Source organism: Mercenaria mercenaria, unplaced genomic scaffold (genome assembly GCF_021730395.1).
Source record: "Mercenaria mercenaria strain notata unplaced genomic scaffold, MADL_Memer_1 contig_1758, whole genome shotgun sequence".
Taxonomy (NCBI): domain Eukaryota; kingdom Metazoa; phylum Mollusca; class Bivalvia; order Venerida; family Veneridae; genus Mercenaria; species Mercenaria mercenaria.
Genome location: NW_026459760.1, coordinates 1 through 68,019, shown reverse-complemented (window position 1 = coordinate 68,019; position 68,019 = coordinate 1). Strand labels below are relative to the sequence as shown.

Sequence of the window (68,019 nt, the reverse complement as noted above, 5' to 3'; positions counted from 1 at the left end):
AAGTATAGGTACCTCTCATTTTAATACATACTTCCGTTTTAAACCTGATTGTTTTTCAGTACAAAAAGTTTAAAGAAATTCTGTCCATAGGAAATATTTGGCCTATATACATACAAGAAACTGTCACTGTGTTTTTGATATCACAACAATGTTTGATTAAAAAAATGACAGCATTCTTTCTTAGATAACCCCCTACAAAAGTCCTTCGAATCATTATGTTTCGTCTTGCAGTCTGGACTCTTTGCCTCATGTTCACAAAACATTTTCAGTCTCTTTTGAGTTTGATAATGAAACTTTTTTGGTCATTTATATCTAAATTACACGTGTGAAATCATATATTATGTTGTTGCCTATTTTCGAGTGACTTTTTAGTATTGATAATCAGTCTTAGCTGTAATCTAATCTTGAAGGTGTAGTAATTTAAAAGTTAACTATTAAAATTTCCATTTCAAACTCTGCACATATCAAATCATATTTCAAGTTGTTGACTATTTTCGAGTGACTATTTAGTATTGATGGGCAGTCTTAGCTGTAATTTAATCTTGAAGATCAAGTAAAGTTAACGTACATTCTATAGCCAAACTATCGACATTTTATTGCTTTTCTTTAGTACCATGTTGCGAGTTTTTACTGAAGAATTTCACAATTTGATGAATGAAACGCCTATTGAAATTGATTAAGCTCTCTTTTGAAGTATATATCTTGAAAAATAAATGCGAACTTTCACCAAAATTGTGACCAAAACCTACCTATATGAAAGAACTTCCTGCGAACACTCATTTTTTAAATAAATTTGATGAAAAAGCCTGTTAGAGTCGATCATTTCAGATAATTTTTATTTTCTCTTTTTTTATACAAACATCATCATTTCACTATTGATTTAAAATAAACATGTGTACATGTATTTATGATAAAAATCCATAATATCATTACAAGGCAAATACACATAAAAGTCAGATGTGTCAATTTTATTTTTAGAAACGGTTGCGGTCACAAAGTAATTGACAGAATTAAATGTAAATTTCTGCATATTTTTCACACAAAAATGTGTTTGTGTGTAGAAATGTGATCAGGCTGAGCACGTGGCCTTATGGATATTACATAATTTTCGGCGCTTAACGTAAAAACAGTTTAAGTACAGGATTCACAAACATTCAATTTATGCTTAAATGTACATGCGATATATTATGCATATGAATATAGTTCACGACAGTATCGCATATGGAAGTAACTGGAATAACTTTTGGACTATTTCCTTCGGATGTTTACATGACTGTGCTGTCAAAAGGCCTCCCATGTGTTTACATATTTTAACAGGTCGAGTTGCTCTTGCAGGAACGACGATAAAGTAAATTTATAAATTAATTATTTTGCAACGAGTACAAAACAAGGTTGATAATCAGTCGTCTGTATTTCAAGACCTGGAAACGATTTGCCCAGGCATTTAAACGGGAGGAGAACAGCCTACTATTGCTACTGTCACCGGCAGAGTTCTAAAGATAAAACATAAGATGCAGATTAACGCACTGACTCATTCTTTTAAACTCATATATAGTAAATTGATCAGAATTGGTCATTGTCATAGCAAATTAAACGTTTTCTGCACTTGTTGTATTCAAATTGACATAATTTGAAACTTAGAAAGAAGATGGTCAGAAACCCTTTGCATAAATTAATACACTTATGATTGGACGTGAGCCTGAATCATATGGTTAGCTATGACGTCTTGTGTTTGTTTCGGATGAATACCTGCACCATGGAAATATTGTAGATCTAATTTGTAAACTGTCGTGGAACCTGTGTTCGGCTAGCACATTTCCTATTCAACGGGAATGCATGATGGAGACCAGCAGTACAGAAAGGTAAATGTCAATATTCATAGAGTCTACAATATTCTTGTATGAAAAAGAAACGATGTCTGTAAGTAAGCAAACGAAAGGATATCTCTGCATAGCTTAAAAGGTCAAGGGTCTGAATGAAGCAGGACTTAAATATTAACAAATTGATACAAGTTGACTAACAATAACATAGATTACACCAGATTAATAAGTAGATTTAGTAGAATAATAATTATTTTTCATGGCATGCATGAATTGTTCAACAACATCAACTGTGCTGTAGGCCTAATTAATTAACTGAAGCTAGATCTACATGAGTAGTTTCAAAATACATGAATTCACACTTGTCTAGATTCCATATAATGTTAATTTCTAATATGCATGCATGAATTGTACAACTACATTAAAGTTTGTTCCTCATGAAACTGTGATGTAGGCCTAATTAAAGAAGTGATGCTACATGAGTAGTTTCAAAATACATTAATTCACACTTGTCAAGATTCCAAATAATGTTAATCTTTAATAATTATTTTTCATATGGCATGCATGAATTGTACAACTACATTAAAGTTTGTACATCAACAGTGCTGTAGGCCTAATTAAAAAAGTGAAGCTACATGAGTAGTTTCAAAATACATAAAATCACACTTGTCAAGATTCCATATAAGGTTAATTTCATTATACTCATAGTTTTGTTATACTGTACTTATTTCAGATGAAGAAGTAAATTGATCCAAATAAATAATGGGACAATGAATGTGATAATTACCAAAAAGAAGACTGCACTTTTATACAGGTAGGTGTCAGAGTTTTGAAAATAAATGTGACATTTACTAAAGCATTTATTAAACTAACTATAATAATTGATTTTATATTTATATATTTCTCAAAATTGTTCTAATATAAAGTGTCAGCAATTGAATTTTAAAGATAAAGCACATTTAATTGTGAAGGTAAAATTGATGTATATGTAAGTTACGTCAAAAAGGTACAGGATAGTTGCTGCTTTTATTAATTTTTCATGTATATACTAATTATCAGTTCATATGAAACTTGGTACACAAAATCAGCATTAAGTGGACAGGGCTATCAAATTTGATTATTTGTTCCTTCAATTAATATGCCATTTTTTTAATTTTCAAATTATTATATCACAGCTACCTTAATACCTTGTGTATTAAAACTCCTTCTGCAAATTCAATCTGATTCAAATGGATCATGGTATACTTCATGGCCAGGCAGCAGACATACACATACTATAGCGAATTTTACATCTGGTGACCCATTTCTAAACTTATGGCCCTTTTTGGACTTTGAATTAAATACATTCTACAGTATGTACTCAGCTCCTCCCCAACTTTCTATCCAATACCCTTGTAACTTGTTATACAGATATACTATAAATGTCAGGGCCCTTACCTATTTCAGGGATGTTATGCCCCCCCCCCCCCCCCTTTGAAATATAACAGTTATATTTGTATTTAATGTACTCCTCTCCTCCTACAGTTTTCATACTATGTCACAATGGAAATATAAGTTGAAATGAAATTATCCACATGAAGTAGGCATGCACATATTGCCAGATATCAATTTCAGGTTACTTTTTCTTGAGTTATCTTTATCTTCAAAATATCACAAATACACTTGTACATTGTGTATGCCTACTCACAGTTTCAAACAATTAAAAAGAAATAGTTATATTATCAGCATGAAGTGATCATGTGCATAGTGTTAGTTGAAAATGAAGGTGTATGAAGACATAATTATAGACAAATATATATCATCTGTTAAAATTCATAGGTTTTAGTCTTCATTACTTGTATAGGGTACTGTTTTACCACTTAAGTCATGACATTTTCTTAATAATATCTGTCAGACTGATATTGTTATAATTCTAAGGTATAACATTTTAGATTTTGTATTCTAAAATTTGTAGTTGTTATGAACAATTGAAACATATAGAATTTGTACTAAGTGTAAAAAAAACTAATTTTTCTCTTTGCAGATGCTCATCTAAAGGACTGCAAGTGTTCGAAGCATTGGTCAACAAAAAGAAACTGAACTATTTGATGGATCATACAGAATGTACAATCAGATTTCCAGAATAAGAGGAATAGAAGTATAAAGTGTTAGGGAGATAGGAAAATATGCATCATGCATGCAGAACCTGCCTTAGATCAATTTAATACAATTTAATACATTGAAATCTCACAATTGCTAATGGAAGTTAGGAATGGTGTACTCTTCTGGAAAATATGTGTCCAGACAATACTGTAACAATATTGTTTCTTTTTTTCAATTTTCTGAGCATAATTCTACATAATAATTATACTTAAAAATTTTAACATGGTTACATGAATAACACAAAACATGTAATCATATTTCCAGACACAAATTGGAGAATCAGAGAAAAAAAATATCAGGAATTAGGGAAAAAGAAATATCTGTCATGCATGAGGAACCTGCTTTATATAAATTTACAAAATCTTTGAAGCCTCAAAACTGTTAATGATATTATACATATGGAAGATTAATTAGAAACTCGCATTCTGATAAATCATCTACTGGCACAATATTTGATTCCAATTCAATGAGCATAGTTCTAGTTCTACATAAACAATATATTAACTTAATAATCTTGTCTTTGAAAAAGTATAAGTCTTTCGTATTTGTTTTATAGAAAACGTTTCATGATGTTTCAATATAAATGTGCTATTGCTTTTTTCTGTGGTGTGGAAAGTAAGATTCAAAAAATGTTTTTCTCATTGTCAGTATTTTTTCCAGGATTGAGTGGATTTTCAAATTACTTGGCAGGGTTATTAATTGTTATATTTCGATGTGACACATGCTAGATTCAAATGAAAGTCAAGGTCACAATTAAGTAGTCAGAATCTAAACTTTTTCTGTCATTAACTTTTGAGCTCACCTGAGCCTGAAGTGCTCAAAGGTGAGCTTTTGTGATCCCCCTGTGTCCATCGTCCGTCTGTTGTCAACAATATGACTGTTATCACTCTAGAGGTCACAATTTTGGCCCAATCTTAATGAAACTTGGTCAGAATGTTGCTCTCAATTAAATCTTGGACGAGTTTGATATTGGGTCATCTGGAGGTAAAAACTAGGTCACCAGGTCAAATCAAAGGAAAAGCTTGTTAACAGTCCAGAGGCCATATTTATGACTATATCTTCATGCAACTTTGTCAGAAAGTTAATCTTGATGGTCTTTAGGTTAATTACGAATCTGGGTTAGGTAAGGTCAAAAACTAGGTCACCGGGTCAAATCAAATGAAAAGCTTGCTAATGCTCTAAAGGCCACATCTATGACTTATCTTCATGAAACTTGGTTAGACTGTTAACCTTGATAATATTTCAGTCAAGTTTAAATTTAGGTCAAGTGGAGTCAGAAACTAGGTCACCAGGTCAAATCAATGGTCAGCTTGTTACACTCTTAGAGGCCACATTTATGACTATACCTTAATGAAACTTTGTCAGTTAACCTTGACGATCTTTAAGCCAAGGTCAAATCTGGGTCAGGTGGGTCAAAAACTAGGTCACCAGGTCAAACTAGAGCTATCACTAAAGATGATGAATGTACCGCCCTGCATGCACTGACACAGTACATTGCAATTTGACGCACACAAGATTGCATAATTATGTGGACTGTATATATATAGACTGTATGTATACAGTATAGTAACAAAAAAAAACATCCCAAAAATATCCAGAATATTTATCTAAAAGAAAGTAACATGCACCATGCACAACTAGGGTTGGTACTGATCACTTGTGTGAAGTTTCATTAAATTGTGTGCAAGGGTATGGTAGATTAGGCACGCACAAGATTGAATATGCAGACTGTATGTACATAGTATGTTAACAAGAAACAAAGTCCCATAACTCTGCAATTTTTGTCGCTGAAAGAACCTAACATACCCCGTGCACAACTACTGTTGTTACTGATCACTTGTGTGAAGTTTCATTAAATTGTGTCAAGGGGATGAGGAGAGATGGTGCGCACAAGATTGTGTCTATGTATATAGTATAGTAACAAGAAAAAACCAAAGTCCCATAACTCTGCAAATTTGTTTTCTAAAAGAACCTAACATGCCCCATGCTCAACTACTGTTGGTAATGATCACTTTGTGAAGTTTCATTAAATTGTGTCATGGGGATGAGGAGAGATGGTGCACACAAGATTGTGTCTATGTATATAGTATAGTAACAAACTTGTGTGGAGTTTCATTAAATTGTGTCAAGGGGATGAGAAGAGATGGTGCGCACAAGATTGTGTCTATGTATATAGTATAGTAACAAAAAAACAAAGTCCCATAACTCTGAAAAAAAAATTTCTAAAAGAACGTAACATGCCCCATGCACACATACTGTTGGTACTAATCACTTGTGTGAAGTTTCATTAAATTGTGTCAAGAGGATGAGGAGAGATGGTGCGCACAAGATTGTGTCTATGTATATAGTATAGTAACAAAAAAACAAAGTCCCATAACTCTGCAAATTTTTTTTCTAAAAGAACCTAACATGCCCCGTGCACAACTACTGTTGGTACTGATCACTTGTGTGAAGTTTCATTAAATTCTGTCAAGAGGATAAGGAGAGATGGTGCGCACAAGACTGCGTCTACGGACAGACGGACAGACACCAGTATACCCCCCTTACAACTTTGTTGTCGGGGGGTACAATCAAAGGACAAATTTGATAACACTCTGGAAAAAAAACAAAGATAAGTATCAAACAGGGAATGCTACGCACCAAAAACGCAGCCTCCCCAAAACGAAACCCACAGCACGCAAACGCGCACACCACAAACACACACGCACGCACGCACACACATGCGCACACACACACACAAAGCCAACACACGACGACAAAAACGAACAAACATAAGAACACAGTGGGGCACCGCCTTGGAACGGCCAGTGGCAAAAACACCACTGGGGAGCTTAAACCGGTTTATGGTGGAAGCCACATTTATGACTGTATCTTCATGAAACTTGGTCAGAATGTAAACCTTAATTATCTTTAGGTCAAGTTTAAATTTAGGTCAAGTAGTCAGAAACTAGGTCACTAGGCCAAATCAATGGTAAGCTTGTTACACCCTAGAGGCCACATTTATGACTATACCTTAATGATATTTATTCAGAATGTTAAACGTGACGATCATTAGGTCAAGGTCAAATCTTGGTCAGGGGGTCAAAAACAAGTTACCAGGTCAAATAAAAGGTAAATCTAGTTAACACGTTAGAGGCCACTTTTATGATCATACTATGATGAAACTTGGTCAGAATGTTAATCTTGATTATCTTTAGGCCAAAGTCAAATCTGTCTCAGGTGGGGTAAAAACTAGGTCACCAGGTCAAATCAAAGGAAAAGCTTGTTAACACCCTAGAGATCACTGTATCTTCATGAAACTTGATCAGAATGTTAATATTGATGAACTTTAGGTCAGGTTTGAATCTAGGTCATGTGGAATGTGACCTACTGACCTACTTTATTTGTTTTTTAAGATACAGCCTTGAAATTTGGATGACATGTTCAGTTTTGCACACCAATCTTACAAATGACTTCAGTGACCATGAATGTGACCTACTGACGTACTATCTTCAGGTTAGTGATACAGGGCCTTCAGGGCCCTCTTATGAATGTGTTGCAGCTCACATAACTTGGCGCAAATATTCATCATAACAAGATGATATGTATGTAAAATTCATGACTCGGGTTAGTGATATATATATATATAGAAGCTCCTTTTAAACTAGGTTAAAATGAAACCAGCTTACTACGTTATGAAAACTTTAAAAGCATACTTATTCCAAGATATATAATAAACACCTTTTATGTTTACGGTGTCAAAGAACTTAACCCATACAGCTGTCATCAAATTCATATAAAACTCTGTTTACATCATCAACATGAATGCATCGGGACTTCTATGCCTAATAATTTTTCTGGAGTTGTTGCCCTTTTGGACATCGAAATAATTCCATCAAGATGTAAACTTAAGTCCTACAGTTTTCGTCCAACTGAATCGAAACTAGGTATACATCAACGGCATGAAGTGGATCTGTACATGTTGTCCTGACTTTTATGATCGATTATTTTGTCTGGAGTTGTGGCCCTTCTTTGACGACTAATGACAACTACATTGTAGTTTCCTACATTTCTGTTCATTTCAATTAGAACTTGTTAAGCAACATGGACTTTATGTAGACATGTGCATTTGTTTTGTGTTCAGTTGTTTTAGTTATGTCAGTTTTACTTAATAACATTATAGAGCCGTCGGTATACTACATGATTGAATGAAACATTTTCTGTCAACACCATTCTAGTTCCTTTTGCAACCTCCATGAAGGAATAGTGTCAAACTGTACAGATAAGGGGAAGTAACACTGAGTTCGGTTCCTTTTGTAGCACAACTTTCTATGCATAATTGTGCATTGATAATGTATACTTTTATATGTGTGGACATGCATGAATTTGTTATGCAAAATAAAACTGTTTACTTAACTTGTTGTCCCCTTCATTCTTTTTATCATTAATAGCACAGGCATTAACAGAAGATGCTATATAATAACACTTTTTGTTTGTGAATATGTTCTACCTAATTATAAAAAGGTAATCTTGTTTCCAAGACCTTGAGTAAAAAGAAATCCTACATCCGTGTGTCTATCATCAGTCATGTACAGAAATGCAAGGCCGTCCGCTTAGCTCAGTAGGGAGAGCTTTGGTCTACGGATCGCGAGGCATATTTTCTTTGTGACGGTTTGATTAAAGACATTGTGTCCGAAATTATTCGTCCTCCACCTCTGATAATTCATGTGGGGAGGTTGACAGTCACTTGCGGAAAACAGGTTTGTACTGGTACTGAATCCAGGAACAGTGGTTAGGTTAACAGCTCGCCGTTACAGGATTGAAATACTGTTAAAAAACGCCATTTAACTCAAAACAAACAAACAGAAATGCAAACTATTACAAGTTCACAATGAGGAACACAGCTAGGCAGTCAGGCAAAAAGTATTTTCAGTTTCAGTTGCCGGTAGTTTATAAATGTTGCGATTTCGTGACTTCTCGACAGTACTATTTTATGTAGAGGAACAGCTAAACAATTAATGATATTGGTTCCCCAAACATATTCTGTCAGTGATATAATTTTTTTTAAACTTCTGAGATAAACCCGAAGGCCTTGAAAAACTGTCAAAAATATTGCATATGTTTTAACAGCGGAGTGTCCTATATTCATTAAAGTTGCACCCAGCTAATATGGCAATAATAGGAGGCTACCTTTACATATCTATATTTCAAACTTTTGCCGGGGGAGAACACCCTGAAACCTACTCCCGGTCGGAACTTTGCGTCTCGCTGTTTGCACATTCATTCTAAACGAGATCCTAACCCCACCAAATAAAGATATTTCTGGATCCGGACCTGCCCTTAGGCATGACTAAGGCCTTTTAGGTCGCTGTCTAGTGTCCGAATTGCTTCTCCTAACCGCAAGTGTCGGAAACGCTATTAGCAATGTAGAATATATTTCCTGTGAAGAAGCTATCAAACAGACTCATGGAAATCGTAAGGTGCACTAAACTGTACACAAAATGTTCAGATAGGCACTCTTTCATATAACTCGGACGAGGGATCTAGCAAAGTTTTACAACATGTTAGCTTATCAACGAAGTCAGCGGAGATCATAAAATCAATCTGTTGTCTGGCTTAAGATTCAGGCGTGCTAAAACCCCTAAATGAAGACCTTTATTGACATAATTACATTTATTTGATATAATAGAGCTCCATCAGGTTTGAATAGTTTAAATTGCTGCGATATGTATTTCTGTGTACAGACTGAAGGTTTAAATGACTAGTCTGGTAGTCGAAGTATTCAAAAGACCTAATGGTCTTGAAAGTAAGAAATTTTACAAAGTTTGGAACGATTACACTTTTATTAAATTAAACAGACCGTTTGAAAAAAAGTAAGATAGTTCAATGAAGCAGATGATTTAGAGTTTATTTGAGGTTGTAGAATATTTTGGGGAAAAAAAACTAAAAAAAAAAGCTGTTAATTATTCTTGAAATATTTTTTACTGTACTATTTTAATAGTGTTATTGGATCTTTCACACATGTCGAGAATAATTATCGGGATAAAGAACTCTCCCTTAAGATAAATGTCGTGAAGAACTATCCTTTATTATATTTGGCGGGAATCGAACACGATTTCTCCGTGCAATCTTCATATTTATAGCAACTAAAAAGTAGTCCGTAATGTCAACAAAGGACGATGAAAACAATCGTTTGAAGCATTCTAAAGTGTATTTTTAAACGTAAATCATCAGCCTTTTAAAAACAATTGGGGTAATTTAAAGGGTGGCAGGAACTAGTTACATGTCTTGTCTGTCTATAAATACATTTTTAACGGACTCCCCATGTATATTGAAGCAACCCTTGATTTTGAAAAAAACATGTTATCAAAATCGTTATCGTACGTCTTATGAAGGAGTCGTAGTCGTAGTTTGACTATCTGATCGTATACTTCGTTCCAAGACGAATCCATTGGTATATACTTTTTATAACTTTTGTTCAGTAAATCTTAATTATTTAGACCCACTCTTTTTCCGATAGAATGAACCTTAACTATTGAAATTTCCATTTCAAACTCAGCACATACCGGAAAATACTTATTAAACCTAAATGGCTTTATTGAAAATATTTAAAATCATCTCTTAAACAGCTGGCCAGATTGTAAAATATTTTTACAGCAATGTTCTTTAAGTGATCTTCAAACAAATCTCTTCAAACTATTTTGTTTCGTTTAAAAACATGATTGCCAGGGAGCTGGCTAGTTTTCCCTGTATGGCTTTATGGAAGTAAAATACGTCTTCTCTAAATCTGCTGGCCTAAATTTAAAATATTTTGACATATATGTTCGTTTGGAGAGCCTCTACCAAATTCATTCAAGTCTTTCTTCATTGATGCGCAACCAAAATAAATATAAATTAAATGAATAAGTATCTAGGAAGATCTTTATGAAACATCGACTTCAACTAAATTTTGATTGGTTAAATCTGGTCAATAAAGGAATGTATATTGCAACAGTTTGCACAACTTTTAGTGATTAATGTTCATCGCCGTTATAATTGTCAAAACATTAAATTTCGGTAAATAGACCTGAATAATGCAATGTTTCATTCTCATTTTAAAATATTCAATTAAAGTCTAAATATTTCGTGTGCGCATGTTTGTTTACTTTTTACCTTTTCCGTATGAAATTGCACATAAAATATTTCCACTTTGTTGTTTTATTACGCTATATATATATATATATATATATATATATATATATATATATCAGCTAGAAAGAGTGTTTCGTTATATATTAAATAGACACAGTACTTTATGATTGTGAAAAAAAGTCGATAGGAATTTCATTGTATAATTTGTTTTTAATTTTGACGTTGCAAAATGGTAAGATATTTTCATTAATAATAGCATGTGTTCTTTTTGAATGCAATGATAACTTATTAACCGCGAGAGATGTATTTTGTGAAATCTGTATTTTCCACGTCTGCTATTGTTGCATTGTAATTTGTATTGTTTTTATGTTCCTGATTATACTATTTTTATATTGTAGGTTTTACTTCATGTACTTTACTGGTACTGTTCAATCAATAAATAGAAGAAACTTTTACATAGTTGTCTTTACAATCTACCACTACTACAAAATGGCTCCCCGACGAGGCGAACAGTAAGAAAACCAGAACGGCGATCTGAAGGTACACCACGTATTCCATGGTGAGGAGGTTGTTCTGAAATCCCGACACCCGCACGAGAGGAAGAGGAGTTCCAGACAACGCCGGCAACCTTATCTATGGTATACTATCCCTTTCCCCACCCAACCCTTTTTATGCCCCCGAAGGGAGGCATATAAGTTTTCAACTGTCCGTTCGTTCGTTCGTTCGTTAGTTCGTTCGTTAGTTCGTTAGTCACAACGTTAACTTTTTGCATGAAGGCACTTTACTCGCGAACCACTGCATCCAGGACCTTCAAACTTCACATGCTGATAGTACTTATTGAGCACACCACCTCTACTGACATTGGGGTCACCAGGTCAAAGGTCAAGGTCACAGGAGCCAACGTTAACTTTTTGCATCAAGGCACTTTTCTCACGAACCACTGCACCCAGGACCTTCAAACTTCACAAGCTGATAGTACTTATTGAGTACACCACCCCTACTGTCTTTGGGATCACCAGGTCAAAAGTCAAGGTCACAGGAGCCAACGTTAACTTTTTGTATGAAGGCATTTTACTCGCGAACCACTTCACACAGGACCTTCAAATTTTACATGCTGATAGTACTTATTGAGTACACCACCCCTACTGACTTTGGGGTCACCAGGTCAAAGGTCAAGTTCACAGGGGCCAGCGTTAATTTTTTGCATGAAGGCACTTTACTCGCGAACCATGCACTTCACCCAGGACCTTCAAACTTTACATGCTGATAGTACTTTATGAGTACACCACCCCTACTGACTTTGGGGTCAACAGGTCAAAGGTCAAGGTGCTGCGGGGGCATTTGTCACCATTAGTGACAGCTCTTGTTTTCTTTAAAGTGTACACTCTCGCGATAGACTGTCAATTTGACAGCTATTGATCAGCTGTGTTTACATCACGTGACTGTGACTTTTAATCTAACGAAACACAGAGCAACGAGACGGAGGAATATGACTGTGATATTAGTGTTATTTTAAAAGTGTTTTTATTAAATAGTGTATTTTTGTGGATTAAATTGGATTTATGGGAAACGTAAGTACATTTTCTTTGATACATCTGTTGTAATTTTTGAATTTTCGATAAGTAAAACTGCGCACTATTTTCTGTGTAAAGCTAGCGCATAGTTTAAAAGCTAACTCTATTTCATAGTTGTAACCAAACGGAAGAGTTTTGTGTACTTCTCAACTGCTAATAATTTTTTTAACACTCAGTAAGAAATACTTTCTTGGTAGTTTTCATTGGTTTGGCGTTGTTTTTGACCGTCGCAGTCTAAATTCTGAATTGCTACTTACATTTACATTGCTATATCCTATTTTCATACATTTTCGCGACATCATATTTTTTGTCATATTTGAGAAGTATTCCCAAGTAAATTTTTTATTTTTGTGAAACATATATTCTTTGATGTGTTTTGCTTCCTGCAGGATGTACACATATTGTATTCATTTTCATTGAAAATTTGCTAGCATTATTTTGACATATTTTTGCTTTGGTATAAATTACACTGCACAATTTTCCGTGTGGTGTGAGTCCTGATAGGTGTGTGTTAAATATTCGTAAACACACATTTGCGTTATTCGTTTTGCCATTGTATGTGTACCCTCATTTTATGTGTATTTGTTCGTGTTTACTGGTAATTTGTGTACATGGATAGTAGACACTTGTTAGACTGCATTTCAGATACATAAACTCTTGATTTCTGTAATTTGCATCAAGAGATTTCTCATATAGTCCATATTAGTTTATAATCATGCTGTGTTCTGTTTAATTTTACTTATATATGACCATATTTGTGTTTCTATAGAGAAATTATCACAGATTTGCTATTTTGTTTTCAGCATATTCAGACATTCTCGCATTTAAAACTAAGTTGATTACACAATATTGATTTCCAGTGTCCTGAAATTGCTGTAATTTTCTACTTTCACTTTCAGTTTTGCGGTTTTCTTTTTGAACAAATATATGTTAACTCATAATATATATTTCATTTTCAGCATTTTATGTACAGGTGCTGATTATTACTAGAACAATAGAGATTCCAGTATTTTATACATATATTGCAGCTTGATTTGTCTAGCACAGGTCATAGTAATATTAGTATTTGAAGTTGTAAATCATATTATTTCATACATGTACTTGTGTTTTAAGTGACTTTAGTGTATTTATCGGTCTGGTGAACCTGTGTACATTTATTTGTGTAGTGTTGATCAGTATAGGATTTAACTGTTCAATGCACAATACATGTGTTGTGTTTACATCACAGTTCACTGACATTTGACAGCATAGTTGAATATTGACTTTTCACACACAGGTTACAGTTTGGTTACAAATACTGTAGATCATTTGACCTACATTTACTCTATACATCCTTTTGTTATAGGGATTAATGGCAGCAGTATATTGAATATTTCTATACTGGGTTGACCTTGAAGTTTTGTTTTGATATTTAGAAATTGACAATACAGGATTTCTGGGTTGAAATTGAATTTAATTCAGCACTTGATTTTTGGGGATTATTTAGTAATCGCTGCACTTAGCTGAATTAATTTTACAGCCGAACTTTGCATTTAGCCTATAGTTCAAAATTTGTTATTATTTCTTTTCATCAGCTGCAGTTCTTAACTGCATCCTTTGAAAATCAACTTGATTTTGAACTTGGAAATATTTAACTTAAATAGTACTTCAAACTTAGAAGATTTGAATTTGAGTTTCAGTATAAAATCAGTTGATGTACAATTTACACATACTTATTTAAAACTAGAATTTAAAGGGAATTCCTATAGTTTTTTATGCGCATCTTTCTGCGCAGGCGACACTTTCTATGGAAAATTGAAGTAAAGTCAACATTTGTTGAGATGTGACAGACAATCAATTATATAAGGAATCTTGAATAAAATAACACTTTTAATAAGTTTTATCAGTAATCAAATGTTGATGCTGGTTTATGTTGTATTGATATGAATCATACCTGACATGTATTTTGCTATTTATTGTGGCTGTGTTTTGACAGCGCATTTTAGCACAAAGACAGTGTTGTTCATATAATGTTAGACAATTAACCTTGTATTGATAAGAAAATATCTCTTTCAGATTATTTAGTATTCAATTATAGAAAGAATTAAGATTTTTTAATCCTTTTTTAACTTCTAGCAGATATACATGTATACAATTTGGTCAGGTTCACGCCATTTCTCGTCCAAACAGGTGTTTATTCAAGCGGTCTTAACATAAAATTTAGACTGGTGACCCATACATTTTAGCCATTTTTATGTCCACAATACAATTATTTATACACAAGAAAAACAGGAAAAAGTCTATGAAAGAGTTTTTTTTTTCAAAATTTAAAAAAAAAAAATTCTTCACTATGATTATTTTTCATTAAATAAAGTTCACAAAAGTGAATATGAAACAAGACATTTTCCCCCCATTTGTTACAATTATTGTACTGATATAGTATTGCAAATACGACTATAATATCAAATACGTATATAATTAAAACTGTAAAAAACATAAACTTTATTGTGCTGTCTTAATACATATTTTGGCTGATATTTATTTTTAAAAAAGCAGAAAATTATAAAAATCCTGAAAAATCGCTGGCAGTTTCAGCAATAGTGGATGTGTTCAAAACAATTATTCACAAAAACAAGCCTGGTAACCCATTGTTTTTATTTGTTCATTGTTTTCAGCAAAAATTTTTCTATCAAATATGTGAATCTGAAAAAATCTTTAAGCCAGTGTGAATTCATAAAATACTTTGTATATATTTACAGCAATTTGATTATTTTTTTTTTTACTTTTTGGTAATTTGAGGATTACCTTGTACATTGATAGTTTTTATTTTTTATTGTGTGGTCTTTTCAGTTCCTACAGAAGCAGAACGTACTTGAAAACTCTTTGATATTTTTTATCTTGGTACAAATATCATTCAAATATGTCTGATACTGAACCGGAACCTGTACTGGGTGCTGTAGGCGGCAGTGATATGGAAATTGTAATGCCTTCAGAGGAAGAAATGTTGAAAGCCCTCTCTGCCAAGTACAACATTACACCCAAAGGCATCCCGCCTACTGGTATACCTACTACAGATACTAAGTCTAAGAACCCTCTCATGTTTCCACCCACAGGTCTGCCTTCCTCACCTGTGCGTTTTATGTATCCTAGTGTTTCCTCTCCCTCTTCAGTTCCTCTTGGTAAAATTCCCAAGATTCCTTCATTTTCAGGAGATGAGCCAGAACCGAAAAATGAAGTCGGGTATTATGAATAGAGACATGAGATACGCTGTTTGCGGAAGGAAACTACACTTTCAAATATGCAGATTTTACAGGCCCTGCGTAACTCTTTGAGGGGAACAGCACGCCGCCTTGTAGTTTCTTTAGGTGGTTCTGCTTCTATAAATCAGATCTTTACTAAACTTGATGTAAACTTTTCCGAGCCTTCTCAGAAGGGGATTATCATGAAAGATGTCTTCAATGCAGCCCAGAAACCTAAGGAATCTGTTACTTCTTTTGGAAGTCACCTTGAATACATTCTAGAAAATGCATTCGAAGGTGGACACCTCCCTAGAACATTCAAAAATGCACATTATGTGCGAAAAGTTGTGGTCCGGTTTGCACTCCGAGTCTTTACAGAGCAATGCCTGACATTTCATTGATTTTGTTTTTGATTATGATGTTTTATTGAGACACATAAGACAGGTTGAGAAAGAGTTACGGATGGACCATCCAAAATCGAAGCCACATCGTAATCAACAGACCTATGACGATGATGTCAAGCATAAAATGGCTGACCTAGAGCAACGTGTTAATCATAGATTGAACAGTCTGCAGTCTAGTATCGACAAGAGGTTTTCTGCAATCACCCAAAAGTTGAAGGCACTGGCTCCATTTAACAACCAGTGGCCCACTCAACTGCCCCCCACACCTGTTTCCCAGCTGCCTCAGCGCCCTCCTCCCCGCCCCACCCCCCTCAATTGCCTTTTCAGCAACCTACACAGCAGCACCTCAGACAATCACGAGGACGAGGTAACAGAGGTTATACACCAGCCTATGACCCAAAAGCCTAACCGCCTCTGCCAGCGGCCTCAGTAGTGGGCAATTTTCAAGCCCACTCTAACCATATTGATGTTAAATAAAGTTCTTTTTCAGTTGCTGCAGATTCAAATAGCCTCACAGACAGACTAATTGTTGACTCCAATGCAACTGATGTAGTTGTTAATAATGTTACCGCGTCCGGTCTAGTAGACAGTGGTTCCATGGTTACAACTGTCGCAAATTCTTTTTATCAGTCATTGCCCAACAAACTACCGTTACTCGATCTAGTTGATTTTGGTGTTGATTTGAATGTTTCAGTAGCCAACGGTAACCATCTAAACATATTGGGCTATATTGAAGCTTCGGTTGCAGTACCATTTTTAGATTTTAAATTATCAGTTCCTGTTCTAGTTGTTCCAGACACTGATAGTAACAGGTCTTGTCTAGTTATCTTAGGTACAAATGTGATTAGACGTTTTAAGCCAGCTGGTGCCGCAGTCGCAATTACTTTGCCAAACGCATGGCAAATGGCTTTTGATTCTCTTGTTTGCCAGCCGGTCACGGTCAAGCCTACCAATGAGCATACAGTCGAACTTGGACCTTACGAGTCCATATCTATGAATGGAATTGCCAGAGGTCTTAGTCATTCAGTTCGGAAAGTGGTTACTGAAAATATTTTTTGTGACCGCTCTTACTTAGTAAGACCCCATGTTGTTCAAGTTCCTCAACACGGTAATGATGCCAGTGTACCAGTCCGTTTGTGTAACATGTCGGCCAAATCTGTTTTCATCAAGCCGAAGTCTTATCTTTGTTTTATCAATGAAGTTAAGGTAGTGGATAATCTTGCCTCTGATTTGACACCTCCATCTACTACTTCTAATTTTGTTGAGGATCTTGGTTTGAAGATTGACACTGAGAACCTATCACCTGAACAGTTCTAGGTAACTGGAAACACATTTTTTTCTACTGGCCCCACAGACCTTGGTTGCAGCAATCAAATGAAACACAAAATTGTTCTTGAGGATGACACCCCTTTCAAGCAACCCTACCGAAAGATTCCTCCGGGAACTTACGAAGAAGTACGTCAACATCTACGAGAAAAGCTTGATATTGGTGCCATCAGAAAGAGTGACAGTCCCTATTCCTCCAATGTCGTGTTTGTTCGTAAGAAAGATGGGTCTATTCCTCTTTGCCTAGATTACAGGTTACTTAATTCTAAAACTCGGAAAGATGCTTGCATGCTGCCTAGATTCGACGACACAGTTGACCTACTCATAGGTTCCAATTCTTTTCTAAACTGGACCTTCGCTCCGGTTAGTGCCAGGTTGAGATGGAAGAAGAGTCCAAGTCAAAAACTGCATTTTTTGTAGGAAATCTTGGATTTTATTAGGCAAACCAAATGCCTTTTGGTTTAGTCAATAGTGGTGCAACATTCCAACGACTAATGGGCAATTGTATTGGTGATTTGCTATTGCGGGAATGTCTTGTGTTTATAGATGATATTTTGATCTTTTCAGAGACATTCGAGGAACACATATATCGTCTCGAGTCAGTGTTTCAACGACTTGAAGACAATGGTTTGAAATTTAAAGGTTCCAAGTGTGAACTCTTTTAATCTTCAGTCGTTTACCTTGGTCATGTCATTTCCAAGGACAGTATTTCTACCGACCTAGAGAAGACTTCCGCTATATCAAATTGGTCAGTCCCTACCAATATTTCAGAATAGCGCTGTTTTCTTGGCACCGCAGGACTTTATCGTCGCTTCATCAAAGATTATTCCAAAATAACCCAGCCCCATAACCATCTTCTTGAAGGCCATCGCACAAACAAATCCAAGAAGTCTAAGTCTAAGAAGAAAACTAAGTCACCTGTAGACTGGAACTGGGGTGAAAGACAACAATCTGCCTTTAATCTTTTTAAGGAGAAACTCACATCTCCTCCAGTACTTGCCTTTGCAGACTTTTCTAAGCCCTTTATTGTCCATTCTGATGCTAGTGGGTCTGGATAAGGAGCAGTTCTGCTCCAAGAGCAAGAAGATGGCGGCCAAAGAGTGAAAGCTTATGCTAGCCGAGGACTCCGGCCATGTGAACGGAATTATCCAGCACACAAACTAGAGTTCTTTGCGCTGAAATGGGCAATATCTGAAAAATTTCATGATTACCTTTACGCCAACTCCTCTGTTTTTACTGACAACAACCCGTTGACCTATGTTTTATCAACTGCAAAGTTTGATGCTACTAGTCATAGATGGGTTGCTGCTTTATCAGCTTATGATTTCAGTATAGTCTACAAGTCTGGAAAGCTTAATACTGACTGTGATTACCTTAGCCGCAAACCAGAGTACTTTTCTGAAGCTGTCAAAGCTATATGTCTTGGCATCACTGCTTCTGTCTTGGCGTCACTGCTTTTGTCTCGCCCGTTGAATTTGTATCTGGTGACTCAGCTCCTCAGTTGGCCAATGAAGAGATGATACCACCAACAGCTATAGTCAACCATATCGATTGGGCAAAGGAGCAGGACATCGACCCTAACATAGCAAAGGTTATCTCCATCCTGAGATCCGGTTCCCGACCCAGGGTGTAGAAGGATCTTCCTATAGAGGTAATATCCCTGCTTCGTGATTTTAACAAACTTCATTTCAGAAAAGATGTTCATTACAGAACCGCATCTCTGGATGATGAAGAGGTTCATCAGTTGATGTTTCCGGAGACTTATAGAGGTATCGCTTTCCGAGGGATCCACGACGATATAGGTCATCCGGGCAGCGAGAAGTCATTTTGGCTCGCTCGTCAGAGATTTTATTGGCCGGGGATTGAACGAGATATTAACTCTAGGGTCTCTTTGTGTAAACCTTGTATTTGCAGGAAAAGCCCTCAAGTCCCTACTGCTGAGTTTAAGCCCATCCAAACTTCCAGACCTATGCAATTAGTCTGCATGGATTTTCTTAATCTTGAGAAATCAAAAGATGGTTATGAGGATGTTTTGGTTATAACGGACCATTTCGCCGGTTAGGCCAAAGCTATTCCTTGCAGAAATCAGAGGGCTGCCACTACGGCTAAAGCGCTTTATGAACATTTCATTGTTCACTATTCCTTCTCAGAACAGCTCCACTCAGACCACGGTCGCAACTTTGAGAGCAAGGTTATCAAAGAGCTTTGCAAGTTAGCTAATGTCCACAAGACCCGTACAACCCCTTACCATCCCATTGACAACCTTTACGCAGAAAGGTTTAATCGAACACTTCTACGGTTGTTGGGGACATCAGCGGATGACAAGAAAGCAAACTGGGCAGAGTATGTTCCAAGCCTTTCTTCAGGCATATAATGCCACCAAATCCAGTTTAACGGGCTTCTCCCCACATTTTTTAATGTTTGGGTGGCATCATTGTCTTTCTGTTGACGCGTTTCTTGGCACAACTCCCAGAAATGACAGTGCACCTGGACATGTTACATATGCCAACAAACTACAAGAGCGCTTTAGTTACGCCTACGGTGTTGCTAGTAATGCGCCAGGAAAAGGGCCGAACAGAATAAAGCCGCATACGACCAAAAAGTGTGTGAGAAGTTGACCGTAGGTGACATTGTATTGGTCAGTCACCTTCATCTCCAAGGCAAGAACAAATTGGCTGACAATTGGGAGAAGGACACCTATGTTGTAGTTGATATCCCCTATGAAGACCAACTGGTCTATAAGGTTCAGTTAGAGACCCGCAAGGGACCTATTAGAACTTTACACCGGAATCTGTTACTCCCTTTTATTTCCATTCCCGACATTCAGGATTCACCTACACCTATACCAGTCCGTAAGGTCAGATCTAGGTCTACTCCGCACAAGATGTCGAGTATGATGGAGATTTTAGTTCCAGTTCCAGCACAGATATTTACGTCCTTCCTATGCGTAGAAATCTACCTACTGGTCATTCATCTAGTCCACCGACTAGTGTCAATCAGCTATTATTTTTCTAGGTTGCATTCTTTGCTTCCAAAGGATCTTTTTACAGATTTTATTCACCATTTTTTCAAACCCCCTCTGTGACATATTTTGTCCCAGATTCACCAAGTTCTATTTTGCCAAACCAGTCGTTACGAACACCAGTTCCAGTCGCTACACCAGTTGAAAGCCCACAAACATTTTCTCCTCCAACAAGACCCAGACACGACAGGCGTAAACCAGAACGCTACGGAGAATGGGTTTATCAACAGTCAATTGACAAAACAGAGTATTTTGTCTGATATTTCTTTGCATTTTACTGTGTCTACAAATTAGTGTTTTATGACCTAAAAATTTGGTATCTTGTAACCTAGAAACAGGCAGATGTGGTTTTTTTTGTGTGTGTTTTTTTTTAGTAGTTATTTAGTAGGTATTTGATTTATGTAGATTGTGTGGAGCTGAGCTGTAATATTCAGGAATTTGCAGTTTTCATTTTTCAGCATCACACATTATACATAAGATTTTCAAGTTGTTTTATTTTCATTTATGAAACTTCTTTTTCAGGTATAAATCTTTGCGAAAGGATTTTTTTGCCTATCAATGCGAAATAAATTCTACGTTGAATGTATTCGCAGAAGTTTCAGCAGAATTTGATAATTTTGATTTAATGCTTTCTCTACAATAAAATACTATATCTTGTTTATTGTTGTATATAATTCTATGGCTTTGTTTCTATCTTGTAGAATGAGGAACTGAGATTATTTCATCGCCCAACATTGATTTTACAAATTCTTTAAATTTATCAAACTGAGATACTGATTTACCAAATTCAAGAGAGGTAACTCCTGTTATAATATTACATACTTCATGAGATGGATTAATTACACACTATAGTCCAATATTTAACTTTACTTATTTTGATTTCAAAATTAGTGTACTTTGATATTCAGAAAGTCGGAATTTAAATTACCCTTATTGTGTTCTTAGTTTCCAGAATGTCGGAGACATTCCAACAAAGTGAGGGAGTTTGTAGTAAAGTCAAGTTTCACTTTAAATTGATGAAATACTTCACTTTATTTTATTTATGGTTAAGTCGTAAATCAGTACTCCGTATTCCGTTGTATCATGTTTGTACTCTGTGTTTCATTGTATCGTATTGTATTATACTCCGTGTTTGTATTATCATGTCCAGTCATTTTTCCACTTATGCATTTGAACTTGATTCGTAAGAAAGAAGACGTTTTCATTGGTCAGTTATGTTCATGCACAAATAGCAACTTTTTCCGCGAACTAACATTTGAACGGCCATCTATTCTTCGTTCATGAGAATCATTGTCTAGTGAACGCAAGTTCCTTTAAAACTACTTTTACACTTATACGTCAGTAATTTAACGTCCTTACCTTTGGACACATTACTATTTTAAGATATAAGTGTACCTTTGCTAGTCGATTCTGGTACGATATTTTCATTAATAATAGCATTTGTTCTTTTTGAATGCAATGATAACTTATTAACCGCGAGAGATGTATTTTGTGAAATTTGTATTTTCCACGTCTGCTATTGTTGCATTGTAATTCGTATTGTTTTTATGTTCCTGAATTTACTGTTTTTATGTTGTAGGTTTTTCTTCATGTACTTTACTGGAACTGTCCAACCAATAAATAGAAGAAACTTTTATATAGTTTTATGTTTTATTATTTTACACTACTACATGTATTTATAGTTAAATGCACTGTACAATTACATTATATATTCAAGTAATTGTTCAACAATAGAAAACTAGTTGGTCATCTGCAATTGTGTTCAGTATAACCTAAAAGTTTTATGTGAAATTATTATAGAGTAATGTGCACTCAACCGATGTACACTATTTTCCTACTGTGTCTTTGTATGTGAATGAACAATATACTCACAGAGAAACTTACTAGAGAACACATGTGATTTCCTTCCCATATTTTCCCAACATTATTCGTCAGATAGGTATGAAAAAGACAGACGAAGCGCATTGAATTCATGCAGGTGATTAATAGGTGCAAATATAGAAGCTGAACAAATCGAAAGTTAATGGACTGAAACTGATCAAAGCGAGCTAATATTTTGCAAAGGATACTAAGCGTGTCTTTCTGCAACTGTACTGTGCAGTTTTAAATGTTGCTTATGCAACGGATAGTTTTCGATTTAGCTAAGCAGTTTTATGTAAAACCATGAAAATGCACTCTGCTGGTATACATGATTTACTTACTGTGTCTATGTATCCACCCGAATAGTATTGTGTAAATTTGGTCTTTGCACCACCCCAATAGGAATTCGTCAGAGAACACGTGTCATTTCCTTGCCGCCATTCTTGTAGTCCAGTATTGTTGATCAAATTGATCTGAAAAAGGCAAATGCAGCGTATTGAACACTGAATTACAGGATACTTGGTAACGCAGGCAGAACATTTAGTATATCAAATTAACAAGCTCAACAAGTGGAAAATTAATGGACAAGTTGTGTAATACGTTGGAATATGCAGTTTTCGATTTTCGTTTGTATCTTTTCTATACTTGTTTCATTGATCTGAAAAAGGCATATGCAAATGCCTAATTAAATGAAACAAATGAACACCCTTTCTATATACAATGTAGATGACATCGACAGTAATATTTGTGTGAATATTTGGGGGGGAAAGCTGTATATTATAGGTCGGTTATATATATAGAAATAAGTTAAGAACTATAAATTAATTCGAGTCTAAAGTTTTATTGATTAATAATGTTTAGTTACTTATGCAAGGAAGCTGCCCACAAGAAATTCAAGCCAAACTCTAAAAGGTAAGCGATATGTGAAAGGCAGCTTCCTTTAGATTTTGATTCTTTATTCCATACATGCATTACATAGTAAAGCAGTTCGAAAAGCATTTTACATATGATCGCCGTAACTGTTTTTAAGTTTGAACAAATTTGATGTGATGAAGTGACCCACCAATCAGTAGTGACATTCCGAATACAATTTTGTTTCACGAATGCCCTATGAATGTTTTTGTGTTGTTGTTGATTTCTGACTTTAAGACACCCATTATATCTCTAGTGCCGACGAGTTTGTTTTTATGTATGTATAGTTTAGCTATATTCTAAAGTTTGATACACCAACGCTTTTTTTTGACAAAGACAATAAATACTAGAGTCGCCTACAAATAATTCTAGAAATCTCAAAATATCTTTTTTCTGATATTCAGAGCTAGTATACCAGAAGTAGAACAATACAGCATATGGTCCACAGTAACATTCTCATTATCATTGATGAGCATGCATATTAGTTTATTAAAATAGAAATACTGCTGGTAAAAAGCAAGTGCCTAAGCTCCATTTTGGAACAATTTTATCTGACCAAGATATGACGGATTATGGTTGTCGTTTCTAAAAAGGATTTTTGCAATAGAAATAGTAAAATATTTTAGTTCATTCTTTATATTTAAAGCATTTTTATTTTCACTCAGTTAGTCCTGCCAAGCGACAAAGTATACATATAAAAATATTTTTTTGTGGTGCACATTACCTATTACATTGGATACGTAAATATTAAAAGAGCACTAGATAAGTACAATCAAGCTTGTACGTGTATAATGTTTCCAATAAGCCACATATGATAAGCCAGCCGCACCCACAACAACAATGATTATTTCAGTTAAAGGAGAGGATAATCGCCACTTAACAAAGATACGATATTTGAACCCTTTTCCCAAGAAGAGGTACTCGTCCAAGCGGTCAGCCAAACAAGAAATATTTCTATCTTTAGCCAAACAGGAAATATTTCTATCTTTAGCTCTATCGACCTTTTTTGACAAGTCAGAATAATTAGTACAATTTTATAGTGTCTTTTGTGAAATAAATTTAAAATCAACAAAGCAGATTTTGATACGACAGATAAAAAGTATAATTTGAGAATTATTTGTAGAATAACATCAAGGAAACATTTGAGTAACTTAAGTTTTAAATTGGGTCATCCGTTTCTGATAAGAATTTGTAAACTTGTACATAAAACAATACAAGCATCTGAGACTATTCACAGTCTTTTATCGCATAGCCACTGGTCAGTTCACATCCAAGCTGGCTGAACGCTTGGACGAGTACCTCTTCTTGGGAAAAGGGTTGTGCCATTGTATTCAAAGTTGATCAGATGCGTCGTGCTGGAATTACATACTTCTCTGTACCGGTTGCAGCACTGGGTTTTTCACTATGATTGGGGATATCTGCAACAGAAGCATGAGAGTTATCAATTTCAGATACAAGAGAGATACAGGCGCATCAACTACTTTATCATCTGCAGCTACAAAAAGACCACTATTAGAGAGGGAAACAAAACGATCCTGAGCTTCTAACGCAGACCAGGGCTTCCTGATAGGAACTCCCATAAAAGGCAACAGAAGTTTCATGTGAAAGAGCATCGGAAAACCTCAGTCATGTTCCCGTTTGACACGATAAATGGGAACATCAGTGTTAGGCTGACAACGATGTAGACAATGTTTTCCCATTCATCTGCAAGCTTCTGCTTACCACGCACTCCGACATTCCTAACCAGAACCCGATCATTAGGCTCCAACTTAACTTCCCTTACCCAGAGGTCATACCACTTCTTATGGCGTAGACTTTGTTTCCTGGCTTCCTTACTTGCAGTCTTGTAGGTGAAACTTATTTGTCTTCTGAGGTTTAACTTGATTTCTCCTTATTAGAGGATCCTTGTCAGGCTCAATGCAGAGGAAGGCATCTATTGCTAAACGGGGATATCTCCCAAACATGGGGAAATTAGGAGTGAATCTAGTAGTATCGTGCTTGGTGGAATTGAAAGCATGCGCCATTGCAGGTACATGAGATTTTCAAAAGGGTTACAACATAACAAGGCTAATATTTCAGATTTCGAAGCGTCATTTTTGGACTTAAATTTAACAACTGTGAATAATAATCTTAAAACGAAAATTATGATAAAAGAGACGACTTTAATTTTGAAATTGTCAACTTGTCCCACCTTGAAGGAGATGTTGCTCGATACGGTGTCTATATTTCACAACTTATTCGTTTTGCAAGAGCTTGTTCAAAGATAGAGGATTTTAATGACAGAAATCTTCATATCACCAAAAAAATTATTACAGCAGGGTTACCGTTATCATAAGCTACGGGAAGATTCAGTACATTTTACTACAGATCGTTCGAACTGCTATAGAAATATAATACTAACTGAAAAACACTTTTAAAACTTGGACTTATACACCAGGAATACCATGGAGGTGTAGTTTATAAAATTCGGAAAATTAAACATAATCCTTATTTTAATGAGGTATTTGTGTTAAAAAGTTTATCAAAAGTGGATACGATGCGAACAGTGCATGTTTGGTGATTGACACCTTTACGGTTAATCGCTATGCTTTCCTATTTGATGGTGCAATGACTAATTAAGTGTAAGATGATGCTTTTCTCCGAAATCCTACATATACCGAAATGTTAATATGAAATGTAAATGTAGCAGTGGTGGTGGTAAGACCAAACGCCGTTCTGTTTCATACAAAGAATCCAAGTGGGTCACAAGAAATGCAGGCATTGGGTTATCTGATTCTTTCAATTACCAATAACCTGAAGGAAGATCCAATTTACTAAACTTCTTTGAACCAACGAGACTGTCAATCGTCTCATCATGCGATGAGGTGAATACGAATCATGTACAGTGCGGCTACACAAACGACGAAAATCAATGCAGTAATGGAGAGAATTGTCCTTCTTGCGAACAAGAACGATGTTTGAAAAAAATACACTGTGGGACTCTCGTATCGCACCATTATCAATCATCTCCTTCAGACGTTCGCGCACCTCTTCATACGTCTCAGGTGGAATCCTCCTATATGGATCCTTGAATGGAGTAGGATCAGTCGACTTGATCTCATGCTCGACAAAATTCCTGCAACCCATATTGGTAGTACCACTTGAGAGTCGGCGAATGATTGATATACTGGTAGTATAGTCTAAATGACAAGGTTATAATATCAAACAACAGGAATAATGAATACAGAATGCACATGAATAACTAGCTTTGTGGGTTAAAATAATAGGCTTCCATGCAACTTAAAAGTATTTCTAATATTTCTTTTTCTCAGATTATGTATGGTAATAAATCAATGAAATCGATTAAAGTGGTGTATGTAAACTGAGGCTTCAGTTCTAATAATTTTTAAGAATCATACAATTTCCATCAATAGTATCAAAGTTCTAACAAACCCACCCAGGATGGATCTGAGAAGGATCAAATCTAGAAATAAAGAAAACCGAAATGAATCTCATTTAAAAGTTACAACTTGGTATTTTCGATATCCTTTGGACAGAAAGTGTGATGGATAAGGTGGCTATAACTATGATTCCCCAATTTTAGGGACCATAACAAGCATATCAGAAAAGTGGAAAGAACAAGCATTATATTCAGTGAATTTAAAAGCGCTGCTAAGTAAGTGGTTTAAGTGTATTTTGAAAGATATTTTATTTCTAGATATACCTTAGTTGATTAGTTGTATACAATACGACAAAGAGTATTGAGTATACATGTGCTATCTGAAATACTTTTTATATATTCCCGTTTGCCGATTTTCGTCAAGAGTCACAGGTTTTAATCTTTAAAGATTTGCAAATATTTTGATTGAAATAGCCATCTGCCTGCTTACTGAAGATGGAACAGACAATATTAAATGTTCAAAAAGTTCTACCAGTTTCAGTTTGTTTTTAGTTTTTTTCCCAACTGAACAGAGATTTTGTTACAATATTTAAAATATCAATGAAATGAACATTCAATCGATGCCTAGTAAAATTTTGATTAACATTCTGCAATTATTTAAATCCGATATATTTCTCTAAATTTGAAGAGTGGTTCGCAAAAATAAAAATGTTGAAAGTACAAACTACAATTTGACAGCTGACACTAAGATGACTTTATATATTTTTCGAGTAAACATTTGCCTCCGGCATTATCAAAACGGGTAATTATCGGCTGATATATATTCGCACATGATAAAATTTGAATATGACAATTTATATATTGAAATGTTATAGCGCGGATTGCCGCATACAATTTGTAATGGATGGACGACAGAACTGGTCAGAAATTTTACAGATAAAGGGCCTGGTGATAACAGTGCCATACATTAGGTATTGTTCAATGATATCATAAGTGATGTGAATTTAAAGTATACTTACTTTTGCATTTAAAGATATGTAAATGTTGCTGAGTGTCAGTATATAGTGTCATGAATGTTTAGGCATACAGACACTAAATAGAAAACTGGCGCAAAAAATGGTAGTCGCATAATGGCGGATACAAATAGTCCTCAGATTTGTTTGCTCTGTAGAGCTATTTTCCATATTTTCTTTGCATTTTTTTTTTTGCTAAAATCACATGACAGATCTATGCTTGACATGTAGGTAGCATTTTCATAATGAAACTAGAGATGCTTTTGAGAAAAGCGCCCCTATGAAAAAATGTCTAGTTTCTCAAGATGGTTTAGACGAGTGGATCCAATTAGATGGTCTGGACAAGTGGATCAAATCAGTAATTCAAGGGCCATAACTCAAAAGTGCCTTAGCGGATTTGGCTAGTTATTGAACTTGGCTGAGGTCTTATTGTCAAATACATTTTGTTCAAGTTTTGTGAAAATCGGATGAGAAATGTTCGACTTAGAGAGCGGAAAAGTGTAAAAAGGCCGATTTTTGGTAATTCAAGGGCCATAACTCCAAAATGCCTAAACCGATTTGGCTAGTTATCGAACTTGGCCAATGTCTCATAGTCAAACACATTTTGTTTAACTTTGGTAAAGATCGGATGAGAAATGTTTGACTTGGAGTGCGGACAACATTAAAAAGGCTTATTTTTGTAATTCAAGGGCCATAACTCCAAAATGGCTAGACCGATTTGGCTAGTTATCGAACTTGGCCGAGGTCTTATGGTCAAACACATTTTGTTTGAGTTTGGTGAAAATCGGATGAGAAATGTTAGACTTAGAGTGCGGACAAGCTTTGTTACAGACAGACACACACACACAGACACACAGGCAGATACACAGACTGGAGTAAATTAATATGTCTCCCACACCACTGTGTGGTGGGAGACATAATAACATCATAACCAATTTTTTCATGGAAACTTAGATCATACACCGCTAGTATAATTTGGGGTTTCATTTTAGCTGGTTTTACAGTTTGTGTGTTTGACTGAAATTATTTTTCTTGCATCAAACATGACTCCAACTTTTCTTTTGACTTTTATTTAGCACTGACAATATTCTTCAAGAAAATGTAGGTTACAGACATTTAAAATGGGTTCTGGTGTGTGCTGTGGCCATTGGAAATAGATAAAATAGATTGGAAATAGATTTATATAGAATAAAGAACAACAACTATTTAGTGTATTATAACCTATAAGATGACGTTGGTAAAAATTGAAATCTGGCCAGATGAAGGTGGAAATGGGCTACTTTGATTAGAATTTGATAGAAAATGACAAATTTATTGTAATTTTGTTGAAATGAGGACAAAACCCAAAAATATCACATTTTCACTGTTTTGAGTGTATTTTTTTCAAAAGCTGCATATTTATAGCCCGTTGACTGCTAATTTATGGCCATCAGAGGTAAAAGTGAACATATTTAACAGTTTAAATGTGTATTTTGTATGCAGATCAGAGTAAAAAATGTCAAAACAGGGCAAAACAATGCTGCAGTTAGGGTAACTGCTTCAAAATTATGTCGCGACAGCTATTTTTTGACAAAATCTGACGCTTTTTCTTATGGTACTGAAAATGCCATAAAACCTTAGAAACTGTTAATATCAAGCTAAACCCTTGTATTTTTTTTCATGCATTTGGGTTTCTTGTACATTTCAAATGAAATTGGCACAGTGTCAGAGAAAAAGTTTTTCTTATACACTGACAGGAAAATTGCGCATTCGAAACTAAGGGAAGTTATTTGGACTAGCTACCCATTTCGGAAAAGATAACCGATAGTAATAAATGAAGTTCTATTTTAGTTAAAACCATCATTTATTCTATTTCAGACCTGTTAACCTCTTCAAAACCATATCAGTAGTCCCCAAGTCTGTGCACTACACTTTCAGTTATCCATTTTGATTCATGTAGACAGACAGGCTCCGACAGGGCTGAAAAATGTTTGAGCCATTTTTACATGGTCGGTAGCAGGGTGGGTGTGGGAAGGGCTGTTTCTGCTTGCTTTGAATTGCAGTCAGAATTTGAAATGGGCATTGTGGCAGCTGATACAAGGGCAAATGTATCAAACTGTAAAGTGGCAATATGGGAGGGGGGAGTGGAAGGATGCCCCCTCCTGCAAATAGGGTTTAGGGTATCATCACAATAAAATTTTGAATATGTAGACCCTTTGGTGCGTTTTCTAACTGAAAATTATATGTTTCAATTTCTAAATATTACCTAGATTCTTTTAAGTATTACAATATCCAAAGCATGAATGATTGTCACTTCATATTTTTACTTTCAGGTCATGCCTCGGGACTCTAGAATATAAGCCTGATATAGCTACTGTGTATGTGTTATAAAAATAAATTCTAGAATCATTTCTGTTACAATGATATCTATAATGTCTGTAACTGGAATGTTAAAATTTCATAAAACAGCTCTATATTTCTCCAAAATATTATATCCGGGTACAATTACACTTTTCTAAATACCGCCCAAATCTCCAGTTTCAACAATATGTTTTACAAATTGTGATGATACGAAGACAGTTTAGCAGCAACTGGAAGTATATGACATTGAAGGTTACGGTGAAATTACCTCTTATTTAAATCATTTCATAAAAAAAAATGTTTCGTTTCGTCAAAGCAGTTTAAAATAGATGATCTACTTTCGATTTCAAAAACTACAAGAAAATACAATTTAATATTTCGCCGATTTGTTTATTTCTCGAAAAATAAGAAATAAAATCGTTTAATCATTAGTAATTAAACAAAACAGTAAAAGCTTCTTCTCCCTACAATTTATCCGCTTACTGACTGCAAAATTCAACCAGTGTGTCATGAAACGCAGAATGGGTGTTAGTAGAGAGTTTGAGATTTCAACCTTCGCCTTCCCCTTCAACGTCTCTTGCGAAGTTAACGTATGAAGTTGAAGTTCGATAAAAATTCCTTGAGATTTCAATCTTTAGAATGGACCTTACTTTATTTAATCCGCCTATTCAATTTATCCGTAATTATGATCGGTTTTTTTTTTCGTGCATTTTGATATAAATTGTCCAAAAGGGCGGGGATTTTACAAGAGGTTTTAAATATGAAAACTAAATAAAAACATTTCTATTAATATAATTATCACATGGATATTAGTGCGATTACGGTAAAAAAAGCGAAACAATGTGAACGATGTAAAACCTCGTTGGTGTTGCTCCAAACATTTAGATTGTATGTAAAATGATGACAGTATACAATTAATATTTTTCAAACAAAAACATGCAACACCAACTATTACAAATGCATTTGTCGAAATACTTTGAAATTAAGTTAAATATATGCGATAAAGCAAACACAAAAGTTTAAAATTACATAAAAGACGCGTTTTACTTGTAAACACTCATAAACAATGTCCCTGATGAAAATCTAACCTATGTTGATAACATAAGCTAATATACATATGTTATGGATACATTTAACAAGCGAATTAAAACAAAAGTAAGATAGTTTCGTGATATTATACGTGTTGGCATCATGACGCTTTAAATGACTCTGTATAATGCCAAACTCCCTGACAGCACAATATCATCTTGCTAAGTCACCATGTGTCTAGCGAAACAATCAAGAAATGTTAGGAAACTGTCGCACAAAATACGATGTGGGCATATACATGTATTTGTTTGAATATACTATTTTTATAAGTAAAGCATGTGCAGATCGAGGAATTTCGGTTAGGGGGACACCAACTTTAAACAGGGGGTCACCGATTTCAGGGGGTGGGGGGGGGGGGGTCACATCGAGTTTCAAGACCGATTTTCTTTGTAAAATGTAAGAATCAAATGGGGGATTAACCCACAATGGCCCTCTGCAAGGCTCTGGGTCCGTGCATGTAAAGAATGGAGTTATCCCATACGTCTGACACAGGAAACTTCTCGCATCATGATATTATAGATTTGAAATTGTCTGATACCTCAAAAGAATTTTCCGTCTTACTAGTACCATTTCATGTTTATTCTTAAAACGCAACTGTCGTATAAAGTGTCAGACAGAAACGGATTGTTTTTATCTGGTAGTGAAAATAAATGTTCCACCAAACGATAATCGCGCGTTATTATTTATTTTTCAAGTAAAATGACTGTCATGCCGTGTACCTCCATCCAGATTTCAGTCTTTGATGCCGAGTATGTGGACAGAGTAGTTAAAAAAAGACTGAAGTTTTGACTTTCGTGATATCACATCTTCGGACGTTCAAAACTTCACTTCATACGACAAAAAGGTCAATCTAGTATAATCGATACCGCCTGGGGACACAAATATGCCGTAGAAGTTAAAGTTTGAACAAAATCTCAATGCTTCTCAAAATCAGTTGATAACTTCATACTTTCAAGTTCAATTCAATGTATTTAGTTAAAATTATTAGCAATACAAAACTTCATTATTCTTATACTTATTGATAGTGTTCCGCATCAAATTTAGTCTAATTATACATATGGATAATCGAATAACTTAATAAGCAGAAATCCTGAAACAAAACTATTTATTTCACAGGGTAATAAAGAGAAGTCTTAGGCTTACTTGATATAACATGGAAAACTTTGGTAGCAACGTGTGATATAAATAAAATACACGCATATCGGTGACGTTTTACCCAAAATATATATGAGAGACGTTGAAGGGTAAGGCGAAGGTTGAAATCTCAAACTCTCTAGTATCATGTTTTTAGCGACCTGAATGTAAGCAAATTATCCGCACCAGTCAAAATTCTAGAAAGGTTATGATTTAGAACGAAGTTATATGTAGACGTTTTCATTTTCGCCAATCGCGATTTTGCATCATTTTGATCTGGCCGATCTTCGTAGTATTTTTTTGGTAAACCGGAGTCCGTATTTTCAAACGCAAAGTCGTAGAGAAACTACGGACAATGCGTTGTTATAAACAGGTCACGTGCGTTCGCCGACAAGTGCCCAGAATTTAATAAGGATTCATCCGCGAAGTCACGCGGAAGAATTAACGTACACCACATATCTTATTCGGGTCATTTAAAATAAAGCTGTCATAATTTGATTTCACCTATGTAGTAAACTTTTTGATAAGAGACACTCCAATGCTTTCAGAGGTACACGACTCAATAAAATACTAGCAATATGTTCTAGAACTATATTTTGTCTTTCGCTGGACGTTACGCGAGCTTGGTAAGTCTGCGAAATTTATGAAATGCACATAATGATTTTAAAGATTATTCTTTGAAACGGGCAGGGTAACAAATGGATAATTTGACTAATAAGTCAATATGCAGTTTTGATTTGATATATGAAAATTATATTTGCTATTATATGACAAAAAGGCAAAAAATTAGTCACCATAAACATATGCGCAAATGTATTACCAAATCCAGCAGAATCGTTATTCGTGTTTATGCTTAATGAGTTACCGCGGAAGAAAATACGTGGCTTTATTGGAGTATTGTACAATTACACTTCATAGGTTTGACAGAGTACATCGTATATTGGTCATTTTAGATGGGATTGACATAACTGAACTTCATCCAATCAATGAACTCTTTGAAATTAGAGACAATCTAATGGAACTACATAAATTCACTGAGTTGTGAGGCCGTTTAATGAGAATGAGAAACCGGACAATATCAAGGACTCGCCAAACGCTTTCAGCGTTTAGCCGACTCAAAAAAAATGCTTGCACTGATCCAAGAAGTTCCTTGCTCCAGTCTGTTCGGAATCAATCAAGTGTTCCGACAGTATTGAAATACCAAGATCCTGTAAAGACCTGTCATGATTGTGGGCTTTGTCAGCAGTTCTTCAACAGGATCTCTATGATTCGAACAACATACACGTTATCGAGCTGACAAAATGTCTGACGAGGAGAAACATTCATGGTTTTGGCAGAAATATTGCATATTTTTACTGGTATACGTGAGAAAGAACTCTCTGGTTTGACTTTCACAGCCCTAGGGCATATGTTTAAAATAGAACTTCCATCCGCTTCTGTAACTCCTGTAGTAATTGGAGCAGTGGCACGAGCTCTTCCTATCGACAAGGAGGTGAAAGCGTGTTGAAAATTTGTTGGTATTTTACTAACACTACTAGTAAGACCCAAAAACTTAAAGCAATTGATAACGTTAGTACCAACTATCAAAGGGGTGTTACTAGAGCACTTAATATTTGGTACTATGAAAATAGACTGGTGCACAAGAATCAAAAGATGGTAAAGAAACATTAAGGACTGCAATCCAAAATAAATAGACGAATCGTTGGCACCTCTTATGTCTAAACGAAAGTCAGACAAACTGTTGATATCTGGTCTAGAATTCAGTGAAAGAAAAGCACTCTCTGGCAAAATGGTAATCGTAGCCCAGTATCCACCATTCCTATCATATGAGTACCATTTAGAAAATTACCTGATGCTTCTTTACCATGTCCAACAAGGGGTACTCGTCTAGGGCTACTTAGAACGTCTTGACTCCTATCTGCTCTGCGATGGAGTTTAAATCCTCCTTATCAGGTTTCTTCTCCTTTTCTTCATCTTTTCTTTTTATTTTTTTCTTTATATCTGTCTCTCCTGTTATTCCATCTTGGAATTTTCTCTCCATGACCACTGTCTACCACCACTACTTTCCTTGTATTCTTTCAGTTCTGTCTTCAGGCTCCCTGCATCTTACACATTTGGTCAGTCAGTTGTTGCAACTGCTCAAAACCGTACATTCTACATTTGTTGTAACATACTGTGTCTCTACTTTGGCTCGCTGAGTAGGTATATCAACTTTCTGTTGTGACCCATCAATATTAGCTGAGAATTTTATATCTTCCTCCATGGACCTTTACTCTCGCCTAAACCTGTTGAAATCGATATCCTTCTCAAATTTGTATCTAGACATGTTCCTTAATTCTGCATCTTCCAGACCTGACCTCAACATCTCATCTCGACTAGTCGACTATAATACCTGAACTATACTCAATAACCGCTCCTGTCTTAAACTGTACTCTGTAATTGGTTCACCTTTCTTCTGACACTCACTGTAAAATTGCTCTTTCAAGTTGTCTGTGGATCTTATATTTCCAAATATTCCATTCAAGGCATTCAAAATGTCTTCAACAGTTGCGAATTCACCTAAATGTAAGAGCGCACGATTTACATAATGTTTCCATACCCCATTTTGGTAAAGTGATTTCTCATCCCAACGGAAACTTGGTAACTCTGGTACACGTTGTATGTCTGAATAATACTGATTATCACACATAAAACGCGGAGGAGGTGGAATAGGAGGAGGATATTCCTTTTCTTGTCCAAGAAGTGTGAAAGGATTTATGCCACACGATAACGGAATTTTAATCTATTCTGGTTTCAGAAAGGTTTGGTTTTAAATAGAGGAAATAGGGTTTTGTAACCTGTTAGGTACATGAGGAGGTTTGGGATCAAGCCGCCTTTTATATTCCTTAATGGGTGTAGGTGTCACCTCAAACGTTACAGAATGGGTAGTCTATGGTGTACTGGCTAATTTTGTAACCTCGAACCTACAAGGTTTATGTAGCTGTGACACAAAGTATTGTAGGTCTGCATTTGAATTCAGAACGGAAGATGAAGTACAATCTGCCATCGTGGAAACAATTTAATAATGACTCTCAATTGTACAGTCAATCAAACAATTTTCCAACTGAAAATATAATAAAAGTTACTTAAAATTCAGTTTTCTTTACAATGGCCCTTTTGTACACCATTCAGTTAAGAATAAGATATAAAATTAAATCCAGTACTTCTAATAACTCTCTGCATGATTTGTTTATCTAGAACCTATAAATTCAGGAAGAATTTCCAAAATATGTTTAAATAATCAAAATAAATCACACCATACAGGCTATGCTGACAGGGTATGTATACAACTGTCAATTCTCAACAGCAGATATGGCACTTTAAGTAAATTCAAACTCAAAACTTTTGTCACATAAAATTTGAATATTTACAAGAGGCACTAATAAGACTTCACAGTATATGCACAGATACACAAGGGTAAGAAAATTTTTTAATTGTTACATAAAATTCAGGTTTCCAATTATGGCTCCAACACTCCACCATACAATATCACTCACCCATAAACTATGTCACTTGAAATTCAGGATTCCCACTTTTTCAACAAAATTTGAAAAATGTTACCTAAAATTCAGGTTTTTAACTATGACTTTGGGGTCTCCAACACTCCATCATACAAATCACTCAATTTCTCACAAATGGAACAACACCACACCATATATAATGTCATTAATAGCACAAATGATTATTTTCACTCTATTTCTTCAGTGTCTTTACCACTCCACTATAGATTTTATAGCAACTGCTGATATATGAACGTTTCAAATGTCTGTGCTCAACAGTAAATCTCACTCAATTCTATGTGGTCCACTGAATAAAGATTGGATTCCAAGTCTCAAAACTGACAAAAACAGCTATTTATTATAAAAGATTTCATTCAAATATACCTCAACGATATATTTTAAATGAATCTTTTGTCTGATATATCTTATCAAACACAGTATAGAAAACATAAACACCAGTTAAAACACCGTTTATTTATTACACTTTGATTTAATTATATTTTATTGCAAATATAAATCTAGAACAAGCAATAAATTGTACATATAACTCATTAAAATAAACACACATATGATGAAGATTCCAACATTAATGATGGTCCTCCCCTGAAATAAGTAATGTGACAAAATGATCAGAGTTGTGTTCAAGATAAATACATACTATTAGTAAGTAAACGTTTTATATGCAATATTTAATATTTTCTTTTGTGGGGAAACATACAAGAAAAAAACAACAAATATAAGCTATGAAATATATTTACTTCACTCTACCCTTCTATACCTTCAAAATTGTTGTACTTCCTTGACTGTCGCACTTCCAGATCTTTGCAAAAATGTCACGAAAACTTACACAATCAAAACTCACGGAAATCTACATAATATAACTGTGAACAGTTTATTATGTGAAAATAAACATTTCACAGTGACACTAAAATTCAAGCAAAATTCACGTTGAAATTATAAAATTGTACACGCAAATGTGCTAATTTAGAAATTGCAATATGTTTACAGCATTTTTCTATAACTGTAAACATTTCAGAGTTAAGCTACCACTACAGAGCTACATTCTGTTAACCGCACTGATATTGAAAACAGCTGTATTAGTAAACCAAAACTGTTTACAAGAACAAAATTGGCAAGATATCATAAAGGCGACAGCTACTTACTTACAAGCAGGTTCAAAGGTAAACATATATATCTGCTTGAAATATACCCTATCACTATGAACTACTACAATCGTGAAATCACAGTTTGAAATGGAACCAGTAAACTCTGCTAATTTATTGAAATCCTTACCTAATAGTTATAACTACAGACACAAAATGAATACGACAAATTTATATAACTTATGACGCTTCAATATTATGTACCTCCGGAACTCGAGGACGAGTTTCCAATTTTTGGGGGTGTATGTGACGGTACAGACATGGTAACGTTAGGACAAAAGATGTGTTAGGCAGCTGGTTAGCTCAGTCGTTAGAGCACTCGCTCTGTAAGTGAGGGGTTCAGGGGTCCTCAAACAAATTTCTTCAAATCATTTTGTTTCGTTTGAAAACATGATTGCCAGGGAGCTGGCCGGTTTTCCTTATATGGCTACATGGAAAACTTCAAAATACATTGGCAGTAATGATCCTTAGGTAAAGTTCTACCAAATTCCATCAAATTATTCATTCTTGTTAAAAGCATGATTGCCAGTATGCGAAGCTAGTTTTCCCTATATGGCTTTATGGAAGTATTTATACATCTTCTCTAAATCTGCTGGCCCAAGTTTAAAATATTTTGACATACATGTATATGTTCGTTTGGAGACCCTCTACCAAATTTATTCAAGTCTTTTGTCTTTGATGCGCACCAAAAACAAATTAAATGAACATATATATAGAAAGATCTTCATGTTGACCGCCATTATGTTTGTCAAAACATTCAGTTTTGGTAAATAGACCTGTATTATGCAATGTATCGTTCTCATTTTGAAGTACTTCATTAAAGTCTAAAGATATGCATAATATATATGTTGGTTTACCTTTTTACTTTTTTTCATATGAAATTGTATATAGAAATGTTTCCGTTTTGGTAAAATTTCATTACGATATCAGTTTTCAACTAGAAAAAGTGTTTCGTTTTTATAGAATAGACACGGTACTTGAGGATTGCTAAAAAATCGATAGGATTTGTTCTTAATTTTGACGTTGCAAATGTATTTATACATGTAGTTATTGCAAAATACAATTATATAACATATTGAAGTAATTGTTGAACAAATGAAGACTAAATTTGTTATCTGCAATTGTGTTCAGTATAGCCTAACAGTTTTATGTGAAATCATTATAAAGTAAAGTGCACTCAGTCGATGTACACTATCTCCTTACTGTGTCTATTTGTGCGAATGAATACTCTTTCAAACTATATACTCACATGCGATTTTCTTCCAATATTATCCAAACAGAATTCACCGAATCGGTCTGAACAAGGCAGATGCAGCGTATTAAATTCATTAAATTTCACGCCTGCAGTTCATTAATAATCTGACCAAATCTAAAGTTAATACACTTAAACTGATCAAAGCGAGCTGATATTTTTCAATTTATTTATTTGGGATTTAAGGCGCACCAACACAGTATAGGTTATATGGCGCCAAACAGGACTACAAATTTTGGTTCCACATCTCATTTACATCGAAATAAAAACATGAGGTATGGAATCAAAATTTGCATACCTGCTGGAATCACAGAGTTACTGCAAAACCAAGTGTTAAGACCCTTTTAGTCGCCTCTTACGATCATGCAAGGGTAAGGCATTGCAAAGGAAAGTAAGTATGCCTTTCTGCAACGGTACTGTACGGTTTGTAATCGTTGCTTACGCAAAGGATAGTTTTCGGTTTAGCTAAACAGTTTTATGTAAAACCACGAAAATGCACTCTGTTGGTATACATGATTTACTTACTGTGTCTATGTATAGACCCGAATAGTCTTGTGTCAACAATGTCTTTGCACCACTCCAAAAGAAATTCGTCTGAGGACACGTGCCATTTCCTTGCCACTTTTGTAGTCCAGTATTGTTCATCAGATTGATCTGAAAAGCCAAATGCATTGTATTGAATTCACTGAATTACAGTGTAATTGGTAACTCAGTCAAAGCATTTAGTATATCAAATTAATAAGCCCAACAAGTAGAAAATCAATGGACAAGTTGTCTAATATGCAGTTTTCGATTTCTATAGTGTTCCGTTAGGGCCAGCGCTTACTCCCTGTGAACGCAAAGCGCGAAGGTACTACGGTACGATGGCGAAACGCAACAGTACGATGACGAAGCGCCATAGTACGATGGTGATAACACGACATTACGATGGCGAAGCGCAAAAGTACGATGGTGACAGTCAGTCGTACTGTCGCGTTTCGCCATTGTACTGTCGAGCTTCACCATCGTAGTGTCGCTTTCGCTATCGCCATCGCACTGTCGCGCTTCACCATGGTAGTGTCACCATCGTACTGTCTCGGTTCGCCATCGTACTGTCGAGCTTCACCATCGTAGTGTCCCTCTACGCGATCGCCATCGCACTGTCGCGCTTCACCATCGTAGTTTCATTACCGTACTGTTGCGCTTCGCCATCGCACTGTCGCGCTTCACCATCGTAGTGTCATCATCGTACTGTCGCGCTTCAGCATCGTAGTGTCACCGTCGTACTGGCACGTTTCACCATCGTACTATCGCGTTTCGCCATCGCACTGTAGCGCTTCACCATCTTAGTGTCACTATCGTACTGTCGCGCTCAACCATCCTAGTGTCACCATCGTACTGTCATGTTTCACTTTCTTTCCTCTGTTTACTTAAGGGCCGGCTTTAATTAAACTCTGTATTGTATAGTATTGTCAAATCTGTCCAATGATCAAATAATTGGAACGCCTTTTATTAAAATGAATTTCACTAGACCTGATGTTATTCAAATGAAAATTCCCCTGCAGAGTGTCACTCAAATGAATATCATCTGACATGATGATATTAAAAAAATATCATACCTTTATATGGTTTGAAATGTACTTTTCAAAAATAGGCTCTGTTGGTCTATGGCTATTTTACATTTTTTTCTTGTGGAATAATAAAAACGAATATCACACAACCGCGTGTTATTTATGAACAAAATAACATTATATTCAAAATTAACCTCCCTGTGCACTGTGGAAAAATAAATGATAATGAATTTACACGTAATTAATTATTTTGTGAGAAAATGTTGTTTAATCAGCTCATATATTTCATTCTAATTAGACTAACAATGCTTTAATTATCACAACGATATAATATTGACGTCACGTCGACCTGATATTTAGCGCCATGTATACATCTAGAAATAGCGCTTACATATTTGATCAAATGTTTTACTTAATAGCATGTTTAAAACGAAATTCACATTGAACAACTGTCTTGATTAATTTACACATACAGTAAACCTCACCTATAAGGAACTCGAATATAAGGATCACTCGGTTATAAGGATCAGTTTTGAATTCTCCGATCTACTCCCTTCTTTAATCAATATAAAAATCCTCGGTTATAGGGAACTCGGTTATAAGGAACACTCGGTTATAAGGAACACATTTTCCTGTCCCAAAGTACGAAATTCAAAGGAAAACCCATCGGTTATAGCAAACAGACAAAATGAATATAAATTATCAAAAACCGGAAATAAACAGGAGAATCGCTGATGACGTCAGAGTAACGTCGGCATTTTCGGCACATAAATACAAATTATTTCATTTCTATGATCTACAGTTTGTTTATTCACAGATACGATAAAAAGACTATATGTAATATCACAATTAACATTTACCGAATACTAGACGATTATGTATTATGCTTCGGTCCTTAACGTATACTCGTAGAAAACACACTTGTGCTGTTTAGTTTATATCCCTACATTTGTAGAGACTCAGAAAAAGTATTATAACCAAATAAGACAACACGCTTTTTTCTGTATTTGAACATTCTAAGTTGAGGGTCACCAAAAAAACATGTCTGTTGAATTATTAATTATTGGACCAAACGTTTCTGACAGGTTTTCTTAATGTCTACTCTACCCATTTAGGATGATACAGTGAATTTCAAGAAGGCCACCCGAGGAATCCAAGTAACATTTTTGTAAAATTATTACAAAGTTGGGCTACTAATTTTAAATAGTAGATTTTTAAGTGACCAACAAATACTTATATGGAAAATGCCAACGCCCGCTGGTGGCCACGTTTTTGACGAATAGGAATAATTTGAATGAAGTTGATAGGAGGTCATCGATTGTACAATTGTTTAAAATTATCACAAAGTTCGCCTTGCAGTTTCTGACAATTTATTTTCTAGTTTTCACTGTATACATATGGCGACGTGCCTACACCCCTCGGCGTCAAATTTTTGACGAATTTGAATTAATTGAACAAAACTGGTAGAAGGCCAGAAAATTTTGAAATTTTCCATTCTATAATACTTTAGACAGGAATAAATCCATAGCCGTTAGCAGCCATGTTTTTGACAATTCTGCATGACTTAAACATCCTTGGTAGAGCGTTCTGAAGGAACGAGGACATATCCTATGATGATTTGCTTTTTTCTTTCAATTTGGCGGCCCCTAAGTGTAATCAAGGGAAACAGTTTGAACACCTTCAAAAGAACATCGATGCCGGATACATAAACTCCAGTAGAGACAGGAAAAATAAGTACTGATGAAAGACGGACAATAGGCGGACGGTGTAGAGTGATTTCAGTAACCTGCCACTAGTACTTTGCACTCAAGTGGGCTAGAAAGAAATAAACGTCGATTGTAAAATCTTACTAAGGATGTCTCTTCAAATTCCACGCAGGTATTTACTTCTGCCCAGCTCATCATTTTGCCATACAGTTGTTGAAAAGGTAAAAATATCCTCTCGCAAGTTTCTTGAGTTGAAATACTAGTACGTGTGCTAGCTAACTCTTGAATATTGTAGCCCGGCGAAGATTGGCTGCTTAGCAATAGGGGTGTCTCGCAAAGTACGTTCAAGTCACTCGCATTTATATGTACGCGCGGCATTGCGCGGATGTCTGATGGAACCTGACAATGAAGGAATACAATACTAAGTACCTAAAGTTTCCTGAAAAAAAATCGACTTTATACATGTATGTATTGCATCTTATACAGGGTTAAATGTATCGCAGCCTGCCTATTTGTTCGTAACATTCTGGTTCTTGGTACTTAGTGTTGTTTTCGACAATACAAAAAATAATGACATGGCCTTTAAGACCACGTCGCAATTCTTGTGTTCAACCTTCAACGATCGGACACTACGATTTCCTCTTTTAATATTTTTTGCGATATAGGAACATGTCACTCTTGATAGTCTGATGAAAAATAGCAAAAAAACCAAGCCTAGCTGATTCATTTTGAGTTTGGCTACCTTTACGGATAGAAAAAAATGCTGTTGGAATTACAAGCAGAATAATGCGTTTCTTACTTAAATATACAGAGATTTTATATGGAAACTATGAATAAAAATGTTTTTGTTTCATCAGTTGCTCAAGTTGAATCATAAATATCTGTGTCAATGACCGTTATTCTTAACTAGTAATACATACTTGCATTTAGTGCACCTGATAATATAGTCTGGCTACCGTCTAAAATCTATTCATTTTTCAGAAAATAGAATAATTTTTGTTATATATTCGCTCTAATTATTACCTGTGTTTTGAGAAAGCTAGGGACATAATTATAGAAATTTGAATAATATATACATAGTATCCGCATAATATACGTCTAAAAGATATACAATGATATAATGACATACCGTTCCATTTCCTGTTATTCCTTCGCACAAATGGTGACAATTGTTGTTGAAAATACTATATGATTTTTCACCAACTCGTAGTAGTGCATCTTGTATCATTTTTTCTATTTCGGCCGCTCTGTGTAAGATTTTTTTAAATGGAAAAAAAATAAAAATGCAAGTATCACAAACGTTCTGAAATATTTATATAGAATGTTATTGTACTTAAATATGTGTTTCATTTTTGTGTTTATAATTATACTATACTCAAGCTTTTAGATTTCAGGTAAACAGTTGTTATAGAGATAAATATATCGCATAAATGTGTTCGTATATGCACCATAATTTCAGTGATCTGTCTCCAATATCATTTACTATCATGTGACTAATCCTTCGATACCAAATCCTAATAACCTAATTCCCTAACATACTAAAGTCTGTCCCACCAATCTGGTTAACATCATTTTTAAAATTATGATATGCGTTATGATGCCCTAAAGTATGTTTTTATATAGCACAGATCCATATCTCTAGGCACTTTTTTCATTTTTCAAAATAATTTGTTTTTGAAGTTGATATGTTCATTTTTGTATTTTTCTCCATAGACCGTAATGCTAAATGACGTCGCGTCCCTTCTTGTATATAAACAATATGGCGGCGCCCTGTAATACTTTTTTAGGGGACAACTCAAAATTATCGACGTTTAAATGTATTAGAAAATAAAATTCGGGCCGAGTTCACACTGTATTGCTAAAAAAGTCTCACTGTTCTTTTATGAATTCAAATAATTGTTATTAATAAAAGATGATACGGGGAACAATTGGCATGTTTAACTTCCAGTGTTACAGAGTAATTTAAACATATTTTTGTTGTTTGAGTATTAATTAATCGTTAGTAGATCAAAATGTTTTTAAGAGCTTCACTAAATTTGGGTCGATTTTAAGATTAATGTTACCCGTAAAGCAGAAAAAGGTAGAATCTCTTACCCTTTCTCATGTCCAGCTTAATTTCCCCTCGTGCGTATCTAGGTCGCCATTATTTACGTTATGAATTGTTTTTATTTGTTTTTTAAATACTTAAATATAACTTGCCTACCTGCAAATTTTGAAAAACAAAACAAAAGGACATATCTTAGATGATGCCGCTTTGAACATTCTCATGAACAGAATACGGCCGACAAGATTCCCGACTCCCGGGATAAACCACCTGACATAGTGGAAGAAACACTGGTATTTATAGTCCCGAATTAAATAGCGGATATCAGTTACTTGATATTTTTATGACGAAGTTTGTCTTGATAACTTTGTCATTTAATCTTTTTCTTTATAAAAATCTAAAATAGATACTGAATACACAAATCGCCGGCCGGTGTAACGTTGTTAACTGACTCCCATAGAATAATGACCCCCCGGTCATTATTTTATATAGAATAATGACTCCTATCTATAAAATACTGACACCCCCCCCCCCCCCCCCCCCCCCCCGATTTTATGTATAAAATATTGACCCCCACCTAACCTAGTACTAACATACTCTTTATCAATTCAGGTCACTGTCGTATTTCTATTGCTTATATTTGTTGTTGTTGTTGTTGTTTCTGCTGCTGCTGCTGCGTCTACAGCTGATACAACAGCAGTATATCTTAGAGGCCCCGCTAAGAAATAAACGTACACCTATAGAAAAATGAAATTCAAAAGGGTTTTCATTTGAATTATCATTGTTGTACATAAAGAGAAGTATTACAATAATAGAAGATATACCTAAGTCGTTTCACGGTTACTTTAGAAATAGAGAGAACCGATATTTAGGCTGGAGGATAATTTGGTTTTGTTTACAAACAGTGTATTATCATTTTTTATTAGTCATCTGAAATGATTCTGGTCATGTTTTCTTGATATCAATTGAGATCATCCTTTAGAAATAAAGCAAAAGCCTCACCATACAAACTTTGGTAAGAGATTTGGCCTACAGAAAATGATTCAAACCACTTGTCACTTACAGTGATTTTGCTTAAGTATTTGGTTGGAGTTGCCGAGTGGTTAAGGTCCTTGACCCCTAATCCAGCGGCCCGGGTTCGATTCCCGCGCGGGGAAGCTGGAAATTATGAAACATATGTTTCCCACTCAACTAGAGGAGTTCTGGTAAGCAACCCAGTGTTACTAGATTGAAACCCAGGCATCCTCGCCGCCTGAAAACTAGCCAATTCTGGCTATCTAAATGTGGGCGTTAAACTGAATATGAATAATATGGATATGAAAAAATTTATGAAATAGAAAATAAGGGTCTTACCGTGATTTTTGTTCACAAACAGCAATTACATTAACGTTACGTTAAGATTTTGTAACGTTGAAACTTTTGTTACGTCGGATGACGTTTAGGCTACTTCAGTGATGCACGCGATGCAAATATATGCTTCTATCGCATTTTGTGAAATATTTCACGGAAAAAGCCCCTTTTTTATTTCATTAACTAGTTTGGAATTTTCATAGCAAAAAGACTGCGTAAGTCGTTAGTAAACTGAATCGTTTTCCGTCAACCAAATCGTCCATCTATGCTCGTATGGTGCTCGTATGGTGCTACTCTAAGATCAAAAGAATTTTTTAGAACATTTAACGCCCATCATAGTGACATTTTATGAAATTTCTGATTAACAACACTGACATATCATTCTGTTTACCTTGTCAAGAGCATCTTCGAATAAAAATGGTCATGCTTAATTTTAGCTAGTTGGAACCGAGTTTGAAACAAATAGACTCAAGCGTAACAGATACAATGCATTGAAAGAATGATAAGCACGATCTGGCAAAGTGCAGTTTGGTAAATGGAATTTACTTTCATTGCGGACATCTCGCTCACCAGAATAAACTACATGATCCTTGTGTAAAAAAAGCTTATGTCTTTCCGAAAGAAAAGTAGCAATAAACAAGAAGTCAATAAAGGATAGGAGCGAAAGTAAAGAGATATTGACGGTTGCCTCAGTGACTGAAATCTTCTACTCCGCATGTCCAGTCATTCTATGAAGTTTCAACGTTAAAATGGTTGTCAAGTTATTATTTGGAAAAAGGTTTCATGTTTAAGCCCCAATGACCTTGACCTTGATGGAGTGACCAAAAATAAATATGGGTCATTTTCTCTGCATGTCCAAAGATTCTATGAAGTTTCAACATTCTGGGTCATGGGGTTCTTAAGTTACTAATCAGACATCGTTTTCCAAAGAGGTCATCTACTCCGTAAGCCCTATCCCTGTTAACGTTGTAGATTCTAGGTCAATAAATTCTACAATTATTGACCTTAAATAGTTTTCTATGTTCAGGACTCTGTTACCTCGACCTTTGATGGAATAAACCCAAAATAAATAGGAATAATCTACTCTGTAAGTCCAATTATCCTATGAGCTTCAACATGCTTGTGCAAGTGGTTCTAAAGTTATTGATCGGAAACGGTTTTCCATGTTCAGGTCCCTGTAACCTTTGGTGGAGTGACCCTAAAACAATAGGGATCATCTTGTTTTAAGCCCTAACACCCTATTATGTTCGAAGGATCTTAGTCAAATGGTTCTCCAGCTACTGATCGGAAATGAAGTGCGACGGACGGACGGGCGGGCGGATGGGCAAAAACAATATATCTAAATTAATATTATGAATATTGGCAAATTAGTTTTCCATGCATTCTAAGTCTCAGATTATTAAGAACTGAAGAAAATGTTCTTTGGAAAAAATTCATATGGAAGAGAGCAACTGTTAGTTATGTTACAGTCAGAATAATGATATGATATACATTTAAACCAAAAACACACATGTACCATGCTAAGCTCATAATTATGACATGAGGTTAGTTAAGGGACATTACTCCACAAAATCATCCAATAATAGCTAAAACGAAATCATATCACGCACATTCTTACCAAGTATCGACTCGATATCTGCATGCATTATCAAAATGTGTATAATGTCAAATGCACTGACACTGCCAAAGCATAATATACAATTTTTCTTAAACATCATTTCACCTTAGGGAATAAAGTAAGTTATTGATCAACAAGAAATATCTTTAAAAATGATGGTCGGCGAATTGTAATAAGGAAAGAAGTTTATGAATTTTTCATCTAACATTCATCTTTCATCTAACATTTTTCAAATTGCAAAACTAAACACCGCACTTTAACAATTTAAATGGTTCTCTTTTAATATTTCGCAAAGGTTTCGTAGGGTTGCAATTTTGTTTCGTTTATCCTTAGACGAATAATTACAGCAGTAGTTTGATGAAGATTCATGAAGCGGTTCATGAGAAGAGGTCATTACACGTGTTTATATTTTTAGCTAAATTGGTCCCTATCCCAATTTGTAACAAAATAGCAGGAGACCTTACGATATTGTTACACATCGAGTTTGATAAAAATCCATTACATTTTAGTGGTTAATGCGAAGAAAGGCATATCTACTTTAAGCTATAGTGGTCCCTAATAGGGCCCAAGTTCCTATATAAATAAATTTGGAAGAGGACCTTATAATGATGCTCCAGACCAAGTATGACAAAGATCCACCAAGCTGTTCATGAGACGCTGTATAAAGGCATTTCTAGTTTTAGCTCTAGCAGCCCCTAAAAGGGGTCAAATGTCCCAGCTGAACAAAGTTGGCTGTGGGCCTAATAAAGATGCTACAAATCAAGTTTGATTAGATAACATGAGAAAAAATCAATTAAAGGATTTTTTATTTATTATTTTTATTTATTTCTAAAATAGGCCAACTGATCCCGCTTTAACAAATGCATATTCGCTATTCATGAATCTTTGGACAATGACGTCACACCTATAAAAATGTGAAGGTCAAGCAAAACATACAATTGTAATTATTTCAATATTTCTGTTTCATAAGCAAAGTTTGACCGTAGTCATATCACATAGATAAACTGTATGCAGCGTATCTTCATGTCAGTGTAATGAGATTCAGTCATTATATAGCATATACATAATAAAACAGATTTCAACTGAGTTCAATATTTGCATACCATACTAAAGAAAAATATTCATATATAATAAATCAGTTAAATAATTTATAACAAATATATCAAAGCAAACAAGTACTCATTTTAATATGCAATCTGAATAAGTCACAAAAGCAAGAAACCTTTTCATATACAGACGACACTCTTTTAAAAAGCACTTCTCTACATAAAAGACTCTTATCACACCCTTATTCATGTGATACGCAGACCGTATTCAGCTCTTTCTTTAATTTGATATGTGTTGGTATTTGAACAGGTTTTTATCATATTTATTAAACTTACTTATCATTTTGAGATATATCAATATTCTTGCTAAATATACTGAGCCAAAGTTAGCTTTAAAACTGTGAACAGCGTCGTTTAGGATAAACGCTTTGTCTACATTTCACTCAGCGTAGCACAATCAACAGAGTGAAAGAAATTGACACTCTCGTCCAATCAGGCAGAGTGTTGCATAAATCTTCCATTTTGATAAATTATCTATAATGCGTTATCAAGTAGTTTGATTTGCAAACTGAAGTCACGTGGCATAGGTAACGAATTCGTTCTTAGACGGCGTTCGCCGAAAAACAGTTTCCGATGTTCTTGCCCATTGACCTTGAGCTTTGATAGAGTGACCGAAAGATCAATAGCGGTCTGCTTTTTCTACTCAGCATTTTCAGTCATTCTATGAAGTTTCAATTTCTGGACCAAGAGGTTCTCAAGTTACTGATCGGAAGTGGTTTTCCATGTTCATGCTCCTATGACCTTGACCTTTGATTGAATGACCCCAAAATCAATGGAAGGCATTTGCTTTGCATTTGTCCAATCATTCTATGAAGTTTCAGCAATCTGGCTCAAGTTGTTCTAATGCTATTGATCGGAAATAAAGTGTCACGTATTCTGGCTATGTGACCTCCAACAATCAACGGGAGTCATTTACTCTACCTGTATACTCACCCTATCTATGATGTTTCAAAATTCTGGGCCAAGTGGTTCTCAAGTTATTAATCGGAAATGGTTTCCCATGCTCAGGACATGGTGACCTTGACCTATGATGGAGTGACCCCAAAAACAATAGTGGTAATTTTCTCTGTAAGTCCTAACATTCATTGACGTTTGAAAGTTCTAGATCAAAATGTTCTCCATTTATTGATCGAAAAGTAAGTGTGACGAACGGACACAAAACCAATATATTTGCCCCAGTAGAGGGAAATGTAAATATATTTGACTGTGCAATCGCAATTAAATTCATGATTGGAACATAATATTAATGTATTCTTATGCGTATTTTAAGTAACTTGCTAGTGAAGTTTCGTCTACACTGGCTCTTCTCAGAAGTACTTTTGAATTAATTTTATCATTATAAAATCAAATGTAATTAAACTACAAAGAACTTTTAATATATACCCAAATAAATCATAAATATTTTATCATGAAAGAAATGGATGCACTGAATGAGTAATTCACCTATTTACTATCACAAGTTCAAATGTAAATTTGCTGTAAAGTTTATTAATGGAAAGACTTACTCGTTTTTTAAGCTTTTGATACGATATATTTGTGAACCTCTTTCAACGTCAGAAATGCAGTCAGTTCTTACTGCCACCTGCCCCATCAAATATTCCAATACACTATACAACATGCCGTTTCTTGGATTGGTGCTATAATGAATGACTCGACCGTGACCTTTAAGATAAAAAATCCCAACATATTTTAGTGTGAACAAAACAGTTACAAATGCCATACTATAATGTTATTAGTTTAAACATATTTTTATTCCGAAAAGCATGAAATATTTACAATACAACATTCCAGGAATTGGACAGAAAGCTGTATTAGCTTACAGTTGTCCTCTCCTTAATGTAATGTAATTCCTCTCTTATGATGTTATTGATCAGGTAATTTCATATTTGCCTTGTTATTTGTCCAAAGGTTGTTGTATTGGCTCTAGGCCGTAGGCCGAGGACCAATACGACTGCCCAAGGACAAATAACTAGGCCAATGTGAAATCACGTGATTAATGATAATATTATTATTCAACTTTCGACTGTTGGCGGTAACACCATAAGAACTCTGTGAGTTACCTTATTGCAGCTATGTATACACGTTCAGGTGAAAAATCTTGATATGTTGTTTTAAGATATTTTAGAAAGCATCATCATTCTTGACAGTAAAACAGAATGAGTTGTATTTTTGTGAGAATAATTTTGAGAGATATTTTTGATGCGACATAACCAGCAGTATTAAACTGGAACTTACCTTATTTTTTATTTTTTTATTTATTTATTTTTTTTTTCGGGGGCCTCCGTGGCCGAGTGGTAAAAGTCGCTGACTTCAAATTACTTGCTCCTCATCGATGTGGGATCGAGCCTCACTCGGGGCTTTGAATTCTTCATGTGAGGAAGCCATCCAGCTGGCTTACGGAAGGTCGGTGGTTCTACCCAGGTGCCCGCTCGTGATGAAATAATGCACGGAGGGGCACCTGGGGTCTTCCTCCACCATTAAAGCTGGAAAGTCGCCATATGACCTATCATGTGTCGGTGCGACATTAAATCAAAAAAAAAAATATTTATTTTCTTTAGTGAGTATCTTATCTTTTAAACTGTGAAATAAACTGATTTAAGGTATTGGACCCGTAACTGGGTACTCCTTTTTGAAGAGTATTCAATTCCTACCATAAACCTACTTTGACTGCAATTTTCAGAGGGCGTAGAACCAATTTTTCCCCCATATTTTCCTTTTTTCTAGTAAGTTTTTACTTCTTTCAAGACTTATTATGGATGTATTGTAAAAAGTGGAACATTTTCATTTAATTGGCGATTTCTTGCTGTTCAAAGTGAATTTACCTCTGAATCAGGAGGGTAGAGTTAGACATCTCTAAAAATACTGAGTTGCCTGCGGTAAAAGCTCTCTATTTTGCCTTTATTCTTTAGATTACATATTGTGGAAGAAATGCAGGTAGGTTTTACTTCTGTCCCAAGGTATTTTTTTTAATGAAGTGAGCAAAATTCAAAACAGACCCACAGGATTCGACCTTAATTTTTCAATGTTGGAGTTAGAATTCTGCCTCATTAAATCAGTTCACTCTAGGCACCCTAGAAAAGAAAAGATATTTACAGTTTTATTTTGTGTTTTATAATGGTTTAACAATAACTTGATGTTTCTTTTATCATAATTAATGCTGTAATGAATTATCTGCAAACGTTTTAAATAGCGGCCATCACATTGAAATTTGTCTCTATTTGAGCTTGAGGAAATACCATAAATTATACAAAATTTGCAAAAAAATGGGCACGGTAAAAATTGTTTAAAATTTGCAACACAGTGCAAAACATGTTCAACTTTAAGAATATACCAAGCAAATGCCATTTTTTAAACATTACTATTAAGGGTCCAATACCTTAATGTCATTAAGGCTGCAGGCATTTTAGTGAGTATCTTATCATTTGAACTGGGATATAAACTGCTTTAATGTTATTTAGGCTGCAGGCAATGAGACACAAAATTGTACACATATGTGTTGATCAAGATAATACAACTAACCAAGCTCATATTATACACCCCATGCCTTGTTTAATTCTTATCCGGAATGGTTTGCAGTTCAATTGACACTCGTGTTTGGCCAATTTATTCATCCACTTCGCTTTTAATTTATCATTGCACAAATAGTCCAAACTATCAAAATGTCTGTTAACGATAAGGCTCCTCCTTTAAATTAATTGTCAGAATTTCTGACAGGAAACACTCGTTTGTACACAATACCGAACAAGCGAAAGTATTTTTGTAATATATAAAGACGTACATCGATATCGTACATTCGCTCCGTCATACTTGGTTATTACATGAACATGTAAGATGATATTTTTGTCAAAAATGTGAAAAAAATGTTGTAATTTAAACTTTGGAATATCACGCCGTGGGTTCGATCCCCGGCCGCGTCATACCAAAGACGTAAAAAATGGTACTAGCAGCTTCCTTTCTTGGCGCTCAGCATTAAGGGGATAGTGCTAGGACTGATTAGCCCGGTGTCAGTATAATGTGACTGGGTGGATAATCTTGCCACGTGTCTACAGCGTGATATTCCAGTGAGGCAGCACTATAAAGTTGGGCATTGTGCTCATTTCTACAAATAGACACTGTCGTTTATATGACTGAAAAATTGTTAAAAAAAGACGTTAAACCGGAACACACACACAAACATACTCAATTATGCTTTGTATTAGCTCTACTTGTTTCATATGATGTGTGCAACTGATCTTATACAGTGTGTAATATTGTAAAGTTGAATAATATCTTGTAAACCACAACTTATTATACTTATTTATTTAGTCATTCATTCAATTTTGACCTATGTCTAACTGTATCGACAGATTGTATTAAAATATTAAATCAATCACAGTTACAATCGGTGGGATCATCATAATATAGTTTTGCATTGATGGCCAATACAGCATTTACATCTGATCATTTATTTTTTGTTTGAGCTTAATTAGTACTCCGTATATGTTATATTTTCAATGGAGGTATTTTTTAGAAATTAATTTTCCTAATAGCAGACAAACCAAAATCTAGTTATTTTAGTAGTATGAATATAGTAAACATACTTCGCCTAAAAATTATATAAATATATTGTATACTGTTTTTAAAGAATCGTATTTATCTGAAACTCATTAGAAAAGTAAGTTTGAAAATTTGACATTCTTTTTCTTTGCCTAATCTTGTTTGCACTGAAATATATGAAAACAGAGAGAGCATGCAGTTCTTAAACGTGCCTTAAGGTTCAAATTTAGGAAATATCCCGAAATATTTTAAATGAAATCATAAAACTAACTAACTAGATACTTATATTGAAATTAACGGTCTCTCAAATACTTTTGTATTAAATATGGAATATGTGTGGAGGGGTGGTGGGTGTTGATATCTGTATGCATTATAAAATCTGGATCTGTTCAATACCCGCATCACGTAAGTTTTAATGATTTCTACCATTTAACACATATTTTACATAAAAAGTAATACCGTTTCCCCTCATCATTCTGAAGTTTATATTGTCAGATGTAAAATTATCAAATCACTCCATTTTATATTATTTCAAAAATGACAAAAAGGTGCCGATTGTGACAATCAAACAGTGAAAACGACAAGTTATCAAAATTGTTGCAAATGCATCTGCTATCCAACAGGTAAAACAGATAGAAGAAAGAATATAAGATTATTTTACTGGTGCAGATGGGACTATTAGGCTCTACCGTAGCTTTTTTTCTGCGTTTAATAGTTAACTGGGAGCCGGATATTTCCATCTGCACCCACCACAAGTGACTGATTTTTGTTCTTGCATGCCATATTCAACAAATAAATTCAAACAAATTATTTTCTTGTAGTACTTTTTTCTTAAAGTAGAGTATTAACAAAGCGAGAGATCTTTATGTTCATAAACAGGTAGTACGAAAACAACGTAATAGTCCCGATTTTGTTTTTACATCTGCAGTGAAACGTTATCGGTTTTATTTTTCATAAAATGACAGGGTTTTTTAATCGAGAATATGTTTTAAGAATCAAAGAGAAATAATAAAGTATTTGATTATGATTCGTTTTTTGGTTGCGGGTTTATCCCGCTACCAAAGTTAAAGTGTATATCATCTTTATTTGATTCCAAATCACATCCAAAGGATGTTCATGTGCTTCACAAAATAGTCCCATTCATGAACAATGCGGATGAATTTTCAATGAACAAGCAGTTCTTATTCAACCTGTATTTACTGGCACTGACCATTTAGATTATATAAGATCTATCAATGATAAGGTATTCCGGCCCATGGTTACATCACAAGCTGGGTCAGGCAGAGTTCATCTTAGATATGAGGCACATTAAATTTGTATTTGTTTCTCATTCATGTATATTCATAGACTAGCATTTAAACAGAAATTAAATCTACCAAAAACCCGCAACCATCAGACATTTCAAGGCTTTGATTTTTTTATTTTAATAAATGAAATATATTTTCGGTGTTAATGCGAAATGAACGATAGAATAGGATCTGCAAACCCATGAATCGCGCTCTAGTGTTTATTTTGCCGATCCTTTTCTGTCGTTCATTTCGCATGAACACTGAAAAAAGTTTAATTTGTTATATCTATATTGTATTTTCTTTCCATTTGCAAACAGAATTAAATTATAAATTGTACACATTTTGTTTCATTTAAAGTTAAAGTCAGTTAAACTGCGACGTCATCTAAGAAACGTTCTCCCTGACTATACGCGAACGTCGTCAAATCAGCGGTCTGAGATCATTAAGCAGACTGTCACGCCTTTCTTTGTGCTGTTCATACGAAATGAACGTCAAAATTGTTAAAGGACCAGAATAGGGCGAATGTAAGTACACAAATATATAGTTCGTTATACGTCATTTACAGCTCACCCGGTGTGTAAAAGAAAGTAATTTTCCAGTACCGTTGAAATCTCTATAAATCTCTGGTATGCAAGAAGAAGCATTTCTTTGGTGAATAACGGTTTGGGTAGGAGGAATCGAACAAAAGTAAACGGTTTAATTTAGTATATGCAACGGTTTGGATAGCAACTGAATTAGCATGATCTATTGATTAAACCAGGTACAATCACAGTAACTGATGTCTCCTTAACATATTTCTAGGAAATCAGTGTGCCCTTGTATAAAATCCAGTGAGTTGGTTTCGCAGTGAATTGTGAAAAAAGGTCAAATATCGCCGACAATATAATCCAGGTATAGAAACATCTAAGCATAAAGACAGACCCATGTATAAATGATCCGAAAATAACACTGTAACTAATTATCTGTGTAATAAAGATTTATTTCCGGCAAAATATATGACCGAATAAGTATTTCTTAACAAATTTTAAACATGTTAAACATAAAATATGAGTGCCAGACCGGTGCTGGTTATGTAAGTCATTCGTTTTTGAAAATCTGGGGTCAGTCAAAAGTCAGTCTACCGTTTCCAAGATGATTTGATATAAAACGACCTTGTAAAGTTCATTGTATACCATATTTGTCAGTTACTTTTTAGGAACAGCGGTCAGTAAAAAGGAACAGAAACTAAATTAAAAAGCGATTAAAAAGCGTTATCTTGTTATCTCTCCTTCTAAATTAAAAGTTTAAAGAATACACAGGGCTACTTCCAAATCCGTTCTTAGGCCGTGGCGTACCGATTTGGTATTACATGTGAGCTTTTATATCAGTAACATCTAGTAGGAATTTATTGAAACTAGAGATAATATTAAATTATTTGAAATATGGCATACCATAACTCGAGTCTTTTTTCGCAAAGTTATGCCACCTTATCAAGTTTTTTTTTATAATGTTTATATTTCTACGCAGATTTCTCGGTGACGCCAAGTTAAAATGAATTAAAACTTCATGCATTAGTTTACAGTAATGATCTAACATGCAGTAAACAAGTTTCATAACTCTGTTTTTGTTTTGTGGCAAAGTTATGCCGCTTCTTCGACTTAAATCTTGGTTAAGCTATTTTACTACTGTTTATATGTTGGGTTTCACTGACCACGTGTAAAAATAAAATAAAAGTTACACACATGTTTACTGTGATTATCCGACATGCTGTGCTTAGGTTCCTTGATTCTGTTTTGCTTTTTCAAGAGGTTAAGCTATTTTATAATCGGCAATTTTTAGGCAAGTTTTTGTATGTTAGTAGATATCTTATTAAACAATATAAGAAGAGAAAGGTCTATGGTTTTCATATAAGTTTAAGCAAGATTGCTTATGTCACTGATTCATTTATTTAGCTTTCTTTAGTGTACAAATAAAGACATTACAAAAATTACTACGCTGTATTCATTTACTAATCGCTGTTCTGAAATATAATGGTAACTGACAAATACGGTAGACAAATGAACTTCAAATGGCCGCCGGTTTCCTTTTACCACGCCAGTATTTGGCAAATTCAACCCATATTTTTACGGGCTTTACAAAAATGAAAACTGTCTTAAATTGTTACATTAACTTACCTATTTTAACGTTAGTATGTTTTCAATGAATGTCATTACTAGTTTTTTGTAAATAAGTACAAGAAAATTGTAATTGCCATGACAATTTTTTTTCTTAAAAATGATTTTAACTAATTTCAAAATGAATGCAAAGGTAGAAATATAATGTTCCGTATCAGTATCTCAATGTTTTATTTTGCCATGGAATATGTTTTAGATCAAATTATCCTCGAGACGATAAACTAGCCTGTAATCAACCAAAGTGTTTCAATAAACGAATTATTTTGGATCACTTGCACCGGCCTGACACTCAAACGTATCTACACTCTATGCTTTTACGTGATTTTGACCTACCTATCAGGATATTTAATGCTTCAGTATGAAAATGTTCCTGAAATAAATCCTTTATTACATGTAACACATTTTCACACATTAGTAATAAGAATACGTAGTTACAATTTTAATTTTTGGATTATTTATAAACAGTTTTAATTTGGTATAATTTGGCCAAAATGCATGTCAGAATTATGGGATCTGACCCAGTGTGGTTTGTCACTGACCAAGAAAAAAGGTAAGATTAGCTATATGTATTTGAATGCAAAACTTAACCAAAGTGTGATGCCAAGGCCAACGCAAAGGTGAGTAAAATAGCTCGGACGACTATTCTTGGAATAGTCGAGCTAAAATGCTTCTTCTTGTTTTTAAACCGTATTTTTCTGATGATACAAATGCTAGAATCATCATTTTAAAATTTCGTTTTCACTTTTTGATTAATCAGTGCTTTTTTATCACTTGATAATTTACACTGGATTTATTTACCTATTTTATATCAAATGATTTGAACATTAGAATCATGAGTGAAAACAGTATAAATCTTTATGTAAAAAATATGTGTCAAAACCAGAAAAACTTGCGTGTTTCTTTTGTCTTTTTTTCATTCCAAACACACGGCAACAGTTGTAGTTACCATACAGTGATGCCGAAAAGCAAAGATATCCTTTAAAGACCGTTTTGTTATTAATTTGAAAAATGAGACTGAAATTAAATTGAAGTAATTTTTTTCGAGAACAAAATGTTATTTTGTGTTAAACATGAATCAAACTTTCCGAACATGGTACTTCCAGATGTTTTAAGTGTTATAAGATCAATCTCCAAGTTGCTAAAATTTGGTAATAAATGTTCATTTATTTTATGCCTGTGTTGACATAGCTCCTTTACTTTCCGAACATGGTACTTCCAGATGTTTTGAAAAATACAAAATCAGGTTTACTTCAAGCCTACCCTATGTAAATAAATGTTTGCTATCTGGTGCTTTAGTCCTGTTTTGTATAATAAATGCACTTTTACTCACCAATATAAATTGAACAATGATAGTATATTCCACCATGCCGTTCAAAGTAAAGTCTGTCTCCTATCTCAAGATCGGCCAGTGATAAGTATTCTAAGGCTTTAAGTAGCATTGTCTCTCAGTCTCTGATCTGAAACTACAAATAGCGAACTTACACATAGCTAAATGTTTCAGTATGCTTAAATGAGAAATATCTGTCCAACTCGCATGGGAATTTTCTTAGTCGACAAAGGGACATTGTTTGAATCAAAATCGACTAACAGTTATCTCAACTGATTATTTCAGTATGAAATGGGAATGAGGAACATTGTGTTAAATTTCAAGCCAATGCATATAGTTATTACTGAGAGACAGCTGCATTCAAAACTTAAACCAATTTTTCTATGTCAAAAATATCATTTTTAGAACTGGATTCAACCAAGAGTTATCTAACTGGGTTTTGTGCGAAGTTCCGATGACTTTTGAGCATTGTGTCAAGTTTCAATACAATAAATATAGTTGTTACTAAAATAAAGTTTGATAGGTAGTTGCACGAAAATTCTAAGTTGGGAAACGGCTATAACGTGATAAGTATTTAACCAAGAGTTATCTAATTCGTAGCTCTGATGACTGGGAAGTATTATTCGAAGCCTTATGTAAAGTTTGAATCCAAAAATGCATTGAGTACTGATTTATGAACTTGCTTACAAAACTTTAACCAAGGTGTGTCGCTGACGCCGACGCCCGGAATAGCTCTCAGTATTTTTCGAATAGAGTGTAATAAAGCCATTACATAAAAATGATAGTGTACATAATAAAGCTTCGACGTTGAAGTCGTTTATGCTATATATAATAGGATACGTTGGTCAAACTGACTTGTTTATATCGTAAAAAAGAAGATTTTTTGATGTTTCGACAGGAAAAGTTAACATGTGATAAAAAGAATATAACATTTGCGACTTTCCACATTGAATTGATTAAACTTGTTGAATAAAATTGATAAAATGCTCGGCAACTCGTTTAATAAATTCAGTATGAAAAATACACTCGTGTAATACCCTCTTTAAAGCAAATGAATGGAATTATCGATTAAAACAATATGTAGATTTGGATAGCCGCCATACAGTTTTGTAATGACGAATGACAATAACGAACACTAGGTCTTTGTCCTATTAAACTGAAGTAGTACTGCCATTGTTATTTGATAAATAGATCTACTGGTTTTGTTCAAATATATATGCCTATTTATATGAACCATGTAATCAATTACAAAATGTGCAGTTTTACATTGTTTACTGCTTTACATCGTTTTAGTCATTTTAACAAAACAAAACAGTCATCAATATATAAGAGTTAATTTTAATTATAAAATTATAAAATGATATTTACGTCATTAGTATTTGCGCCTTCTTCACTGAATAGATGAAAATGATACAGCTGTGTTAGCTAACTTAATATGCTTATGAAATACTTCGAACTAAATAACATACTTCTGCTATTTCTCGAAAGTAATAACTTCACAGCGAATAAAAGTAAATGCTTAGACTTAAATAACAAACGTACTGAAACACCTAATTGTCAATAATTATACAAGAATCGTACATTTCACAAATCAAGCTTCGAAATACTGTGATTAATTGAATTATGCCGGTGTAACATCAAATATTGACCCCGTTGAAAGTTAACCCCATTGATCAAAATTTGGTTTTGAAATGTTAGCGGGGTCAATTCTCAACGTTGAAAAGGGACCTTTTGATCAAAAATTAATGTTGAAATGTTGACGGGGTCAGTTCTCAACGTTGAAAAAAAACATAGGGTTTATTTCCAACGGGGTCAGTATTTAATATTACATCGGCTCATTCGTATTTCGAAAATGTTTTGTGAATATTATTGGGTCTAACTATTCAGGTTACGAATTTCATAAGGTAAGTAGTCATTAAATTAAATCAAAATGGTCAATAGGATCGTCTCGCCACTTTATCACTATTTTAGAAAAAGGTCATTCAATACATTTGTTTGTTCCTTTGTGTTATTATAACTATTAGAAAATGGCTATGATGTCCAATTTATTTCAATATAATAGAACAACAGGATCGTGTATTATAATACACCAATTGAACTTCTTTTAAGACGATCATATTAAAAAGCAATTATAAAACAGTTTAATCTTGAAGTGACATTTCATACCGTAGTGTCAAGTAAAATAATTCTAAAGTCTGTGTTTGGTTTCGCGAAAAATATAAAAAAAATACTCAAGTCACCTTCATCCCACCGTTATATTGTCATTTGCTCTTTATTGTTTCCATTATTTAAACAAGTGAACCGTTACACATATATTCTGGAATTATTTTTAATGAACAATTTACCCTAATACCTATTTAAACATGTAAAAATTATGTTCTCGTCGGTAAATTATGTTTACAAAATTTAAATAATTAAAGAATATAATAATAATTTAAAAATTTAACTATATACGGATACGATATAAGGATCTATATGTATGCAATTTTCTTATACAACCTTACAACCTATTGTCATATTTTTAAGATCTATATTGATTGAAATACCACATTTATATTCAACGTGATATTAATACAAAAACAAGAGCTGTCCGTAAGACAGCCCCTAGCCAGCATAACTATATCGGCCCGATATAGGTATAATGTCGAAATGTCGGCAAAATGTGCCGATGTAGGGCCGACGTCGGGCCGTTGTGAGTGGGGGGTTAGGTTTTACGGCGAATCGACACAAAATGATCATATATCGCCGAGATCGGACCGTTGAACTGCCGCAAAATATTGATATCGGTAGACATCAATCAATGTAACTATTTCGTAAGACGGACTGACATCGGGCCGATATTGGATTCTCTAATATAGCTATATTTTTCAAAATATTATTGATAAACGTGAAAAAGTAATCTAATTGTTTATGTGTGCTAATTCATTAAGCAAATATGATGTATGCCAGAATTAATCAAACTAGGTTCCAAACAAAATTTGTAGACGGTTTTTATCAAAATTTTATTTGTAATAAAGGGAGGTTATAATAAAGATGCATTTTTATTTTATGTAGAATGCCGCCGTAGAAATATTTTTATTTTATGTTTTCTAGTGAAATATAGAGTTTTTTCAGTGAAATAAAAGTGATAATCCAGTTTTGAAACAGTAGACTATCATTTTTATTTTTCACTGTTTTTGCCGAACTAATTCCGGTCCTCCGTCGTGATTGAAGTCAAATTGTATACCGAGCGTTATGAATACCGGGGACCATAATGACGATGACGTCGTTAAGATGACGTCATTTGCGTTATGCTATCTGTTGACCTTTCCCGCGATTTTCGACATTTTATAAATTACGCGACAAAAGTAGAGTTTTACACATGAAATAAAAAGAAAATTTGTTTGTGTCAGTGAAATATCAATTTTATTTCACTCGTGAGCACCAAAAAAATGTCATTTTCACTCGTCGCTATGCCACTCGTGAAAATATCAGTTTTTGATGCTCACTTGTGGAATAAAATTGATATTTCACTGAAACAAACAAATATCCTCTATATATTTACAAAAAAAAATGAAAATATAAATATGTTTAAAATTCTAATTGAACAATTTTTATAGTGTTAAGAATATGCATGTGAAAAATTTATATCATAAAATAAATAACATATAAATATGCGAACAATCTGTTTCAATAAATATCTGAAATTATAAAGTATATTTAAAACTATTGATGACATGGTGTCACACTGATTTCGTCGAAATACGAATATGTATTTGCCAAAACTTCGGGCCGATATCATTTGATGTTGGCCAAATATCGTTGCCGATGTCGGACCGATGTCATTATGATGTTGCCCGATATGTCTGCCGACGTCGGGCGACATCATTCCTATTTGCAGCGATATTGAAGCGATATCGGGCCGTTATAGACAACGACGTCGGTTTGATACTGGACCGTATAGAATGCTGACTGGGCAATACTCGACTATTCGAATTATTGTCTCAGAAGCAGGAACATATTACCATAACTGTTAAATATCTATAAAGTTTCAATCCAGTGTCTACATTAGTTGCATGCAAAACTTTAATCAGAAGTTTTAAGTTCAAAAGGGGGCATAATTTGACCAAAATGCATGTCAGAGTTATTGGACTTGATACACTCAACTAGTTTTATAACCCCCAAGACACATGTGAAGTTTAATATCTAAATGGTTCTGCAGAAAGAAAATTTGTTTGTGTCAGTGAAATATCAATTTATTTCACTCGTGAGCACCAAAAAAATGTCATTTTCACTCGTCGCTATGCCACTCGTGAAAATATCAGTTTTGATGCTCACTTGTGGAATAAAATTGATATTCACTGAAACAAACAATATCCTCTATATATTTACAAAAAAAAAATGAAAATAAAATATGTTTAAAATTCTAATTGAACAATTTTTATAGTGTTAAGAATATGCAGAAAATTTACGTAACTGTATAAAACATGTAGTATAATAATTGTGAAAAATTTAATATCAATAAAATCAAATAACCATCATACACATGATGCGAGACACATCTGTTCTCAAGTAAATTACTCTGAGAATTTATAAAGTGTATATTTGAAGAAAACTTTGATGGAGCACTGCGTGTCACACTATTTCGCGACAACGATATGATCTGCCAATATCGGGCCGATATCATTTTGATGTTGGCCAAATATCGTTTGCCGATGTCGGACCGATGTCATTATGATGTTGGCCCGATATCGTCTGCCGACGTCGGGCCGACATCATTCCTATTTGCAGCCGATATTGAAGCCGATATCGGGCCGTTATAGACAACGACGTCGGTTTGATACTGGACCGATATAGAATGCTGACTGGGCCAATACTCGACTATTCGAATTATTGTCTCAGAAGCAGGAACATATTACCATAACTGTTAAAATATCTATAAAGTTTCAATCCAGTGTCTACATTAGTTTGCATGCAAAACTTTAATCAGAAGTTTTAAGTTCAAAAGGGGGCATAATTTGACCAAAATGCATGTCAGAGTTATTGGACTTGATACACTCAACTAGTTTTATAACCCCCAAGACACATGTGAAGTTTAATATCTAAATTGGTTCTGCAGAAAGAAAATTTGTTTGTGTCAGTGAAATATCAATTTTATTTCACTCGTGAGCACCAAAAAAATGTCATTTTCACTCGTCGCTATGCCACTCGTGAAAATATCAGTTTTTGATGCTCACTTGTGGAATAAAATTGATATTTCACTGAAACAAACAAATATCCTCTATATATTTACAAAAAAAAAAATGAAAATATAAATATGTTTAAAATTCTAATTGAACAATTTTTATAGTGTTAAGAATATGCAGAAAATTTACGTAACTGTATAAAACATGTAGTATAATAATTGTGAAAAATATTATATCAATAAAATCAAATAACCATCATACACATGATGCGAGACACATCTGTTCTCAAGTAAATTACTCTGAGAATTTATAAAGTGTATATTTGAAGAAAACTTTGATGGAGCACTGCGTGTCACACTATTTCGCGACAACGATATGATCTGCCAATATCAGGCCGATATCATTTTGATGTTGGCCAAATATCGTTTGCCGATGTCGGACCGATGTCATTATGATGTTGGCCCGATATCGTCTGCCGACGTCGGGCCGACATCATTCCTATTTGCAGCCGATATTGAAGCCGATATCGGGCCGTTATAGACAACGACGTCGGTTTGATACTGGACCGATATAGAATGCTGACTGGGCCAATACTCGACTATTCGAATTATTGTCTCAGAAGCAGGAACATATTACCATAACTGTTAAAATATCTATAAAGTTTCAATCCAGTGTCTACATTAGTTTGCATGCAAAACTTTAATCAGAAGTTTTAAGTTCAAAAGGGGGCATAATTTGACCAAAATGCATGTCAGAGTTATTGGACTTGATGCACTCAACTAGTTTTATAACCCCCAAGACACATGTGAAATTTAATATCTAAATTAGTTCTGCAGATAATAACTTGCACGCAAAACTTAAACCAGAATTTTGTAAGTCCAAAAGGGGGCATAATTTGCCCAAAATACATGTCAGAGTTATCGGACTTGGCCCAGTGAGGTTAGTAATTGATTAGAAAAAGAAAAAATAAGTTTCAAATCTATATGCCATAAAGTAATAGCTGTATGTACTTTCACGCAAAACTTTAACCAGGATTTTCTAAGTCCAATAAGGGACATAGTTTGGTCAAAATATAGGTCAGTGTTATAGGATTTGATGCCATCAACTAGTTTTATATCCCCAAAGACACATGTAAAGTTTCAATTCAATATCTGCATTAGTTTTGGAGATAGTAACTTGCATGTAAAACTTTAACTAGGATATTTTAAGTCCAAAAGTGCGGGGGGGGGGGGGGGGGGGTAGTGGCGACAATTTGCCCAAAATACACGTCAGAGTTATGAGAATTGACACAGTGATGTTAGTTATCGGCCTAGAAAAAGAAAAAAATAAGTTTCAAATCTATATGCCTTTAATTAATTTTTGTTTGTACTTGCATTCAAAATTTTAACCCAGACTTTCTCAGTCCAAAATGTGGCATCATTTGGCCAAAATGTAGAGATAGTAACATGCATGTAAACTTTAACCAGGATTTTAGTCCAAAAATGTCAGAATTACGGGAGTTGACCCAGTGAGGTTGTTAATTTGATGAGAAAAAAAGAGAAAATACGTTTCAAATCTATATGCCATAAAGTTTAGCTGTATGTACTTGCACGCAAAACTTTAACCCAGACGTTTTAAATCTAAAAGAGACATAATGCAGGTCAGAGTTTTGGGACTTCATGCTATCAACTAGTCTTACAACCCCAAAGACACATGTGAAATTTAGTTACAAATCAATATCTGCATTAGTTTTGAAGATAGTAACTTGCATGTAAAACTTTAACCAGGATTTTTTAAGTCCAAAAAAGGGCCATAATTTGCTCAAAATACATGTCAAAGTTATGGGACTTGACACAGTAAGGTTGGTAATTTACCTAGAAAAAAAAATAAGTTTCAAAGCTATATGCCTTTAAATGATAGCCTATGCCAGGGTGAGTAGAATAGCTAGACTATTCCTCGAGTAGTCGAGCTAATAATAATTCATTTTTAAGGCTTTGCATTACTTCTATTAAAAACAAAGCTGCGATTACAAATGTTCTGGTGATTTTAAATTTTTGTTAAAAGAAGGTTAATGCGCGATATTTTGACACATTAATTAAACATTATTGATAACAGATTCAGTGTTGTGGAATTTCAATTGGTAGATTAAATATAGTACAGTTGTCATGTATATTGAATAGATTAGAATGACGTTGTTAAATTTGCTGAACATATTTTGGCATTTTCTCAAAGTTTAAAGTGATTTATAGATTGCAAACTGATCACTAATTGCGCAGTTACCTGATTCAAGCAACACCAAATAATAGATAGAAAGAATTGTTTTACATGAAAATTGAACAGCATATAAAACATGTATATTACTCTACGAAACAAGTATACTGATATAAACATTGAATTCCGGAAAAGGACTACATAAAGGGTAACACGTCCGGATAGTCAAATGCCTTAAAAACCCATTTTCAAATAACTGTTACGTATATTCGTTTTAATACATTTACATACGAGCGTACGAGTGTTGATATTTCAAAATACTACGTGGAACGCAGTTTTCATATTCATATTCTATATCTATTTTATCTATCAAATCGCGAACGTTCATTTGAAACACGTGACCGTACAAAATATACCTTATTTGACGGGCGTGCGTACAAAAAAAATGTATATTTTTCTGTATTTGGACGGTTCCAAAAGTCCCATATTAAACGATTATAAGAGCTGAAATAAGACTTTTCTCGAAACACATCGCAATTATTATTAATAGTCATAAATCGGTTGTATATAATATAAAAGGGTGTTTCCAATGCAAACTAAAAATGAAATAATGATAAAAAAAAAAATTGACCATATTTTGAGTAGATGCGCCTATTTCAGCAGCGATTTTTGGGATTAAAAAGCCAATATTTTGACTCCATAATGTCAAAAAATGCACAAAATGCATCCTCCTGGGTCTTATTCATGACGGAATGAATGATATTTCAGAATCCCAGTGAAAAATAATGCAAACAAGTGAAACTCTTACCAAAATATACAATAAAAGGACCATAGAGCCAAAATTTAGCCCAGTAAATGGGTAGGTGGTGGCTTCTATTAAATGTCTATACAGTATTTCTCTAAAATCTGGGAATTTCACAATGAAACTTAGCAATATGTTTGGTATTACATCTTTCTTAAAATTAGAGATAAAAATTGTGTGGAATTTGATAAGAAACATTTCTTATAGGAATAAGGTCAGTAATTCGGTCGAAAATGTGCTTCCGTGGTGTAGTCGAAAGAAGTTCATAATAAATAGATCCTAATTTTCACAGTTTTTGCGCAAATTCGTGTAGAACGAGTGCTTTTTTCACCGTCTTTTTCACAGTAAATATGCGCCATTTTTAGGGTAGCAGACCATAACTGACTGGCATTTCACTAAGAACTACATAACCCCCTATTTTCTTTTCATTTTTTCGTTAATTTGTGATAGAACTTTCATGAAAAATAGGTCTAGGAAAAAGTGGTGTTCTCTAAAGATACGTAAAGACGACCTGAAGTTGTCGTTTTTTATATGAAACAAAGACGGATTTGAATTACTGATCTTTAACCTAAAGCCCGAAACGCATGAAAATATTCCGAATGTAAATCGGGTGAAGTAGGCGCTCTATGTGCAGAGTTAGATTATGCGTCTTGAAAAGAGGAAGGCAGACATACAATATTCAGTGAATCATTTTAAATTAAACTAAAATAAAATAGATATAGAATAAAAAGGTTATTTAACATTGAACTTTACAATACGAGATATATTTGGACTCGTACCCAGCTTGGAAAAGCATACTGGACTCAACCAGCGGCTCGTCCAATATGGTTTTATCAACTGTGCACTCGTCCAAATATATCTCCGTATTGTACAGAACAATGTTAAATAACCTAATAATATTATCATTATACACTGGGAAAAAGACAAGAATGCAGATTAAATGTATTAATCAAATTAATGTAGAAAAAAATGTTTCATATGATTCATATAAGGAGACAGATATTGTTCAGCTTTATTGAAAAAATCGTAATATGGTAGCATAAGTAACTGAAGCGCTAATACACGGTATGAATCAACGTATTCGGATAAAATCGTGATTTTTTTATATTTAATTCTAATGTTACTGCCAATTTCAGAATAGCTCGCCGATTCAGTGTTTGCATCATACACATTTAGTCACTGGCTGATATCGATTTTTTATCGTGAGTGGCTAATTTTGTAACCCATTGTACCATTGTAACAGCCCAGATTTTCCCCCAGTCAGTTCTTTCCCCGGGAAAAAAACTGACTAGTCAGTTTCTTCCCCCAACCCCCCCCCCCCATCCCCGTCCCTTTCCCCCCCCCCCCCCTTGGAATTAGTTTTCTGATAGGGGAAGAAACTGACTAGTTAGTCAGTTCTTTCCCCCTAGTCAAGTTTTCCCTTCAAGTACTGGATTCTTTCGGGATTGTTATATGGGATACAAGTGTCTATTCATTTTCTATTTAAATTTCAGATAGAACAGTTATTGTTTATCATTTGAATAAACCTATATGTTTCTTTTCTTGTAACTTCAATGTTTGTTTTTTTGTCAAATCAAATTTTTTAACTTCTGTTTGATTGCCATTACTATTTAATATCTGTCAGGTGCGGGGAAGAAACTGACCAGTCAGTTCTTTCCCCCTTGCATATACTTGACCTATCAGGTGGGGGAAAAATGACCAGTCAGTTCTTTCCCCCCAAGCCAGTACTTGACCTGTCAGGTGGGGGAAAAAATTGGCCGGTCGGTTCTTTTCCCCCTAGCCAGTACTTGACCTGTCGGGTGGGGAGAAGAAATTGACCGGTCAGTTCTTTCCCCCTAGCATATACTTGACCTATCAGGTGGGGGGGGGGGGAAGAAATTGACCAGTCAGTTCTTTCCCCCCTAGCATATAGGTGGGGGAAGAAATTGACTAGTCAGTTATTTCCCCCTTGCATATACTTGACCTATCAGGTAGGGGAAAAAATTTACCGGTCATTTCTTTCCCTCCTAGCCAGTACTTGACCTTTCGGGTGGGGAGAAGAAACTGACCGGTCAGTTCTTTCCCCCCTTGCATATACTTGACCTATCAGGTGGGGGAAGAAATTTACTAGTCAGTTCTTTCCCCCCTAGCATATACTTGACCTATCAGGTGGGGGGAAAAATTCACTGGTCAGTTCTTTCTCCCCTAGCATTATACTTGAACTGTCAGGTGGGGGAAGAAATTGACCAGTCAGTTCTTTCCTTCCAAGCCAGTACTTGACCTGTCAGGCTGAGGAAGAAATTGGCCAGTCAGTTCTTTCCCCCCAGCCAGTACTTAAGCTGTCGGATGGGGAGAAGAAATTGATCAGTCAGTTCTTTCCCCCCTAGCATATATTTGACATCAGGTGGAGAAAGAAATTGACTGGTCAGCTCTTTCTGCCCTAGCATATACTTCACCTGTCAGGTGGGGGAAGAAATTGACTAGTCAGTTCTTTCCCCCTTGCATATACTTGACCTATCAGGTGGGGGAAGAAATTGGCCTGTCAGTTCTTTTCCCCCTAGCCAGTACTTGACCTGTCGGGTGGGGAGAAGAAATTGACCGGTCGGTTCTTTCCCCCCAGCATAATTATACTTGACCTATCAGGTGGGGGAAGAAATTGACCAGTCAGTTCTTTCCCCCTAGCATATACTTGACCTATCATATGATGGAAAAAATTGACTGGTCAGTTCTTTCTCCCCTAGCATAATACTTGAACTGTCAGTTGGGGGAAGAAATTGACTAGTCAGTTCTTTCCCCCAAAGCCAGTACTTGACCTGTCAGGTGGGGGAAGATATTGGCCGGTCAGTTCTTTCCTCCCTATATATAGCTAGTACTTGACCTGTGGTGTGGGGGAAGAAATGGACGAGT

The 68,019-nt window shown here is 34.8% G+C and overlaps 1 protein-coding gene across 1 annotated transcript; it reads right to left on the bottom strand.

The window, feature by feature from the left end:
- Positions 1-22,695: 22,695 nt before the first annotated feature.
- LOC128551847 (uncharacterized) lies at positions 22,696-57,052 on the bottom strand. The gene is made up of 6 exons (XM_053532767.1): positions 56,980-57,052; positions 49,177-49,333; positions 42,683-42,800; positions 41,698-41,952; positions 38,823-38,951; positions 22,696-22,949 (listed from the first exon to the last, which is right to left on the bottom strand). Exons 2-6 carry the CDS (start codon positions 49,287-49,289, stop codon positions 22,758-22,760), a joined length of 807 nt encoding a protein of 268 aa, XP_053388742.1. The 5' UTR covers positions 49,290-49,333; positions 56,980-57,052; the 3' UTR covers positions 22,696-22,757.
- Positions 57,053-68,019: the final 10,967 nt, after the last annotated feature.

What these genes read in the sequence shown, in the direction of transcription:
- LOC128551847 (XM_053532767.1), bottom strand. Translation starts at nt 49,289, where the DNA reads ATGTTGTATAGTGTATTGGAATATTTGATGGGGCAGGTGGCAGTAAGA. An exon ending in GAATAACAGGAAATGGAACG is followed by an intron (nt 41,953 to 42,682) that starts GTATGTCATTAT and finishes CTTCATTGTCAG; the next exon opens with GTTCCATCAGACATCCGCGC. An exon ending in AATTTGAAGAGACATCCTTA is followed by an intron (nt 38,952 to 41,697) that starts GTAAGATTTTAC and finishes TTGGCTTTTCAG; the next exon opens with ATCAATCTGATGAACAATAC.